Source organism: Tinamus guttatus, unplaced genomic scaffold (genome assembly GCF_059628265.1).
Source record: "Tinamus guttatus ecotype Peru unplaced genomic scaffold, ASM5962826v1 Tinamus_guttatus_pri_ptg000155l, whole genome shotgun sequence".
In the NCBI taxonomy this organism is placed as follows: Eukaryota; Metazoa; Chordata; class Aves; order Tinamiformes; family Tinamidae; genus Tinamus; species Tinamus guttatus.
The window spans coordinates 7,551,917-7,618,804 of record NW_028288689.1 but is presented as its reverse complement, the minus strand read 5'-3'; the positions used below and the strand labels follow the sequence as shown (position 1 = coordinate 7,618,804).

Sequence of the window (66,888 nt, the reverse complement as noted above, 5' to 3'; positions counted from 1 at the left end):
CGCCAAGCACCAGTGTCCAGCACGGGGCCCCCCCCATAGTCCAGAGTGCCACATCAGAGCCCCTCAGATCTCAACGTCACTTTCCTTGTCGTTATCGTGGTCACCGTCATAGAACTCGTTGGGAGCTTCAGGCCTGGAGGAGAGAGCGATCGTGAGTGGGGAGGCCCCGTGGGGACAGGAATGAAGCCCAGGTCACATGCACAAAGTCAGAAAGTGTGTTTTGCCAAAGCACCCCGGGACACTTTGTAAGGAGACCACACATTTGTGGGGAATGGCTCCCTGGGTGAAACCAGAACCTCAGAAGTGCCTTAATATTCCCCTCCCAGGGAATAAATTTTTGCACATCACTTGCTCACCCCAGGGGGAACAGAGAGAGAAGCCTGTTTCTCCAGGTCACCAGAGCATCTACCTGCTGTAGTTTTCCTCAGAGCCTCTTTCCTCTGGATCAGGCTCATCCGTGCGGTCGTAGCTGAGCAGGTCGGAGGGGACATCGTGGATCTGCACGCTGGGAGCATGGTTCAGCATCTTCAGATTCTCAAATATCGTCTGCCTGATCTGATCCAAGTACTACTTAGGGAAAAAAAAAGCAAGGGAATTAAAGAGAAAAATCACAACAATCATACCTGACAGTCTACACAGAGCCACAACTATTAGCACCGTTACCCGTCTGCATCATCTAAGTGGTTGCCATGAGAAATAACATTTGTGCAAAGGGCAGAGGAGGTGCGGGAGCTAATAGAGTTGTCGTGACTCAAACACATAGAAAACGTTGTAAGAGAGCTCAAGAAGGTTCCCACAGGCCAAGGACCCTTTCTCTCCGAAGGCCTTGCTGCCATCCCAGAGGGAAGGCTCTGCCTGTACTTCCTCAGCTTTCTGTCTCCGTAAGAATTCCTCACCAGGGCTCTGCCTGCTTTCACAGGATACAGCATCAGCCACAGGGTTTGGGGAACACACAGCACCCACCTGCCTGGAGTTCTGGTTCTCAATCCTCGTGCTGACATCGGGATGAAGGGTGAAGTCGGGAGCAAAGTACTCAAAGTACTCTGTGAGGGAAGGAGGCAGAAAGTTAAACCACAGCAGCAAGGGGACCAGCCAGGCTGCTCTGCGGGGAAGCAGAGGTTACTCTCCCACCACCCCAGCTGAGATGAGACCCGAAAAGGCACCAGGACATACAGCTCCAATCGTAAGGATCACATGAAACAAAGAAAGCAAATGTAATGCCCAGGTCACTGGATAGGAAATGATTCCTATTATTAACATAGGACACAATAAGGATTTTTTTCCTGTCCAGCAAAACCAACAAGCTAGAAGCTTGGGAGCTGGAAGGGTACTGTTGGATCCCTCTGCATGATTAAGAACAGAGAGTGCTGTCACTTGGACCCAGATCCTCCCCTCTGGTCAGTATGCAGCAGAAATGGTAATTTTTCAGCTGGTACAACAGGTACCTTAGCTAAACAGTGAAAAAGCAAACAAAACCAGAAAAATAAAAAGTGAAAAAACACCAAAAACAAACAAATCTGACCAAAAACAGGGGAACGCCACCTTACCACTGTATGGGAGCTCCTCACTAATTGCTTCCTCTACAAGCAGGGATGTTTCATAAGTCCTGAAAACACCAAAAAAGATGGGCTCAGTCCAGAGAAAGCTTCATGGTAGATGCAGGCACAAAACCCACAGTGACTGCTGTATCGCTGACCTTCAAAAAGCATGGAGAGACTCACCAGCATCGGGCCACGTTGCGGACCGTGTAGCCACCTCCTCCCAGGACCAGCAAGGGGATGTTGAAGCTCTTTACATACTCCACGCATTCCCTAGAAATTCAAACCAGAAATACCAGAGCAGTCACAAAATCTGACGTGCTGACATCACGAATCTGACATTCTCACGTCAGGTGGTGATTTCTCCCCTGAGCCACCCACCACATGCTCAACCACCACTGCTGCTGCGATACACCCGGATTGAAATTCCCACTCAGGGATCCTAACCCTCCCGCTAGTTTGGGAATCTCCATCCTGCAGCCCTGTCACAAGAGAAAAAATGCTGCTGCTGCCGCCGGAACACTGAGGTGAAAGCTCTGCAGGGCCCTCTGCAACCCTGCAGGGTAACAGGGGTCCTTCGGCTGCTCTGCTTACCCGTGCCCTCGTATGCTGAGGTTAAAGCAGCCCAAACGGTCGCAGCCCAGAGAATCAGCACCACACTAGGGAACAGAAAGAGCAGGTGAATTTTGGCTCTAGAGGCATCGCTTTTCCTACATGTCACAGCATCCTCACCCCTTGGCCACCCCAATTCAAGAGAGCTACAGAGAGCAGCTCAACCAGGATGACACTATTCCCTGGGAACAGGGAATTGGTAGCTTAACCCTCCAACCCGGAGCATCCAGAGGGGATGTGCATGTGCAGAGGCCTCATTTCTCACCTGCAGTACTATGCAGGTGGGCTGGTAGTAGTCAACCACCTGGTTGATGACTGGCTGGAAGAGATGTTTGTAACCTGCACGGACAGAAAGGCAGATCTGTCATGGCTCTGGAGCCGAAGAAACCAGCAAACACCTGGGCAGGGAGAAGGTGAGGAACATGGCTTACTTTGGTCGTCAATGCCATCTCGTAGAGGCACGTTCAGACAGTAGTAACGGCCACTCTCTGCGCCAACTTCATACATGTCACCTGGCCACGGAAAGACAGAAGTCACCACAGCTCTGAAACTTCAGCCGTGTGGACAGACCAGACCCATTGCAGGCCAAGATCCATGCTCAGCGAGCTACGATCCCCCTTTCCTACAAATAACTACAGGACTGTTCCTCCCTAGGTGCTTCTCCATGTGCTTTCTTGCATCATTTCTTTTTTCCTGCAGCTGCAATCTCAATCTTACACTGAAAGCAAAGCTTTCAGCTGCTTCTGAAAGGAGGCTAGGTGCACATTATAAAGGAAGCTACGTACCCGTTCCAGGAAAGAAATAGTTCCCGTATTTGTGAAATGACACTGTCATGACACGGTCTGTCAAGTAGAAGGCCTCCTGGACACCGTCTCCGTGGTGAATATCGATATCAATATACAGAACACGTGGGTGGTATCTGCCAGAAACAGGAGAAACTGCTTCACACTGTCTGTTCTGCACCTAAGCACATCATTACCCACATTTTACTATCCCCAGAACTCTGAAAAACCATAAATCTAATCTACACACAAACCTACCTGCCGAAAGAACCCACCTGTCCCCCTCCACACATATCAAATAGCTTTGGACATGCGTTACATTTGTACATATTTGTGCCTGTACAAATGCACCCACCACTCAATTTTTTGGAGATATTAACACAGAAGCTTTTCAGATGGAGACAGAAATATACTGGAAAACACACGATAAAGAGAACCTATTTAACCACACTGGAGTTGGAAAGTTATTTTCAAGCAACTTGCTGGTTGATAAATCTTTAAGAACTCCAGCAGATTTTAACCATCTCTGGAAATGGGCAGTAAGCCAGCCACGGGGGTAAGAGCACTTATTTCCCTCCATGTACCAGAATACTGGCAGGACGGGCAGTACCACGTCCCAGCCAGCAAGCTCCGAGGAAAACGAGTTGGATTCTGAAGAGCTGCCTTGTTCCAGCACAGATTGGATGCAAATCCTAAGGCTGCAGAAATCAGTTGTCACTGGCTCAGGTAGGGAATCTGAGGCAATGCTGGCAGGATGGCAAGGAGCTGATCCACAGAGAGAGGCATGAGGGAAGCCCTGGGCACGATGCAAGTCAGAAGGGATGTTCAGGCCGATGGGGAAGAGGTAACTTGCCCCAACCAGGCTCCCTTGGCTCAGCTGTCCCAAGGAAATGGGCACCTTGGAGGAAAACCTTGCTGGCTCCCAGAAACAGAACGGGGATGAGATGAGATCACCACCAGCAAATGCAGTAGTTCAAACAGTGAAAACTCATGTCGTCAGTGCACGTCAGCACTGTCAAGCACTGGAGACATGTCCTGCCTCTCCTGCCTGCCAGCTGTGGAACTGGCAGAACTTTAGCACCTTTTATAAGGACATACAGCATCTGAACAAGCCAAAGAGCAGGGAATCTGGCACATGTGTGTGTCAAGGAGACCTGGAAGAGACCTGAAGAGCCAGACATCATCAAAACCTAAAGCCCCTAAGGCCTTACCCCAGCTGACTAACAAGAGCAAGGAGAAAAGGGGGATGAACACGGAGTCTTTGTGCACTGCCAAAGGGAGAAAGGGACCTTCTAAGGGCAGAGGGACCACAGTACCCTCACAGACAAGGACTCAGGCAGCCATCTCCTGTGGAAATCGTTCCCCAAAAAAGAGAACAAAGGTTTAAGGACACAATATTGTCTTCCTTGGGGGGATGATGAGGCTATATTTGAAGCCTCTAGCATGAGAGGCGCTAACACAACAGCCTGAAAAATGGGTGTGCAGAGGTATAACAGTGCAGAGCTGAACTTTTGAGCACAAAGGAGGAAAAACTGGCATGGAGGAAAGAGACGCAAGAAATCCCTGTATGTTCCATAAATGTGACTTGTCAGCAAGCTTGCCATCAGTCATGCAACTATTTGCTAGGATGAGCAGTGGATTTAAAGGACAAATATCAGAGATTATTCCAAGAAATTGAAGGTGTTTCTTTAACTTTGATTTTCTTTCCCTTAAAAAGAAAACCCAACAAGAATGACTCTTGACTCTGACTCTTTTCTGCACAAAACACCTGCCCTTTGATCATCCACGTGTTGCCCAAGTCCTCCTCTTAAGCCAGTCAAGCAAATCAAGAACGTGAGAGTCATTTTTCTCCAGTGAGCCATAGTCTGCATTTCCATACAAAAGGCTCACTCTGGCAAAAAAAAAAAAAAAAAAAAAAAATGCTGGGACTCACAAGACCTGCAAAATGGGTATTTCACACACGGATATGGAGAAACAGAATTTAAGAAGTTTCCTTTATCATTAAACCACCCTATAGCAAAACTGGAAGCAGATATTCTAACTCTTAAGCCCCCAAACTTATGTCTAAAGAAGAGATCAGGTTGAAAGATCAAGTTCCCAGGGTTCTCAGAATTCGGAAGGACAAAGACATCAACTAAGCACAGAAGAGAGAGAGAACAGGCACAGGATATAAGAAGCCACGTGCTGGCCAGGACAGTTCTGCACTTGGCCCACGTACTTACTTAAGCAGCTCCAGGATGCCGATAACTATGTCATTAACATAGCAAAAGCCAGAAGCCTGCAAGAAAAGAAAACCAAACAGTATTAGAACAGAATCAACACAGAGTACGGTCCTCAAGAGGACAGAGGAGTGCTCAGATTTGTCTCGTTACCTCAAACTTTTTGGCGTGGTGCAGACCCCCAGCCCAGTTTATGGCAATATCACAGATCTAAGGAACGAAAGATAAATCCGTTTGAGATGACAGCATGGCAACCACCAGCTTCCTGCCATGCACCCAGCCAGCAGGCACTCCAGCCCCGCACCGTGGCCCCGAACACCCTTCTGCCCTTTCCTGCACCTCTGCAGGCCACCGTGAAGCTCCACGTTGCTCTACAGCCCAGCTAGCAAAGTTTGCTCCATGGTGTCCATACTGGATTAGCCACGTCCTCTATGCTCCTCAGTAGGACTGCAGAGAGCCTCTCCCACCACCCCCGGCCCCCCACCCTGCCAGCACTAGACAGAGCACCCAGCACAGAGAGCTCGCCCAGGGGCTCTGCTTTACACTTACCAGACTGACAAGTGTCATCCCTCTGAAATACTGTTGAATCTCTGCAGCTTTTACACAGCAACACAGCTGTGCTTACTCTACTGCTGCTAAAAAACTCACCCAGGAGGCTGTCCTTAAATTAATAACCTATTAACTTCTATCTGTGTTTCAAGAGACAATCCCATCAGCTCAGTTACCTTGTTATTCAGCTGTGTTGCTCCCTGCAGGGAGGCCCCAGTGTAGCGAGAGCAAAATTCAAAGAGGCCTGGAAACACTGGGCTGGAAAAGAAGCAACAGTTCAAATAGAGAACACCCCCCCCATCTCTCCGGAACGAAGCTGGGAATAAAACTGTCGCAGCAGTGAGGATGTGGAACCATCTTCCAAGTCCCAGATTAAATGCTTAAAACAAGCTATACTAATATTTTCTTGGGGTAACATTGTTCCCCAGCTAACATAACTTCTGCTGTCACATTACTTACAGTTTTCTCCACCAAAGAACACATAAGGACAATCTTATTCTCTGACAGCCCTCACTTTCCTCCCCTGGACACTTTTTCAGTCACACAAGGCACTTTTCCTCACATTTCTCCCATGTTGCCAACTCCCATGAACATTAAAGACTGAAATTAAATATTCTTAACAAGATCCCCTGTGGTTTTGTACAGCTGCATGAATAGCGCCTCAGTTCTACCCGAAAATCAGGTTCCAAAGCTGCCTAAAATTTAACACACACACATTGGCATAGCTAAAAATGACAGGCAATTATTTTAAAAGGTAGCTAGTACACCCGAGAACTGGGGGCTCTGCAAGAACAAGTAGAGGCACAATTTCTAACTCAAGCCTACAGTCTTAAATACAGGCCTAAAAACATGGACAGCAAAGAGTTAGAGAGCAGGGAAAGGGAGCAAGGAGGCTCCAGGAATCTGATATGATCAGGAAGATATGTACTTCATTCTAGTTAAGAAAAAATAAAGGAGTGGAAAAAAATAAAATTAATTTTCTAAAAAAAGAGACACAGAATGCAGCATATTCTAGGAGAGCTCCTCAGACACAGGCAGTTTGGGATCACGTTAGCCTTTACGACCCTGTGGCCATGGAAGGCCACAAGACTCACCAGTCATCGCCCACATTGAAGGCATTGAGGCTTTTGGTGAATCCCTGCATGTTGTTGGGACTCACTCGCTGCAGGAAGTCGATGTAGTCCTCGGAATGGAATCGGCACATGTCGTGCTGGGATGCCTGATACGGTTTGAAAACCTTCAGGAGAGAAAAACAAGACTCATTGCCCATCCAAACCTGCATTTGCTTTGGCTAAAAGACACTTCAAACCAATTGCCAAACAACCTGCATGGAGTATAACCAAAAATACTCCAATACATGTTTAGCTCCCTGACACTCATTTAAACCCAATAAGCTGCTCCATGAAGCCCATTTTCCTACTAATTTGTCTCTTAACCACATCCTCATCTCCCACAACACCTGCAGCTCTCACCATATCCCTCCTTTCTCCCCACTACAAAACACCCCATATCCTACACCCAAATCCTAGACTCGCTACCACAGAAATCTCAATTCTCTTCCACATAGATGTACACACATATATATGTATTCACACATATGTATATACACACACACACACTCTTGACAGGCAAACTGGCAAGTAGAAGAGAAGAGCCAAGTCCAGACTGCATTTTTTTCTTCATCAGGTCACACTATTGCCACATTAGCCACCAGCGTTCACAGAATTTGTAATTCCTTCACAAAATGAAGGTTTCTGTCCCTCTGTCAGACTTGTCTCTAAGGGGTTCCTAGGTTCAAGAGTTATTTAGATAGATGGAACAGTTGCATAAGCTTCATTTCCTTTTCAAAGTGGTCTAAAAATGGTCAGGGAGATGGATGGATTCAGATTCAGGTTCTCATGACAACACACAGTTGCCAATTTGGCACTTAAGAGTGAGTATCTTAATATGCAGTAAGTTAAAAATTAACATTGCCTATCCATCATGGGGAAAACTAAATCTCCCCTGAAATCAGGATGGGGTAATTTTTGTGTTTCCCAATTTGTCTTGGATAAAGCATGCCCTGCATGGAAAAAAAAAGGGAAATAAGAGTAAAACATGGAAAAAAACCACATGCTTATCTCCCCAAGGAAAATATGTCAAGGCAGCTTCTATCAGCATGACTGTTTTCTAGGCTAAATATGATCCTGTGAGACCTGTATTAGTATCATACAGTGCCAGGCAGACTGATGGACTCCTTGCAAACCTGCATAACTGCAAAATGTAACTAAAAGTCCATAATGTGGGAGCAGTACAAACACACTTCACTGAGAAGATGGTAGTTTTATTCTTAAGCCTCATTTTAAAAAAAAATCATTTTTTTTAAAAATAGACATTTTGAAAAGCAAAAATTGAAGTCAAATGTTTGGAAATTCACGTGCTGCCCACCAGATAAGTCAGGCAGGTTTCCTGGAGGAGGTATGTGGGGCTACTATACTCCATCTCCTTCTGCATGTGTTAGTTGTACAGGTTTTCAAAGGAGCATCCCCTCTCCTGCAGTATTTTGGATGACCATTAATCTCCAGTTAGCAAGACCTATTTCCCAGGAAGATTCTGGAGAGACACATCCCCTTGGGGTCCATGATTAAATCAAACAAGACCAAAAGCAACACTAAAAAAATCCTCGTGGAGGAGAAATAAACCTCGCAGGATATTAAGAGGCTCTCTTGGATAATTAGAGGTAGTGACAGGGGATCCAAAACAGAGAGAAAAGAGAGAAAACTTCAAGACTAAGTTGCTAGGAGAAGGGGAAACCTGCCTCCTTCCACCTTTTCCCCCGCTCCCAGCCACACAACCCTGCGCAGGCTCTGGCAGGTCACACAGGCTGCCTCATACTGCGAATTCAGCAGGTTTTTTTCCTGGTTTTGCCAAGTTGTGGAGTTGCATCAGCTTCGAACAGCTTCCAGGTATCAGCTTCCAGCTGAGCCAACAGCCTCCAGACACAGCACGGGGGAGGCAGGGGGAACACGATGCAGGAAAGTGGAGCAGAGCAGCAGATCCCTCTCAGCAACACGGAGCCTTAAGGAGGGGATCTCCACACGCCCACAAGCCACAAACAAGCTGGGAAAATATCTCAAAAGAGAAAAACAGCTTCTTTCACCTGGGCATAACAGCAGGCTTCTCTATGGAGAAGGCAGAAGGGGCACATAACGAGTGATGTAACCATAACAAAGCCAGTCAGACCTTTTATGGTCACCACTGACCAATAAACCCTCGGTTTTATTTGCTTGTAACTTTGCCAGTCACTGACTGTTCAAGATGAAGTTTCCTGTGTGGTTTTCTGCCTCATGATGACATTTTATGGAAAATGTAACTAAAATAAAATAAAAAACCAAACCCGGCTAGCTTCAAGGCTAAAAATAGGGCAAAGTGTACAGCTCTGCCTACTGCCTCCGTCAGGCATGGATTTGACATTTAGAAGTGTCATGTCAGAATATGCTTTTTGCTGTTTCTGCAAGAAAAAAAATCCCAAAGTTTGACAAGTTAGTCATAGAAGTTCACATATTTACAGTAAAAATTTGGAAACTAAATTCTCCAGACGCTGTGTGTGCCCCAAGTATATCCAGCTGGATCTGCCCTGCCCTTGGTAACTCCAAGGTGCCAGAGAGAGGAGTTAGGAACAGGGTAACTTTTTCTTTGAGGTCTTAGTGGTTTCAGCTTTGATTAAAAAGTAGACAGGCATTCAAGAGAAGATACAGAATCAGCAAACATGGAGAAAAAAGCCCTGGAGGTTGGAGTTCCTATTGGCATGAGGAGAAGGCATCAGCTTCCCAATCCTTTCTTATTTCTCCTGCCAACAGGAACACAAAAAAACAGCCCCTCCTGAGGCTGGTCCCTACAGGTGGTTGAATATTTGGCTGCTATGAATTACTCCACGGGCACAAGCCCATACTGTAACGGATGAAAAATCAAAAGGATTTGACTCTACCAAACACCAAGGTAAAAGAATTAGTTCCATAAAGGAACTTTTTTAAATGTTTAAGTAGGCCAAGGTTATATATTCCATTAAGCAACAATTTTAATGGTGCATCCTAGCAGAGCAGTGCATTTGCTTTGAAAAACTGGCCTCGTGCTCTGGTTTTAGGACACTTTTCTAAGCACTATGCTGAGCCCCCAAGTCTCTCCCCCCGTAAGGGGATGCACTAGCCAAAGAGCTTGAAGGTGAGCCCGTGACAAAAGCCAGGCACCTGGACAGCACAAGAAATAATGACAAGATTGCTCAAGTGACAGTGGGTACAAAGCAGAGGGAAAAGCCACATCTCAACTTTCCCACTTATATGGGTTTGGCTGATAACACTTTGCCCTAAAAAGGGAAGAAAAAACAAGATTTTTGCCTTTTTCCCTCCCCAGAAACTGGAGAGGATGCTGTAAATACGCAGGATTCAAGATATTCCAGAACCAGCACCACTGGGCTGATCCTGTTCTCTACTGCTCACAGCAATAAACTTTGATCCCAGAGCTGCCTAAATTTCAAGTGCCTGAAAGGTGCCCTTTAAGCAGGGGCTTTTCCCTGGTATTATGACAACTGAACACTGCTCAGGTTCCTCATCAGTAAAATTTATTATAGTTTTGCCTGACTTAATGTCAGGCATGAGGGAACACAGGAACTAGAAAGGCTCTGGAAAAGAGCCTGGTCTAGCTGGTAAGAGCCTGAGCATGGCACATTTCTGCCTAACAGCTTTCTACAATCACTGTGTTTTTGCAACAGCTCATGATTTATCCCTAAGACACGTTGCAAACATGAAAACATATCGCTGAGAAGGGCTGATGATGCTGTCGCCTCTAGAACTTCCCTCTAAAACAAGCGAGTCCCCAGTGAGCAAGTAACTGCATCTCCTGCGATCGATTTTAAGAGCACAAGCATCAAAGCAGCTTCCTAGGACATCGAGTTCAGACACGTGAATAACAGGAGAAGTATCTGCTTTGTGAAGTGCTTTACTTATTTATATAACCATGGTCAAATTATTTATGTATATATATAATCACATACACACGTATAAAGTCAAGTGTGTGTTATATGAAACACGTAATTATATACTCAAGTATATCTATACACACATATATCTACGTACATGAAAAGTGCAGTGCCTGGAGTTGGAGAATACAGATTAACATTTAGGACAACATTCTGGGTCATGGCCTTTCCCCATGCACGTCAGATAGGCTATGGGCTGTGAGAGACAATAGCTAGCAGCTAAACCTGGCCCCTGAATCAGCTATCATGACCTGGAAGCGTGCCAGGCAGCACAGGAGTTAAACTGCTCAGTGGTCTGAAACAATTTAAAAACAATCTCTCTGCATGGAAAACCAGGACAAGCTAAAGGGACAAAAACAAGGTGCCTCAAAACATTCTGCAGCTGGAGGTGGCCTATTATGCACCTCAAAACGCAGAAAAAAACATCTTGAGTAGGTAGACGCATGAGTTTTAACACTCCTCCTTGACCTTGTACCAAGGAAAAGTTAACTACATACCCTGAACTGCTGAGAGAGTGAAAACCAACCAACCAGCCAAATGAAACTCACCCCAAATATGCTATGGGAATGGACACAAAACAAACAGGGATTCTAGGGAAAGGGACCTGGTTCAAACCCGCCTGTGCCAAGTGAAATAACATTTCAAATCAGATTTGCAGCATATTCTACTACTGCAAAATTAGTTCTTGAGAGATGAAGAGACTCAAACTTGCTTTTTGATGATCATTACGTGCTCATTATATTTTACCAGGTTGGGACAAGTTAGAGCCCAGGAAAAGAAAACCCTCCCCATGGGAACAAGAGGAAAGCACTGAACAGCATTGTGTGAGATGGCTGGGAAATAATGACTTGGAAGACCAGGCGGGCTGAACATTTAACAAGAATTGAGGCAGGATCAGGGAATCCTTGCACCCATGGGATGGATTAGCTAACTGCTTGGGTTTTGAGCTTTACTCCCCTGTGACCACACGTTACCTCACGCAGTCCCTGACCCTTTCTAGAAGCAGCTATAGGTGCCAGAACCCCGTGCGTTTCCTGCTGTCACAGCTTCGGCTCCAGTACCGCGAGCACGGCTGGGAACACGATGCCCACAGCCAACGCCGACCTTCACGCCTTACAGCTTGAATCAGCTCTGGGGGGGAAAACGGGCTTAGGGAAATGTCCCAGAGCACGTGGGACTCTGTCAGTGACAACCCTGTCCCTTGTTGTGCTGCGACGGAGCTAGACAAGCGGCAGCAACACGAGGAGGCCCTGAGGGGCCTCAGTGGCCTCAAAGCAGCCCCGCTCTCCGGAGGCGGTGCTGGGAACAGAGCAGCGCCCTGCAGCCCCCGCCCGGCCCGCGCCGCTTACGATCATCTTCTTGTAGAGGCCGTAGTGCAGCACGAGGCTGTGCGTGAGCGCCAGGCGATGCGGCTTCATGGGGTGCCCCGCTCCTGCAAGAGAAGCGGCGACGGCGGTCACGGGCCCGCCCGCCCCGGGCCGCCCCGCCAGCGGGGGACACGGCCCTGGGGCGGGGGCGGACACAACAAGGAGACCCGGGGCGGCGCGGGGCGGCCTGGCCGCGCTCACCATAGTGGAAGTTGCCCACGTCCGGGTCGTAGAAATAGGCCACGGTCTTCGACATGGCGGCGGGCCGCGACCACCGCCGCCGCGCGCGCGCCCCTACGTCACCGCGCGCGTCATCGCGCCGCGACCGTCCGTGGCGCCAACACCCCCCCCCCACCCCGGCCGCCCTGGCGAGAGCCGCCGCGTGGGGCGGGGCCAAGCGTGGGGGCGGGGCCCGGGGCGCGCAGGCGCGGTGGTGCTGGCTCCGCGGAGGTGCTTCCCCCCGCCCCCCCGGGGCTCTCGTAGTCCCCCCAGGTTCCCCCCCCAGCGCTCCGGGTTTTCCACGGCCACCCCCAGCCACCTCCCCTCTGACAAACAGTCACCCCCCGCTGTCCCCAGCCCACCTCCCCCCCAAGGCTTTCCCTGGTCACCCCCTGCTTGTGCCCTTTGAGCCCGCGCTGCCCCCCAGGAGCCCCCAGTCCCCTCCGCGCTGCTCCCAGTGCCCCAATGCCCCCAACGCCCCCAGTCAGCTCCCCAGCTGCCCCCCGGTCACCCCAGGAGCCCCCCGGTCCCTTCACACTGCTTCCAGTGCCCCCAATGCGCCCAGCTCTCCCAGTCACCCCCCCCAGCTGCCCCCACTGTCACCAGCAGCCCCCAGGGCTCTCAGCCCCTCTTCCTGCCCAGGCCCCACGTGCCTTCCCGGTGCCAGGACCCCCAGGGCCGCGTCCCAAGCTCAGCCGTGTCCCCGTGTCCCGAAAGGCCCAGGTCCTGCTAATGGCGTTCACAGCCGTGAGCCCGGGCTGGCAGCACTGGGACAGGGAGGTTCCTCGGGGAGCAAATGCTGCAGGGAAAACCCAAGTGCACCAGAAAACCCGCGATCAGGAAGAGGGGAACCCTAAAGCGCAGCCCGAGCCGGGACCCTGCGTGGCGGGTGACGTGGGTGGTGAGCAGCACTGGGTGGCTGGAAAGGGGACAAGGGGACCGTGGTGTCCCCGGGAAGCAAATGGGCAAGAACGTCAGATTGACCTGCTGCGGTGCTGGGCACGTCCCCCGCTCCAAAGGGAAACCTTCCGCTGCTGCCATGGCGGGAATGTCCCCTGGGCACCGCAGAGCCAGTGCAGGAGCCGCGGAGAGGGCCGGACGGGGAGGACCAGCCTGGGGCAGAGATCAGGCAGGGGTCCTGTTTTTCCTGGGCTAACCCCAAAGGAGAGGAAAACACAGAGAAACGCAACTGGCAGGAAGAGCCTGGCAGACCTGAAGCAGAAGGAAGCCCAGCCAGGAGTTTTGCAGCAGGTTTATTTTTGCAATTAAACCCCAAGCACAACAAACAAAACACGCTCCCACGAAGCCAGCAACAGGAGCTGCTTTTCCAGGTCGTGCTCGGCCTCCCTGAGAGCAGATGTGTTGAGCTGGGCAGGGAATCGGTCCTGCAGGTTTCCTTGTGCCACCGGGAGCACCGGCCCTTGAGGGGCTGGAGATGGAGGATGAGATGAGATGGCGTTTGAGACGAGAGGGTCAGGGACACCTGCAGTGGAACAGGTCACTGTGGGGTGTCGGAGAGGGGCAGGGCAAAGGGGCAGCCCCAAACTGGGGGTCCCTGTGAGCGTGGTGGGAGGAGCAGATTTGGGATAGAGCTTGGTCTGGGTTTGCACTGGCAGCAGAAGGATGCTTAAACTGGCTGATAAATGTGCAGAAGGGAAGCGTATGAGCTTGTAGCAACAGGAGTTTTGCGAGTGCGCTGATAACCCCGAGCTTGTGGCCTGGCGACGGAGAGGAGGGCCAGCCGGGTGAACATTTATTGTGCTGAGACTTTGCAAAGAGGCAAGGATGTTTCTCTCAGCGTGCAGCTGCGTCACATTAAATCGCTCTGTGTCACGGTGTGCTGCTCACCGCACGGGCGCCGGCGGCCCTCGCTGCGCCCGCTGGGCTGCCGCTCCTCCTGGCCCGTGTCCTCCGTGGGAGCAGAGGGTCTGTGCGAGGCCACAGGGCCGAGGGCCCACGCGAGGGGCATCCCCCAGGAGAGCCAAAGCCCAACGTGCCCCAGGGGAGAAGGGGAGATCAACCAGCACCCGTGGGAGTCATGCTCCGTGCGCCATGGCCGTTCGCGCTGTGGCTTTGCCTGCGTTTCACCCCGGGACCCGCACGGTGCCCGCGTCCCCCTGCGCCAACGCGGCGGGGTTTTGCGGGCGAGATCTAAGCGATTGGGGCCAGCGATACCCGCGCTGGGCTCCCGCGCCGGCTGACGTCTCGCCGCCGCCGGCTGATCACTCAGCATGACGGGCTGTTTGCAGATCGGAAAGGTGCAGCGAGCAGATAACGTCCCCGCGGGCTGGGAGAGCTGCGCGCACGGCACGGCCGAGCCGCCTGGCTATGGGAAAGGAGCAAATAGGTAAGAAATGCTGCCCGCCCTGGGCGCGTTCTGCTTGCCTGGGGACTTTGCTAGCTGCGTTCACGTTTCCAAAAATCGGTAACTGTTTAGGGCATTTTGACAGGCATTGAGAGCGCTGCAAATAAATCATAGGAGAAGGCTATTTTTAGGTACTCTTGGTGCTCGGACAGCAAAAAGCCATTGCATTTTAAAGACCATTAGCTTGCTGGGCACATCTGAAAGTCTTAAACGGTTTCAGGATTCAGGGTAGTGTTTGAGGAGATGCCAGCAGGAGCCGGCACGGCAATAAGGACAATCTCCGTGCTGGGCTTGGTGGCGGAGCCCCCTGCAACGAGCCTGCCGTGTCCGCAGGAGTTTCAGAGCGCAGAAATCTGCCCGGTTTCCTTCAGTGCCACGTGGACGGTGAATCTGGCCCGAGCAGATGATCCACAAAATGGGCGCGTTAGTGTAGTCCGTGGCGTGACGTGCACTGCGGGCGCTGCAGGGAGGTCACGGTGAAAGAGCAGCAAAGCGGTGACTCGACTTGGCTCGCGGGACCGTTGGCTGCGCGGAGCGATGGGGCGACCTCCCCCCGCGGAGCCGCTCTCCAAGGGACGGCGTGGGGGGCTCGCGCTCTGCGGGGTCTGCTTGGTGCTCACCGCGTCCATCTGCCTCCCTCCTCCCCAGGAACTTCTAAACCTGAGGGCGTCAGATTTGAAGTGTGAAGGAGTGGGAAGGAGTGGGGAGAGGAAGGACACGACTCCAAGCTGAAGCAGCCTCCAGACGTGCCGTGGCTCGTGGCACCGAGTCTCCTTCGTGACTTGTGCTGCTCTGTATTCCCAAGGGCTTGGTGCAATGCGCTGCAGCCAGCGCGGCCCAAGACCCTCCTCATCCTCCCCTGCTGATGGATGCAGAGTGTCCCAGTGCCAAACCTGGTTTTGGGGCGACATCTGTCACCTGTAAGGACTGCACAGGACAAGGCTTCTCTTTGGCGTGGCCATGAGGATATTAATGAGGTCTGTTGGTGGCACAACCGGCTGAGGGGCTCTGAGGCCTGGTGTGATGGATGCAGGATAGAGACCCCTGCGTGTGGGCACGTGGGGTCCCCAGGGGGCTGCTGCTGTGTGCTGAGAGATAGGTGCCCATCTCAGGAGGAGGAGGACAGTGATCGCTTGGGATGCTGAAGCTGAGGAGCTCACTGCTCGCCCTGGTTGAACCTCCTTTGGGACCAGGAGTTGCCCCAGCGCAGGCTGCTGGGCCTTGCTCCTTCTCCCCATCACGTGCCTCCTTGGGTTTGGAAGTGCTTAGGCAGCAGAGATGGTGGGAAAATGGGAATCTGCGGGGAGGAGGATAAATGAACCGGGCTTGTTTAGCCTGGCAGAACTGAAGGCTGAGAGGGGATGGGATTTCAGAAATACGCTGGGTGGGTGGAAACACCAGCGAGGAGAAAGAACGGATTATTCTAAAGGACAGCGTGGGCACGAGAACAAATGGAAAAAAAACCTCACCATGGCTACGTTACCCTGGGGCTTTGAAAGCCAGGGCTGCAAGGTCCCTGGCCCACGGTCTCTTCAGAGATGTGAGGGCAAAGAGTGAACTGCTTTTGAGATCCCTGTCAGCAGGGACTCACATGATATAGTCTGGAGCAGCTTGATAGAGTGGGGCCAGGAGACTTGTCCTATCTTGGCTTGCCAGCAACACATATTAGAAACAGGCCAAAAAGGTCTCCCACTTCCCTTTCTTTCCACATCAGGATTGTCTTGTGGCTACAGCTGGTCTTCCCGGCAGGATAATGGATGGAGGAACACACGGCACATACGGTGTGCTGGGACCTGGAGAAGTCATGGGCCTGGAGCCCTGGGCTCCTGAGTGTTACCTCCATGAATCTCCCGCTGCTTTTGGATAGGAAGGAGGGCTTTCATCACCACATAGCTGACCACAAGGAGAATCCAGATCTGAAAGCCTGGAAGAGTGGATTAAAACAGATACCTGCCAGCACTTCCCTTTGCTCACCTGTATTTCCATCCACAAGGGCCAGTCCAGCTGTGAGGGTCTCTGAGATGCAGGAGGTCCAACACCCTCCTGGCTTTTGGGCACCCATTTGCACATGTATCCACACAGGGTACGGGTGTGCGGAGCAGCTTCGCTGCCTCTGAGCTCGTGCAAGGGGCAGAATAAACAGAAAATCTTAGCACATGGCAAGATGTAAGAATTAACTGGGCATCACACGGACTTGGGGGGTGAATATTTATGTAGATAGGTCAGTAAAGATGTGACAGGAGATAATGTCAAGGGTTGCATCTACCTTTTGAGGTCCGGATGGGGTTGGCCCTCAGGGGATCAGGCTGGATTTGTGGTAGTGAAGGAGATTTTGGTGAAGCCTCCCAAAGGGAGGATGCTGTGGAAGAGATAGAAAAGGAGGTATCGGGACTGCCACTGATGGAGGCTTTGAAGAGTGGTTTAGACAGACGTTTTCTCAGGAATGAGAGAGAAAGTTGGCTTACCTGCCTCTGAGCAGGGTGTTGGGCGAGTGATCTTTTGAGGCTCCTTTTCCATGACATCTCTGGCTCTTTGGTGCCGTGATCATGAACCGGTTAGTGCAGATAAGTGCTGTGCCTTGCACACACGAAACCAGGAACAAGCCTGGTCTTGCTGAGACCCGTTTCCCCCCCACCCCTTTCCCTCCTGCCTCCGCTGTTGTTCTTGCTCTAAAACTCGACACAGGCTTTGGCCAGGGACGTGCCGGGGGAGTTGGGGCTGGCTCGTGTTCTGGCAAGGAGATCTGTGCGGGGACGGCGAGTTTGCCAGCACCGTCTCCACTGAGTGACACTGTTCACCGCCGGCTGCAGCCGTTGGCATTTCCCCCGCGTCCCTCCGCACCTTCCCCTGCTGGAGCCGCCTCCGAGCGCTCCCCGTGCAGCAGGACAGGCAGGTGCTTCCGCCGGCAGCGGGGAGGCTGCCGGGCAGGCGGCAGCAGCTTCTCCTTCCTGGGCAGGAGAAGCGGCCGGGAGCTGGGGCGGCCGAAGGATGCTCCGCGCGGTCCCCTGCGGCAGGGATGCCGCGTTGCTAGGAGACAGGTGAAGGTGACGAGGAGAGCTGCGCGCAGCGCCGGGCGCTCCAGGTAGACCCGCGGCGGCGGCGGCGGCGCGCGCTGCTCTCCGGTGCCCCGGGACGGCCGGCGAGACCCTGCGCGCGCCAAGGAGCGGCCGGTCCCCCCGCCGCATCCCCGCGCTCCCAGGACATGCCCGGGGCAGGGAGCCGGGGAGGCCCTTGAGGCGCACACGGAGCCCCGGCGGGGCAGGCAGCGGCGCAGGGAGGGAGCCCAGTGCCGCGGGGCGCCCGGGGGAAGGCAGACGATGCGGGAGCGGGCGGCCGGCTCAGCCCTTGGCCGGCCCGGCCGCTGCGGCTCCCCGGCCTGCGCTGCCTTTGCCCTTGCGGGCCGAGGCCCCGCGCGGCGGCTGTGAGTAGCGAGGGCCGCGGGGGGAGCGGGCTGGCGCAGCGCTGCGGGCGTGCGGGCCAGGGCCGTGCCGGGCGCTGCGGAGCCGGCACCGCGCTCGCCGCACCGCTGCCCTTGGCGGGGAGCTCGCGGCGCGGCGGGGCTCCCGCCGGCCTGCACGGCTGCCGCTGCCCTTGGGATGCCTCTTGCGCGGCGCGCGCGGGGCGGACGTGTCCTTGGGAAGCCGCGCGGAGCCGTGTCCAGCCTGCATCTCCTTTGGGATGCTCCCGAGTGCCCGGGGACCGGCAGGGCCCCCTGCCAGGCTGGAGCGCGAGATGAGCCCTTGCCAGCTCATCGCTAGCTGGGAGCAGGCTCTTTCCAAGCAAGGGCCTGGGGCCAGGGCTGGGCTGAGGGCAGGGGAGGCCAAGGGCTCTGGAGGATGAGGGCAGGGAGGCCAGCAGTGGGGTAGAGCCCAGCGTGTCTGAGGTGCCCTTCTCCTAGATCCGCATGTCAGACCAGAACAGCACCGATGATGGGGAGTCAGACCCCCAGCACAGCCTGTCTATGGTCTTCCTCCTCGTGCTGGTCTTCTTCATCATGGGGCTGGTGGGTTTCCTGATCTGCCATGTCCTGAAGAAGAAGGGCTATCGGTGCCGGACGTTCCGCGATGAGCTCGACCCAGATAACAAGGACGTGCTGACGGAGCTCCAGGCCAGTGAGTACCACGAGACGAGGCCGCGGCAGCGAGCGGGGAGCGCCCTGCTGCCCCGGTGCTCCTCAAATGGGGGTCCTGGAAGTGACCCAAAGGAGGGAAGGGTTATCCCTCGTGGTCAGTGGGTTGGGGAAGGAATGAAATGGTGGGAGCAGCACTATGCAGCCTCCACAAGCGGGAAGGTTGCATGGAGCCGGCGGGATGGGAAGGGCAGAACTGCTGCCTGTGCAGTGTGCCCGGCCCCAGCTGGGTGCCCTTGGCCCCACATGGCGGAATGGGACTTTGCATGGTCTGGGGGGCTCCTTTATCTGATTTCCCAAAGGTCTCCGTGACCCATTCAGAGCAAATAAATGCCAGCCCCAATGATTTACCATTTCATCCCATTTTGCTTTTTGGCTGCCGTTCCCCCCACTGATGTTTTTTGCTTGTTTTTCCCTTTTGGTGGCCAAACTGCGTCATGCCCAGACGTACGAGAGCTAATGGGGTAGAAGGATGGGGCAGACTCTTGGTAGCTGAACCCCAGCCCGAAGAGGGAGGGAGCCCCTTAGACCGTGCTCAGCCTCCACCACCAGTTTTAGGCTGGTCCAACCCCTAGGATAGTATTTGGGTCAGCATCACTGTACGTTTGCCTTGTTCTCCTTCTCTAGGCCTTGATGCTTGGGCACTGTTAAAAGAGGTTCGTGGTGGGGAGACCTTTGGCCCAGAACCTCTGATGAATCTTGAGCATCTGAGTTATAGGCCTGAGTTATAACCATGAGCCCTAAAAGCAAAAATTGTCAAGACACAAGCTGTCCCTCCATCCCTTTTGTGTGATGAGATCCAGTAACAGGCTCTTGGGTGCTTCCGCTCCTGTGCTCTTCCAGTTCTGCTGTGTTTCTTGTAGGGACTTTCTGGGCTGAAGAGGGGCCTTTTCTTGGGATCTGTGCCCCCTCCTGGAACCCCTTCCAAGGGGTTCTGGGTCACCTGAGGCCACCACAAGTGGCTCTCTGGGAGTGGGGTTTGGAATTCAGGGCAGCATTGAGCGTGAGTGCAAGCCACCGCATGGTCCTAGCAAGGTTTGTCATTTGCTGATTTGCTTAGTCTCTGATGCAGTGGAGATGATGTATTTCTCGGCCTGTTTACTTAATTAAAAGTGGCCAAGTAGTGTTGCAAAGCTCCACTGTCTCTTCTGTCCCATCTTAGGGCTTAGGAGAGTTAGCTTCTCATGCTGGGACTTAACGGGGCCTGGGAGGCAAATGTGGAATGGAAGCAGTGAGGAGCTTCCAGGCAGACTTTGCTGCAGTCCTCCAGATTGAGTAACTTGGCATTACACGGAGACAATATTGAAGCCTTCCAGATTTGGATTTCTCCACTGGAGACTCCACAGCCCCGGGGAATTGTCCCTGGGGACACCAGAAGGGCAGCGGCAGGATTGTGCTCTCCAGGGAGGATCCCTGCCAGACTGGGCTCTGGCCTACCTATGTGAACATATGTCCAGCATCACAAGCTGGGCTGAAAGTCCATCTAGCCAAGTCTCCTGCCTCCAGAAGTGTCCAAAAACATGTGCCCAGGGATACAAGAACAGAGCAGACGTTTACTGATACTCCCTCAGAGTACTCCTGATTCTCTAACACTGTGTAGCTCTGTGACTTCCTCTGTCAGAAAAGTTTCCATTTATTGAAGTCCCAGTGGATTTCTTTTCCACAAACATATCCCATTTACCCTTGGACACAGCTAAGCTCTTTACACCCACAAGATCCTGCAGCAAGAAGTTCCACAGCTGAGCTGTGCCCTTCAAGAACCACCTCTTTCTACTTGTTTCAAACCTGCTACCTATTCGTTTCATTTAATGTTTCTGAGCTCTGGTAGAGGAGGAAAAAGATAGTTCTCTGCTCTGTGGGCCCTTGGCTGTCCTTTAGGCATTTCTTTTCCAGGGTCAGAGCTCCAGTGTAGCTCAGATGCTCTCTGGGAAGGATGGGGAGAGCAGGACTTCTCTGACCAATTTATCTGCAGACCCAGGGTGTTCATAGTTGTTCTGTGGGAGGGAATGGTGAGATAGTGAATCCCAGCCCTCAGTGCCGTGTTTTCTGCTTTCAGATGATGAGGAGGAGCTGAATGAGGACACCGTGGAGAAGATTGTGAGATGCATCATCCAAAATGAAGGCGAGCATGTTATAGGGCTTGCTTGGACTCTTCCTGGCAGCTGACTGCTGTGGCTGACATATTCCCTTTCTTCCCTCTCTTCAGCAAACGTGGAGGCCCTCAAGGAGATGCTGGGGGACAATGATGGGGATGTCCCAGTGCCAGTGCCCAGGTGAGGGAAGTGCCAGGCTGTGTCTCTTGCAGAGTGAGGGAGAAGCAGTCTTTGGTACCACCTTGGTCTTGAGACTTCAGCAGCCCCTTCTCAATGGTTTGTTATGAAGCATCTTCCTAACAAGGAGTCATAATTCCACTCTATTTCTGTGCTTTGCTCCAATGTTCATTGTAACATCCCTCACTCCTGTCCTAACAAGAGGTCTCCAACGGAGCTGCTGCTTCTCAGGGCTTGCTGCACTGAGGCTGCACCAAGGTAAGGCTCCTCCAGGTGACGTGACATCTGTGTCCTTTTCCTGTTGCAGCCTTTGTCCCCACCGTAACAGCCAAGATGGGGGACCACCACATCACCACACAGTGCACCTGGGCTCCACGCAGGCCCCCTGCATCCACTGTAGCAAGAGGAAGAAGCCCCCTCTGCATCGACAAGGGAGGTCCAAAGATGGCAAAGGCAGGATGCATCCTGGAGAGACCACTGTCTTCTCAGTGGGCAGGTACTTAAATGAGCCTTGCCAGACATCCCTCTGGCTGAGCAAGTGTAACAGAGGGTCTTCCCTGTCCCCTCAAGGGACTTCAAGAGCTATCTGTGGTCTTCATGTAGCTAGTAGCCTTCAATACAATTTTCTTCCACAATCTTGCCCAGTTTGCCTCTTCCCCCAGCATAAACATTTAGACACACATAAACATTTCGCAGAATGTCCTTTAGCAAGATATCAGCTTCCTACTACCATGGTGATGATAGAGTGACAAGGAACTGCTAATTCCTGGTGGCTGCCCAAACAAGGCGCAAATCTGCTGTGCCCATGTCACGGTTCAGAGGAACAGCCTTTTCACAGTAATATTGAGCCATAGTAATATTGCTTCCACTATTAGAACTAAGAGTCAGAAGATAGCTGAACTGGGAGAACTATGGGGATCTGTTAAAGGGAACGGACCTGCAGGGTCTCGCCATGCTGAACTCCAGCTGAAATTGTGTTTTCCTGGAGACTGACAGTTTCTGCCTCTTTTGCCTGCTGTTGTCAGTGCTCTTCACTTTAAGGTTTGATGTTTGGTAAGCCACATCTCTGCGCACTTGCTTATTCATGGTTAATCTAATTCTCTGGCTGATGCCCAGTTCCCTCTGCTGCTCTGTGTCCTTCATCCATGCTCTTCTCTGTCTCCTTTCAGTCACGTCTGAGTGCCTGGAGAAGACAATCTCCTCTCCTAAACCACCTCTCACATCTTAATTTTCACTCTTTTTGCATATTAAGATCCTATGGCACATCAGCCTTCTCCACAGGATAGCTGTTATGTTTCTCCAAGGTTATATTTTGAGTGCTCCTGCTTGCTGAATCTCTCTTCTTTGAAGTCTGGCTCCTATGGGACCTGTGTGTCCACCAAGTACAAAATTATCTTCAGATTCGGATTCCTGTTTCCAAGTTGACCCCATGTTTTTTCTGATCTTCAATAATTTTTCGGGGAGTGCCTTACTCTTCCTAATTTCCTACAAATACCCTGATTACATGAACTGCCTTGATTTATGACTGATCCTGTATACAAAACTCCTTTAACCATTTTCTTCTGTCTCCAGTCTTATTCCTCTTGGTTTTAGCTTTCAATTTTGTCTTGGCTATACCAGTTGAGAGTCCAGTCCCTTTCCTATTACGTACAGCTCTGTGACGAAGTCTGGTCCCCAGCTGGTAGTCACTAGCTCATAACTGAGGGAACCTCATGTAGAATGGAGGGAATTCAGTGGAGGAACACCAGAACAGCCAGGATACTGGAGTACCTGATGTGTGAGGAGCTTCAGAAGGAACAGGGTTTGTTTACTGTGCAGAAGAGAAGACCAAGGGAGTTGATAATTTCTTTCTACGGCTGCTTGAAGAGTTGGGGGAAGATCATAAGGAAGACTCTTCTCAGAGATGCAGAGTGCAAGGACAAGAGTTAATGACCACAAGAGAAATACAGATAAGACATTAATGATTTCAGCCTGAGAGAGGTGCAGACCTGGGGACGAAGCCCAGAGGAGAGGAGAGATTTATGCCTTTGGAGATGTCTAAAACCAAACTGAAGAATCAATCTGACTGAGTTTTGAAGCTGGCCCAGCTTTGCGTGCAGGCTTGGACTGGAGGCCTTCTGAGGCCCTTCCTAATCTAAGTTATTGTATAATTCTAAGACAATTAGAGTTACATCATCTATGGCCTCTAATTATTGAATAATTTACTAATTATTGAGTAATTTACTATCTTAGGGCTTTCCCTAAAACCTTCCAATGCTTTTGTCTTTGCAATCTCTACAATGCTATTGAACAGACAAGGAGTCTTCCACCACCTTGCACCATTCCTGCCTGCAGACAACCCCAGCGCTGCTCCTGCCGCTGTGCTGTCTGCTCTGTTAGTTACGTAGCTCAGCCACTAAGGCATCTGCATCTGATGGAGGTCTTGTCCTGAGCTGCATCAGCCAGTATGTCATGTCCTATTGAATCAAAAACCTTAGCGATACTGACTAGGCAGATGGCCAAAACTCTCCTGCCTTTGTCATTGTGATCTTGAGGTTGGTTACTTTGTCATGCACCCCTTCCAGCCTGAATCCTCCCTGCTCCTTTGAATCCTTTCCTGGATCTCTCAGGCTGGCATTACCAAGAAATAATGCTGTCAGTTGCACCTCTTTCCAGTCTCTCTTTGCAATTAGAACATTCTTTAATCTTCTCAAATCACAGTGCTATTCCCTAAAAGGTCTCATTTCTTGATGCTTGGCCTGAACCAAGCAGTCCTCTGGGTACTTCATCCAGAGATGGAGCAGTTTTCTCTTTGACTTTTCTAATTATGAGTAGCATTTCTGATTGCAATGCTGAGGAGTGTGTGTTGTCTACTCTGGCAATAATATTTAAAGGTTTTGGCCACCCACTGTTCTGGCCATCTGCTTAGGACCTGCACTTCCTGTTTATGATTTAGTGATTCAAACTTGGAGGGTTTAAGAATATCTGCCAGTGACCAAGTAACCTGAACCTCTTTCTGAAGTCACATTCCTTGTTGCTGTCCTCTTGCTGACCCATCCTCTTGTTCCTCTTTATTTGTTCTACTTCTGAGTTTGTTTATGTTGCCCAGTGCTGTCTGGTGGTGATTTCCTTCACTCAGCAATCTCTAGTGGCTCCTCAGGGATGTGTTCTTGCTTGGGCTTTATTCTCAGTCCCCTTCTTCATCAGTCATATTATCGTTCACTTAACATTTGGATCTTGCTCTTTCAACCCCAGCAGTGCTTGAAAATTGCTGATAAAGCAGTATTTTGCCCAGACATTGAATCATAGCTCAACTTCAGCAGAGACAGCGTGTGTAACTTCATCGTGTGTGATTCAAGTGCAGCTGAATCTGGTTGCTGAATGAGTCAAACATTGCATCAGGGTAATTTTTCTGCTGGAGGATCAGTATTTTCTGGCTGGTCGACACTACCCATGGAAGAAAGTTCCTGTCTGCTGATTCTGCAGTGGTTTGCATTGATTATGAAGAATAATTATAATTAGTCCCAACATACTCACTTGCAATTTAGACTGTGTCCATGTTGCCTAGACCTTCCAGCTCCCAAAGTTATGGTAGTTCCCTAACTTCTCTCTTCTTCCCAAATGCAATAATGTGATCACCTCAGGTTATAAATGCATCTTTTGTGGGTGTCAGGCCAATTTCTGCAGTAGCTCCCCTTCCTATTCCTGAGCTCTGAGCTCAGGTCATCGGCTGGTACATCACAGAGCCTGGGTGAACCTCTTAGATACCACTCAAGGAGTTTTTAGTCGAAAAACTCCTGGCTTTTGGACTCTCCACCCAAACACAGTGTGTCTTGTCAAAACCCTAGCCCAGCTTGGCTTTACTCAGCCTGTGGAGACGGTTGAAAACTCTGGTTCTTTTTTCCACTTAGAGTAGCCGGTCCCTAGACATAGTGTCCATGTGCTTCCGTATGACCAAGCCTTCCTTCCCTGCCAAGCTCAGCTGATTTGCTTTTCAGCTGCTGAATTTATAGCTGAGTTTCTGTATTTGTACTTCTGTATTCCTATTTGGCCAAGTTGCATCTCAGAGTGTTTTGGAAAGAGGTGACCCATTTTATTGCAGGGGGGACTTAAACTGTTGCTTCCTGCATCGCTAGTGTCTGGATTAGACTTTGCATCCTTCTCTTTGCCTCACTTCCTATTTGTTGTGCCTCTTTTTAGAGGCCATGCCAAAATGAAAGCAAATTGGGTCAATGGGAATGACCTAGATCAATGGGAATGTGATTCCAGGCTAGGAGAGCGGAGCCAAGGCAGGTGGCCAGGGCAGGGTTGGGGCTGGTTCAGTTTGAAGGGCCTCAAAGGCCAATTCCCTGCGAAGTGTAGGAGCAAAAGGGATCGGGAGTACAGGGGCAGCATTCACATATACATGAAAAATTCACATGTGCTTATAGAAAGAAAGATGTGAATTAGCAGTCACAATTAATTTGCTCAAAAGGTGGCTGATAATGTAGCAGAGGAAGTTAGTAGACCCTAGCAAGGTAGGGCCGGTGGTGTACAATGGATCACAAAGGTTGGAGATCAGCATTGGACCATGCTAAAGAGAGGGAACCAGAGGCTGGAAGGATGGGCAAGCTGGGAATATTGGTGGGAGAGAGGAGGGAAGAGATTTTCACCTGCCGGTCATCTGTTCTAGGTTTCGTGTCACACACATTGGGAAGAAGCCCGCTTTCCAAGAGCAGCAGGACGCTGCCCTGCCCGATGGCAGCAAGGAGCCCAGCACGGAGGAGCTAGAGCACAGCAGCGAGCGGCTCCAGCAGGAGAGCGCTCGCAATGGGACAGTCCCCGGGCACGGCCTGCAGAACGGGGCCGTCCAGAAGGGTGCACAGAGCGGCAAGGGCGCGGAGCAAAGTCACTCAAACGCCCCCAACACACCAGCCAACTCAGACACTCGCAGCAATAGACCTGATGGCAAGGGGCCTGGGAGGGCAGGCTCGCTGCAGGATGTTCACACTGCTCTTGGAAGCGCTAGTCACCAAAGGAAGCGTTTGGGCCACCAGGCTCTGGGGGGGTCAAGTGCCAGCACCCCAGGAGAGCCAGCGGAGGAAGGAGGGCAGAGAGCCAGCGTCTACCAGGAGGAGGCTGGACTGGGCTCAGCGGATGAAGTGTCAGATATTCACGGGAGCCTGAGCCTACAGGAAGCGTTACAAGCTGATGAGCTGGGAAGCAACTACACCAGCAGGAAGCAGCCCGGAGCAGAGGACGTGGGGCAGCAGGTAGGTTGCTACTCGTCCTTGTTCCGTGAGCGCTCTGGGTTGGAGGGGGTTGAAGGTTTATGGCACAGCTTCACCATGTCCTGGCACGATTAGTACTGCCAAGCTGAGCAACCAACCCGAGCCCGGTGGCGTGACCACAGACAAGCAGAGCTTACGTTGGAGCTCATGTCTCTGGGTCTGCGGTGTCAGACCTGTTCTGTTTTGTCCAGCCTTTCTGTTCTGCCTTCCTCTCCTTTCTACTTCCTTTTATTCTCGATTGCATTTTCTCTTCCCCTTTTCTGATGTTTCAGGCAGTGTCTAAAGAGTGATTATATCCTTCTCGCTGCCTCCTCTGCAAGGCTGCTCAGGCTGGCAGAGGCTGTGGGCTCTTCCGCAGGGCTCCGGGCAGCAGGGAGGTGACAGCTCCTTCAGTAGTGGGTACCCAGGACTGTGCAAAGCGCCCACCTTGGGTAGTCTGTCCTTTATTTTCTCCAGGAAAGCCCTTGTTTCGTGTGCACTCCCTGAGCCCCTCTCAGTAATGATCATACAGCTTCTCAGGGCACAAGATGTGTCCAAAGAGACATGGTTTCTCCTGGCAGCACCAGCCCTGTGGAGGGCGGCCACTGTCTCCAGGACGGTTCCCACCCTGACAGCATCCGTACTCCAGAAAGGAGCCTGATCACTGATGGGATTGGGAGGTGAAGCCCTGACCCAAGACAAACCCTGCTGCTCCCAGACCCTCCCTTTTCCCTTATGGACAACTCTTAAGCACGATGCTGTGTTGGGACAAAGCCACTGTGGCTTTCAGTGCTTGTGGTGAGATGAGACCTTGCCAAACGCCTGTCCTGTGCCAGCACAACCCACTCTAGGCCTTCAAAGTCAAACAGTCAAAGCTGTTTGAAAGACAGAAGACATTTTTCTGGCTTGGTCAGTGTGGAGGTGACCTTGCTTGGTGGAGGAGCCTCTTGCTTTTAGGCATGTTCATTGGGACCACTTTTCTTGCCCCTGTGGCTGGTGGTTCTCAGCCTCCACATGCAGCTTAGTGACCTCAGAGCTTTAGCTTTGCTGAAGTTCTGGGGCTTTTCATGTCCAGCAATGTGCAGGCAGAGAAAGGTGTCTCCAGGATCCTTAAAAGTCTAGGAAACTCTGAAAGCAACGTGGCTCTTTCCGAGTTGTTCTTCCACTGTCTGGAAGAGTCCAGTGCTGGCCATGCTCAGAGAGGAGAACAGTCCACTGCGGGCAGGGCTGGTGGGTTCCCAGCACACATGTACACCAGCACCCTGGTGCCACCATCCACCTGAAGCTGCTCTGGGCCTTCCCAACCGCCTGCCTTTCTGTGGGCGCTGCAGAGCACACAGCTCGCCTGGGCTTGGATGTCGCAGCCCGCAGAGGACTTTGCTCCATGCAGTGCCTTCAGGAAGCAGCATCGTTTCTGCTTGGCCTCCGGTGTTTTGGATGGAGGTGGGTGAGCCCCGGCACGCAGAGCTGCTCCCTGCCCGTGCTGGCCGTACGGAGCAGCCCCGAGAGCCGCCTCCAGCAGCAGGGCTCACGCGGCGCCTTGCTCAGAAGAAAAAGGAAGCAAATGGTCTGATTAAAAACCACAGCATGTTTCAGAGCCCCGGACTTCCCCAGGGCTGGCACTGTGTGGTCAGAGCCCCACGGGCCACGGCGTGTGCCAGCACGGCATGGAGACGATACGGAGCGGGAGAGAGTCACGGTGGGAGCACGAGCTGGGGCGTGGGAGAGGTGACGGGAAAGGTCCCCATTTACACATAGGCTGAGGAGGAACCTGCTGCATTTGTCTTGTCTCCCTTGCTGATGCCTGGGCTGAGGGTTTCGGACTCCTTTTGGCCAGAGGTTGCTGCTGTTTCTCAGGGGAGGACGTGTCCTGTGCCTGGGCGCCGGCAGCAGAGGAAGCTGATGCAGCTCTGCTCATGTCCGCGGGCTCCGCAGCCCCGCGCAGCTGTGGGGCAGAGGGTTTGGCTTGCAGGGGCTCAGCTGGAGGATGGGGATGTTGAAAAGCTCCAAATCCAAGGCTTGGTGGCACGCATAGGGCTGCGGCAGCCCATGGTGCTGAGGAAGAGGAGAGAGGCAGGGCTGGGGGTCTGCAGAGCCTGGGCGGGAGTTTGGATGCCCCAGGACAGCCTGGGGGCTCCAGCTCTTCTCCAGAGCGGCAGCACAGGCTGCTCTCCCTGCTATGGGCCACCAAGCTCGGGCTGACAGCCATGGTCCCTCTCATGTGCAGGACAAGCCTGGGGATGTGGAGGGTTTTTCCACCCTTCGTCTGTCCCCTGTGTGGTGTCAGGACAGTGCTGGGCTCTCGTATCACACCCTGTGCTCGGGTTTCCTTTGGAGCGGAGCTGGGGATGGCCAGGAGGCGCTAGGAACAACTGTGGGCTCCAGTGGGGGAGCACGGAGCCCAAGGGACGCCAAAGTGCTTGATCCTGGCTCCTGAGGGGAGCTGGGGCTGCTCCACCAGCCCTCACACAGCCTTGCCCATAGCTCTGTGGTGTCCTCGTGGTGATGGGGCCTGGTCGAGAAGGTTGCCACCGAGCCCTGGAGCTGCTCGGCATCTCCCTAGCCCCTTCTGTGCAAGCCAGGCCCATGAGCTGCTGCCCGGTGGGTCCTGCAGTGCCCAGGACAGCTCGGAAGGGCAGAGCGATGGCAGCTCTGTTGGGCCCCGGGACCTTGGCCAGGTCTCGTAGGCGAAGAGCCCCCAGCCTGGGCGGCAGCGTCCCGCTCCGTGACTCACCCTGCTCCCGCGGCAGAGCGGCGCGGTGCCTGAAGCGCTCGTCTCTCCTTCCCCAGCAGGAGCCGAGCGCCATGGTGCGGGACCCGGGACTGACCGTGTGATGTAAGTGCTTCCCCGCGTCCCCTGGGCCACGCTGTCCCTGGAGAGCGTGGGATTCAACTGCAGAAAGCTGCAGGCTTGTGGGCGGGTTGTGGTCCTCTGTGCTCCTAGCAAGGAAACGGGGTCCTCCAGGTCCTGCAAGAGGCAGGATCTCCAGCTCTTGGAGGATGGAGAGTCCCTTGCCCACATCCCAGTCCTGAGCTGGACACAGCCAAGATCAGAATCCCTTTGGAGGCCACTGTTGCCATGGGGGGCCCGGGAGCAAGCAAAGAGGGGGCAGAAGTGGCTTGGGAAAAGCCTGGCTGGTCCCTCAGAGGGTGTCAGGGCAGGTGAGAACAAGGGCCCCTTTCAGCCCCTCTTTCTCCCGCAGCTCCTCTCCGCTCGGGCGGCCCATGGGGGCGCGCGGCCCCCGGCCCTCACACTGGGCGCAGGGCTCTGCCGTGGCCGCGGGGGCTGTGGGCGGCCAGCCCCGGCCCAGGAGAGCAGCTACGAGCTTGGCATGGCCAGAGCGACGCGCGGACATTCAACCGAAAACCGCACTCGGCGACAGACCTCATCCCATTGGCAATAGTTACCCGACTCCCACCCTCACCGCACTTGCCCCAGAGAGCCCCCAACACACCAAGGCCCCACAAGGGCATCTCAGGCCCCCTGGCACAGGCGGGACAGTGTCAGCACCATCCTGGCCCAGTCCTGCTGCCCACGTGGGTCCCCGCAGCCCCAGGGCAGGAAGGAGGGCAGCCGCGGAGCCAAACTGCTGCCCAAGGGCCGGGCAGCGACGCGGGTGCGTGACCACAGCGAGGCACGGGCTGAGCCCGCGCGGGGTTGGGGCAGCACCTTCCCCCCAGCCTGGCACCTGAAACGCAGAGCACAGCCCCACGGGGCCCCCCGGCCGCAGCGGTGCCAGCCCCTGGGCAGCTGAGCTGCTGCAGCAGCCACGGAGCAGAGACACGGGGCAGCCTTCGCCAGGGCACAGAGCACCCCTGAGCGCCAGCCAGGTGGTGGCACAAGCCCTGGAGCTTCATGGCCACCCCCAGGAGATGCCACTGCAAGGAGCCGCAGAGGACGGGCCTCTGCGCAGGGGGAGCAGAGGAGATGGAGGCACCAGCGTACGCAGCAGCGGCGGCCAGGCCCCGGGCAAGCTTTGGTCTATAACCGCACTGTAAATAGATGAGCTAAAACCATTAAAGCTGCTGAACACAGGGCCAGAGTGAAGTGGTTTTATTGGGGCACGGCTGCCGGGGGGGCCTGCTCCTGCCTGCCCCCATGGTGGGGAGCTGCCCCGGGTCCCTATGTCTCACGGTGGCAGGAAAGGGGCTACACGGCAGCTGATGCCCCGCACAGACGGAGAGGGTCCTCAGCCCCAGCCCTTGCATCGCCCCAAGGCACCAGGGCAGGGGGCCGGGCTCCATCGTGGGCAGGGGGGTTATGTATGAGGACGCCGGGGAGCCGGGGCCGAGCTCTGGGCAGAGGCGCTCCATGGAGCAGGACACGGAGGCGGGAGCGCTCCGTAAGCGAAGCTGGAGCAGGACGCGGCCCCCGCGGCGAGACCAGCTCGGGGGAGCTGTGGGGCTCGGGCAGGGACGAGGAGCAGGGAGGAGGCCCCGAGCGGAGAGGCGAAGCTGGGCGGGAGGGAGCGCCAGCGTCAGCTCGGGCGCAGCGCGGGCTCCGCGGCGGCAGCTCTGCCCGGGGGTGGCGGCGGTGCGCGGAGCTGCGGAGAGAGGACGGTGGCCCTCACTGCTCCGGGCCCTGCTCGCCCGCACGCCATTCCCAGCCCTTCCAGAGCCAAGGGTGAGGGCAGGGGGCATCGTGCCCAGGGCCGTGGCAGCCCCGGAGCAGCACTTACTGGGCGGAGGCGGCTGACGGAGAGGTCGGGAGAGCTGTGGCCGCTGGCCGGGCCGTCCTGCCTGCAAGCGGGCGCTGCACGGGGACAGTATCCGCGAGCTTGAGGCGGGCTCCACGGCCCCATGCCCTGCTGGGCTCCGCACGGGAGCACTCACCTCCCAGCAGCAGTTCTGGAGCGGGGCTGGAGGGCAGGCCGGGCACGAGGCCAGGAGGGGAGAAGGGCGGAGGGGAGGGCGACGGCAGCTCCTGAGGAGATGAAGCAGAGGGTGGTTGAAGCAACGGCTGCAGAGACCCCGATTGGGGTGCAGGGCCCAGGGACACCATTATGAGGCCACCCTAGAGCCCCAGTACCCATGTGCCAGCCACGATGGGTAGAAGATGGAGCCCTGTCCTGTGCCCAGACTTCCCTTGGTGGCACAGGAAGTCCCCTCTCACCTCACGGGGCTTCACGAGCTCCGGCGCAGCGGGACCCACCTGCCCAGCAGAGCCACCGGCCCCCGTGAGCTCCTCCACCACGAGTGAGGGGAAGACGCCAACGCGGCCGTTGAAGTCTCCCGTCCAGAAGCCGTCGTCCACCTCGCCCTCGGCGCGGGGCAGCACGCGGATGATGGCGCCCTCGGGGAAGCTCAGCTCCTCGGGGCTCTGCCCCTCGTAGTCGTAGAGGGCTCGCACCAGCCAGGCTGCGGGGAGCACGGAGCGGAGCCCACGCTGGCACGCACCAGCCCCATGGCCCCGGGGACCCCCGCAGGTACCCACCTCCGGGCTCCAGGACCAGCTCCGCGGCCATGATGCTGGAGAGCTGCCGCTGCAGGGCCGTGGCCAAGGGCCCCGCAGCAGGGCCGCCGCTGCCGGCAGCAGGGCCCGCGTCGCCACCCGCACAGCCCAGGGACAGCAGGTACTTCTCAGGGACGTAGCCGACCTGGCCAGCCTTGTTGCGGGCCTGGAGAGGCAGGAGTCACATTGCGATCCCAGCAGCGAAGCCCGGCTGGGACTTCACCACTGGCTTCGCTCCAGTGCCTAGACGCGAGCGGGGACGCACAGGGACCCTGTTGAGCTCAGTGGGCCCAGGGTGCCAAGAGGAGGGTCCTGAGGGCTGCTCAGCCCCGCGCCCTGGCCACCCTCACCCACCTTCACCCACTCCTCCACATCGCCATCCTCGATGATCTCCAGCTCCTCTCCCTGGGCGATGGAGAGCTCGTCTGCCTGGCGGCCCTGGGGGACATGGAGGACAGCGTGCAGCCATAGGAAGGCTCCAGGACCAGCCTCGGGCAGGGCGCTGGTAGCCTTCGGGAAGAGGCCACAGCTTTACCTGGTAGCCGAAAATCACCCGGCATGTGTAAGGATACGTGCGGCCGGCAGGGCCGGGCTCGCCGTCCTCAAAGGCCTCGACGCTGTCGTCGTAGTCGTCAAACTCCGCCAGGTCGAACTCTTCTGACTAGTGACAAAACCCGGGTCAGCGCACGTGGCGGCCGCGCCATCCCCCCCGCTGCCCCCAGCCGCTCTCACCGCCTCCGCCGCCTCCTTCTCGGCCTGCTGGGCCGCGCTGAGGCTGCGCTCGCGCTCCAGCTCCTCCAGCGCCTGCGCCATGGCCCCTGCCAGCCACGCGTCCACATCCAGCCCCGCGGTGCGCAGCAGCGCCAGCCGCGCGTCCGCCTTCGCCTTGCTCACCTGCGGGGAGGCCGGGGCTGAGCACGCGCGGGGCGCAGCCGGCCCCGCTGGCCTGGGCTAGCGCGGCCGGGACGTAAGGCAGAACCGGGCTGCTGGCACCCAAGTGTGTGCGGGTAGAGGACAGGCTGACCAGAGACAGGGGAGGGTGGTGTTGGACGCCCAAGAAGGCAGCCCTGGCCCACCTGTGTGCCCAGGCCAGCGCCCAGCATCTGCTAGTGCTGCTGGCCGAGGTCTGAGGAGCTGCCAAGGCTCCACATCCTCCACGTCTACCCAGGACGGCGCGAGATAAAGTGTGTGTGGTTCCCAAGGCCACCCCCAAGCCCGGGATTGGGGAGCTCCAGCCTGGGGTGGGCTCAGGGAGCAGGGAACGTGGGCTCTGCCCCACCAGACCCACCTCAGCCTTCCGAATATTCTCTTTCACTTCATCCATCCGTCGCTCCGTGGCAGCTACCTCAGCCTCCGGGGCCTGCTGCCTCCTGGCCTCCAGCCTTTGCAGGACCTGCACGAACGACCACAGCTCACAGGGGCTCTCAGTCATGCAGGAGCATCAGGGAAGGGGCTGTAGCCTCTGTCCCCTCGCAGGGCTCAGGGCGCAGCAGCTCTGCAAGGAAGAATAACCCATGCCAAGCCCCAACCTGCTCACTGTGCGTCTTGATCTTGTAGTCCTTGGCCGCCCGGTTGGCCCAGCGCCGCACCTCCTTCTCCAGGCTGCTCTCACTGGTGCTGCTGCTCTCCGGCTCTAGGAGACGCATCTAGGCAAGGAGGATCCATCTGAGAAGGGCGCACGTGCTCAGCTGGGCACTAGACTAGCCTCACAGCGTACCTGGTCCATGCCGGCGAGCTGGAATCGCTGCTCTGGTGCCAGTGTGAAGGCAGTGTGGTCCTGGAGGAAGAGGAGGAGGTTCTGCTCCCGGCTTATCTGCAGTGGTGGGGAGAAGATGCATGGGACCGAGATAGGGAGCTCACTCATCCTCTCCATCAACTCAGCAGTGTCCGGGATGCAAAGGGACCAGGGGAACCAGTCCTGGCCCAGGGACAAGTAGCTTTACCTGGGTGGATGACTCCAGAACACGCTGGAACCACTCCTGTGTGGCCTGGCAGATCTCAATCTCCGTCTGGCTGGTCAAGGTCAAGTGGTCCCGGAGCCGCTCGTAAAGGTCACCATCCAGGGCCTGGGGGAACCAGGCTGGGAGGCAGGACACCCTGCGGCACCCATGGTGCCCACGCAGAGCCGAGGAGTGGGGCACCCCATGTACCTGCTCATCATCCAGCCTCTCGCATCTCCCCCCACCAGGGAACACATCCCTGACAACCCGGGCTGAGGACAATCTGTGGGTTGGGCACCAGGGATCTGCCACATGCCCAAGAAATGCTCTGAGATGGGAGGAGGGCACTCATGAACATGGGACACCATTGGCACCCAGTCCCAGCACCACAGGGGCAACGGGACCCTGTATCCAGCACCTAACCAGGTCTGGGGGATGTTTCTTCAAGGACCTGGGATGGTTGCTCAGAGAACCCTGCTTCCAGCATAAGAGGGGACAAAACTGGCGAGAGAAGCAGGTGTCAGAGCAGCTCCTACCTCCATGACCGTGGGCAACTCCACGCGGTAGTAATGGTCCAGGTGAGCATTGGCAGACACCAGCGTGAGGACATACTCGTTGTGCACCCCTGGGAGCTGCTTCGAGTACTCGGCCAGCTGCGCAGAGAACTGTGGGACAGGGAGAGTGTGGCCTGGTGACCAGGGGGATGACACTGTCTTGCACCAGCTTCCGGCCAGCCCTGCTGCTGCCCGCGTGCTCAACGCTCCATCTGTCCTTGCTTTGCTGACCTTGGCACTGAGTTTTTGCAGGCTGGCCTTGGTGTGAAATATCCCCCGGTCACTCCTCCGGAGCCTGGGGAGAAAGGTGGAGACACAAGTTCAAGGTCCATCCTCTTGGCTCCTTCTGCAGTCCCTCTGTGCCCTCCTCTTGCCCTGCTCACCGGGCCTCCACGTCTGCGGCTTTGTCCTTGGCCACCTCATTGCTCCGCTGCAGGTGCATAAACTGCTTCTTCGCCTTGCCCAGCTCCTTCACTGTCTCCAGCAGCTCTGCCTGCACCTTCTGCAACTGCTCAATGCTCTGGGGCAGGGGGAAACATCAGTCCCAACACTGGTGGCCTTCGCACCTTTGCTTGGGTGCAAGGGCCATGGACTGCACTGGCCATGAGTTCTCCATGTGCCCCACGTCCTCATTTTGTCCAAGTACCTTCTTGAGCATCCGCTCCTTGGACACGCGGGCTGTCTTGGAGGCCTCCAGGGCGATGGTGCGGTAGCTCTCCGAGGCGGCGACACGGGCCTGCCCGGTGTACATGGCACCATCAACGATGCCCTTCCAGACAGCAACAACGCTCCTGCGGGCGTAGGGAGCAAGGAAGGGGGTTAGACCATTTCTCTCCTCCAACAACTCCTGCTGCAGGGCTTTCCTGCTTCCCGGACAGGTCTTGGCTGGGGTTTTGGGGATGCTTTGAAGACATCACTAGCCCCTTGCAGTCCCTTTTGAGTTGGGTACCACCTCCTCGGAGATGGGCTTCTCCCAGGACCGCAGCCTGGAGGCACTGCTGGGCACTCCACTCCTGTGCTGAATTAGCCCCTGTCCCACCAGCTCTGCTACCAGCTGGGAGGTCACATACCCAGCCCACGTCTGACCCTTGGCCACCCCCAGCCCTCGTCACTGGGTCCCGGCCGCCTTGCCCACGGCCCACCTCGAGTCACTGCCTTCGCTGCGGCCCCGCTGCCAGTCTCTCTTCAGGAACTGGCTCGCCAGCCTCTGCAGCGCCTGCGGAGAGGCTCCCGTCACCAGCCATGCCGCCACCAGGGCCACAGGGTCCTGCTCGCGCCCAGCCTAGGACACGTAGTCCCGAGCCACGGGACAGGCCCAGGCTTCCCCGCAGCAGCTGCCCAATTCGTGGGCATCCCCCAAGCAATGGGGCAGCAGGGGACCCTGCGGTCATTTGGAGGCTGATGGGCATCCCAGGTGTCTGGGGAACCAGGTCCTGGGGCCACCCCTCACAGGAAAACCCCTTGTGGAAGAAGCGGGGCAGGGAGGGAAGGGAGAGCAAGGGCACGTGGCTGCGACCAAGCCAGCTGCAGTGCACAGGCATGAGCAGGAAGCGTCTGGCAGTGCCCGAGTGCCAGTCAGGTCCCTGCAAGGGCAGAGAAGCCCAGACTGGCTCCTCCAGGGAGCCCCCAAAAGATCCGAGCCCAAACACAGCCCCACGACCACCCCACAGATCTTCGCTGGCGTGGGCCCAGGCAGGCCCAGCACCCATGGCTGGATGCTTGCTACCTGCCACCCAGTGGGTGGGTTGAGCCCAGCACCTTTGGGTCCCACTAAGGAGCTGCCCACAAGGAGATGTCCCTCTGGTCATCCCTGCCGGGATTGCAACCATCTGAGCCTCAGGCCTGGAGGGAAAAGTCCCGTTTCCATCAGCCTCCTCCCTCAGTGCTGGAGTGTGCAGGGCCTAGGGCACCCCACAGTCTTCATTTAACTGCTGATGCATTCAGGGGCCTGAGGAAGAGGGCAGAGCTGGCCCAAAGCAGCCACGCAGAGCAGGGACACAAAGTCCCCAGGTGTGGGACCCACAGGGGTGCCCACGAGGCTGGGTCAGAGCCCCACATCCCAGGGGCATCGCACAGCTAAAGCAGCACGTGCGGGTTAGGAGTGGGGAAGAGGCCCTGGCTGACCCGGAGGAGCAGATTTGGCCACCGTGACGAAAGGCCTCGTCTTGCAGGCTCGGAGAGGGGAGGATGCCAGGAGGACAGCAAGTGGCCAAAACCAGGCCGGGGGGAGCAGGGGCTGCAAAGGCAACGACAGGGTAAAGAAGCTAGAGAGAAGCCACCACCATATGTGAGCCCAGAAGGACCTGAACCTGCAGCATGCGGGGGACCGTCCCCCTCCAAGCCCAGGCTCCTGGGGCTTGTGTGTCCAAACGCATCCAGGCCCACCAGAGATGCTACCAAGGACCTGGTGCAGGGCGCCGAGCCAGGAAAGGTGCCAAGAAAGCAGCGGGGCAGCGGGAGGCCGCTGCGGGTACTCACGCGGGGCTGAGCGGGGGAGTTAGCTGCACCCTCGGGGCCGAGGGCCCCCCGAGCCACCGGGCAGCACCCAGCGGCCGCCCGGAGAGAGCAGAGGAGGTTAGGCCGGAGCGGGGCAGCGCGGCGCCGGGGGCCATGCGCGGGAGGCAGGACGGAGCGAGGCGGAGGCAGGAGCGAGGCTGAGCGCAGCCGGCACCGCAGCGCTGTCCTACGGGCAGAGGGAAGGAAGGGCAGAGAGGGGAACTGGGCCCCTGCCGGGCACTCGCAGCCCCTTTGGGGGCACGCACAGCCCTGTGGCGGTCCCCGCTTCTAGCAGAGGGGGCTTCAAGCGACACAACCCGGGCTCTAGTACTTAAGAGAGTCCAGGAAGATCTTAATTATCCCAGTTAAGCAGATGTCAGAGTTGGATTATTTCCTTCCCACTCCCGGGTTTTCCCTCTCAGCCCCCAAAATGTAGAGATTGGGTTTGTGCTGCACTCAGCGAAGTCCCTCGGCAGGGCAATCGATCCTGCCCAGGAGGGAAAGCGCTGATCTTTCCCTTCAGAAGGGCGAGCGGATCCCAGAGAGCACCAGCTCACCCGGGAAAAAGGGATGAGCGAAGACCTGGATACAACAGCAACCCCCTGCTTGGCTCAAATAGTACCTCATATTTTCAAGCAAATCCCAACGTGTTACATGCGCGGGGCCACACACTGCTCCAAGACATCCCAGAGCAGAAGCCCACGGCTTCTCCGTGCCTCAAAGAGGACCCAGCACCCTGCTCCGGGTCACTCGGCCCAGCTTGGTGGGCAGATCCCCTGGGAATGCAGCCTTGCCCAGGCTCCCATGCAGGAGCGGGGGTGACAGCGGAGCAGGACGGGGAGCTGAGGGCTGCCTCTGGCTACGGGGCAACCAGTGGGAGTCCCGCTGCCAGTGCGGGGTGACACGGCCCCGGCACAGGGTGACACAGGCCCACGATGAGCGGGGAGGCCGGGGCTGCCTCCTTACCTGCCCGTACTCCCTCTCGATCGCTGACCTCTGCTTGCTGTAGGACCTGCAGGGAGATGAAACGCGGCGCAGGCGTCTGAGTGTGCAGCAGCGGGGGGACCCCTCACATGAGATGAGCTGGCGGGTCTCAGCCCCCCAGCTCAGCGGCACGGGAGGAATGAGAGGGGCCGCGCGGCGCTGCGACCGGCGGCACGGAGCCAGCTGCCCGCCAGGGCGGCCGCTGACCTCCAAAGAGCCGCTAGAAGCATCCACGGTAAGCGCGGCCCTGCCGCCCACTCCCACCACAGCCTCCCGGCTGCTGGCGCGTGATGCGGCCCCGTCCAGCGGGGCCCTCCAAACCCGGGCACTGTGGGGGACACGGGGGCTGTTCCCCCCCTCCCCAGCCCTTCCTCCCACGCCAGAAGGAGGGCGCAGGCCCCATGCAGTCCGGGGAGCGTGGGGCGCAGCGCGGCACCAGCAGTGCACCGAGCTGGCCGGTCTCAGCTGCGAGGGCGGTCAGGAGCGTGCGGGCGGCGCGCGGCCCCCCAGGGCGGTACCTGATGTCCTCCAGCAGCTCCGTGTCCCGCTGCTGCTTGCTCTGGAGGCTGCAGAGCTGCTCCATGAAGTGCAGCTTCACCTCCTGCGTCAGCTTCACCTGCGGGGCGGCGGGGAGAAGCCCTTGGGGCCCGGCCGCGCCGCCCGCCCGTGTCACCCGGGCGGGGGCACCCAGGGCCGCCCAGTGGCGCGACCCGACTTCCCCGGACGCCACTCGCGGGTCCGAGCTCGGGGCGCGGTGCCCAGCGGGGATCGAGCGGGGACGGGGGCGGGGGCGGGGGCGGGGACGGTCCCCCCCACCTTGCGCGGCGGCGGCTGCATCCTCGCGCCCCGCCGGCTCCACTCCGGGCCCCGTCACGCGTGTCCGTGCCCGGAACTGCCGGAGCGGCCCCGCCCCGACGGCGCGGCCCCCCCACGGCCCCGCCCCCGAGGCCCCGCCCCCACCCTGAGGCTCCGCCCTCTCCCCCGCGTGCCGTCCCGTGCCCGGTTCGAGTCGTCCCGTGCCCGGTTCGAGTCGTCCCGGCGGGAGTGACGGGGCAGGATGAGCAGGAGATGGAGAGGGTCGCGCCGCTTGCTCAGGTCGCACCAGAGGAGGTTCAGGTTGGGGATCAGGAAGAATTCCTGCAGGGAAGGAGAAGTCGAGCATCGGAACAGGCTGCCCAGGGAAGTGGTGGAGTCCCCGTCCCTGACAGTTTTCAAGAAATGTGTAGATGAGGCTCCCAGGGACATGGTTTAACAGCCATGGTGTTGAGCGGCTTACGGATGCACTCGATGACCTTGAAGGTCTTTTCCAACCATAAGGGTTCCATGGTTCTACCAGTGAGCTCCAGGAGTCCCAACCATCCACTGCCGTGCAGCTGCCAGAGAGCTCTGTGTCATGCGAGATGTTACGTCATGGCTCCATAAAAGGAGGCTGGAACCTGGGCACTTGTTGCAGGAGAAGAAAAGGCTCTCGCTGCTCCTGAAGATCTGAAGTTGAGGAACAGGTTTAGTGCCCTGCAGGGTGAGGAGGAACTAGGCAAGGTTTCAAGGAAGCAGCTGGGCTGGCAGCCTCATGGGAACAGCTGGAAGACTCATGGGGCGAGTGATTGCTGTGGGAGCCTGCCCGCTGCAGGGGACGGGGACAGCAACCTGCAAACCTGGCCCCTTGTCCAGAGACATCCTGCCAAGGGCTCAAATATGAGTTGTCATGGAGAGACTGCCAAGACTTGTCCATGCGTCTGACTCTTGCCCCTCTGCTACTCTTCCATGTGTGCATTAGCGATACCAAAGGCAAATTCTCAAAGAGAAGATCTTGGGATGGTGGTCAAGGATCTGGAAGCCCAGGTCTTTTTCTCCTCAACTCTGCCAATGAAGGGGAAGGATGGGAAAAGGAGTAAATGGGTTTTCCTGGTTAACAACTGGCTGCACTGCTGGTGTTGGCAACGGGGTTTTGGTTTCTACAACCATGGGCCACAGTTTGAAGATCGACAGCTGGTGGGGAGGAATGGGATGTACCTCACTAAGAGGGGCACGTGTGTCTGCCAGCAAGTTGACCAGCCTGGTAAGGAGGGCTTTAAACTAGGCAAGATGGGGGAAGGAGTTATAGAGTTATAGGGACACAGCAGACATCAAACTGCAGCTCAAGGCTCCCATAACGTCCACATAGGCAAGCTCAGGAAGTGCGGGCTAGATGAGTGGGTCGTGGTTGAGAATGGGCTGAATGGCAGAGCCCAGAGGGTTGTGATCCGTGCCACAGGGAGGCCTGTTGCTAGTGATGTCCCTCAGGGGTCCAATCATGTTGAGCCATCAGTGAACCTCATCATGTTCAATAAAGGCAAGTGTAGGGTCCTGCACCTGGGGAGGAATCACCCCATGCCTCAGGACAGTCTAGGGGATACCTGCTGGAGAATAGCTCTGCAGAGAAGCCCTGGGCATACAAATGGACAAGTTAACCATGAGCCAGCAAGGTGCCCTTGTGGCCAAGAAGGCCAATGTCTTCTGGAGTGCATTAGGAAGAATGTTGCGAGCTGGTTGAGGCAGCTGATCCTCCCCCTCCACTAAACCCTGGTGAGGCCACATCTGGAGTGCTGTGTCCAGTTCAGGGCTCCCAAGCACAAGAGGGACATAGAACTGCTGGAGAGAGTCCATTGTAGCACTACGAAGATGATTAGGGGACTGGAGCATTTCTCCTATGAGGAGAGACTGAGAGAGCTGGGCCTGCTTAGCCTGGAGAAGAGAAGGCGGAGGCAGAATCTTATTAGTGTGTACAAATACCTGAAGGGACGGTGTCAAGAGGATGGGGCCAAACTCTTTTCAGTGGTGACCAGTGACAGGACAAGGGGCAACAGCCACAAGGTGAAACAGAGCAAGTTCCATCTGGATCTGAGGAAAAAGGTCTTGACTGTGAGGGTAACAGCACTGGAGCAGGTTCCCCAGAGAGGCTGTGGAGAGTCCTCCTCTGGAGATACTCAAAACCTGCCTGGACATGATCCAGTGCAACGTGCTCTAGGTGACCCTGCTTGAGTAGAACGGGTTGGACTGGGTGATCTCGAGAGGTCCCTTCTAACCTCAACCACTCTGTGACTCACATGGAGGATGCCTGGCCTGGAGCTCATTGGGATCCTGCCCTGGGTACATATGTGCAGTGGAATTATGTATGTGTGGGGGGTGCCTGGCACCCATTTGGAGATGTTGCACTTTTCCAGGTTTGCCTGGAGTCACTTATTCCCTTCTACAACTACTTCAGGCAGTTGTGGGGAGCTGGGAGAGTAGACACGGGGGCCATCCACCACTAAGTTGGGTGGCAGGAAGAGGATGGCACAGCTGCAATGGAGCAGAGGGGCCTGTGGGATGACATCAGCTCATCTACCCAACCGAAGTGATCACACCCAAGGGAACAGGGAGCTTCTGGTCCTCAAAGCCTCCCTGGGATGGTTAAGTAGGAGTGAGAGTACCCTGAACCTTGGGGTGCTGTTGTGCAGGAACAGCAGGATCTCCCCAATGCCAGCACTCTTCTGCAATGGGGCCTTGCACCCAGGGCCTTGACCCTCCTGCCATGCGCATATAGGGAATGCACCACTTCACCTGCTTGCTGTAGTCTGTAAAACGTCTTTTTATGGTTGCACCACAACTGCTTCCTCTTTTGCACGTCCAGCAGCATGAGGCTGATAGGAAAGCACCCTAACGCCGCGTGTCTCGGTGACATCCTCTATCCCACGTCAGCTCTGAGCTCTCGGGGACAGCTTGCAGTCTGCAATTGTCTCCACTCCCAACTTCCTGGGCATTACTCTCGCTTCTCGGGCCACGGGGATGGAAAGCAGCCCCTGGGCGCAGAGTGGGAAGGAAAGAGGAAGGGTGCCGTAGGAGGGGGCTGGTATGTGAACATGTTGCAGTGACTCACTGTCTGGGGCCAGCCCCTGCTTATGGTACTTCTCTGGACCCTAGAAGACAGCCAGCTGCAGCTGCCGCAGAGATCGCACAGATATGTATTTTTTGCCTCCACCCGCCTCTGCTGCCGTCTATGTCTCCATCTTGCTTGGCTGCACCCGGCTCTGCTCGGGTGTTGAGGTCTCCACAGCCAAGCGCCCAGGTAGGTCTCGCTACCTTTTTCTTGGGAAGACTCTTCTTGGGGAGCTGGTTAAGGAAGGCCAGGAAGGGCTGGCTGCCACCTGGGAGGCAATGGGGCAGAGTGGAAGAGCAGGAGTTGGGGGACAGATCTACCAAGGTGGGCTGGGGGACGGATTTACTACCTTTTTTTTTGGATCATTTTTACTGTCCATATTGAAAGCCCAAGTGGTGACCTGAAGCTCTGCTGCTCTTCTCCTCCCCATAGCAGCAAAGATAAAATTACGTCTGCTGTAACCTGAAATTTCCCCTGCCTCCTCCACAAGTGGGAAGGACGGAGGTGGCAGCATCTGCAGGAAGCTCTTGGACACAACTGGTGCCCTAGTGTCCTCCCCAGGTGTCCTGAAGACCACCTCAAAATCTCTAGGGTTTCAGAGCTGGGGCTGTTCATCTCAGGCTAATTGGATGCCATCTCACGGCATGCCTTGTGCCCATGCTGGTGCGGGTGCCCATGTTGCTTCCCAGTCCCAGAGTGGGATGTGGCGCTTCGAGACTGTCGTGGCTCCTTGGACCCAGTTGTCGTGGCAGACTGGGCTCACCGTGTACAAGTAGCCAAGACAGAGCCTTGTCCCCACCAGGACTCACTGTGTGCCTGCTCAATGGGCAACTCAGCGCCCGCGGATCCAGGACACACAGTCCAACCCGCATGGGTCGCTGCAGCAACGGGTGCAGTCACTCAAGACACCTGGTTGCTCCGTGTGCTTAGGCTCAGGGGACTGCCCTGGCCGTTCCCCAGTGCGGGGCATTGGCAGTGCTGGTTGGCAGATGCCAAGAAAAGTTAACATCAGGGGTTAACATCTGGGAGCTGTGCAGCGGGGTCGGAGGGAAGGCTTTAGGAAGGGTCTGTTTAGCTTTGTTGTAGGATCAGAGAGGGGAGCTGCTCAACACCCTGGGGTGGCGTGCAGGCAGGCTGAGCCTGGTTGTGCTTTTAGAGTGAAAAAACATTAACAAGAAGATGTGTTCTTCTTTTTTTTTTTTACGTGATCCAAGACCTTCCTGTTCTGTGCTCGTGCTCTGCGTGCAGGCTGAGACCGCAGGCAGCAGGGGCTGCGCAGCAGGGGCCAAGCAAGGGGGAGGCTGCGTGGGGAAGGGGTGAGAGACCCGGAACTGCCCAGGCGGCAGAGCTGGGCACGTCCTGGCGGGGCAGCCCGTCCGTCTTCATTAGAGACCGGGTATGTGAGGGCTCTGCCGTTGATGCCAAGGCTCTCCCACAGCTGCTTTTTGCCACCTGACAGATGCAGGGACCATATGTTCCTGGGGTACACGGACAGGATCCCTGCTTCTTCCTGGGCTACTTAACCCTTCTTATACTCGCTGCATTTCTGGAGGGACTCACTGCATGCTAGATCCAACTCTAGGTTTGGGTCAGCTGTGTGAGCCCGAAGCCCTGAAAGGCTGAAGTCTTCCCCAGAGCATCTGGGCACATAAAGGGGTACTGCCAGGTCCCTTGGTGGGACCCAGTGCTAGGTGCATCCTGGCACGAATGTGCTAGGAAAAGGGATGTTGTCAGAGAGATGGGACGTGTGTGTCTGCGCGAGTGTGAGCACCCCTTGTAGGCTCTGGACTGGGTTGCTCTTCCTCTCCAAGCCGGGTTGGGCTGGCACTGGGATGACCGCAGTGCTGGGTGAGTGGCATGTCCTGAGCAGGGCTCTGTGACAGGGCAGCTTTGTGGCTCCATGGCTTTTCCTTGTTGACCACAGTGTCTTCCTTGGGGATGCTGCTTTTCCACAGCCTTTCACACTCCCGTGGGTCTGCTGTCCTATGTGTGGCGCAGGAGTGAGACCCTTGAGGTTGATAATGCTTGGACAACTTGGGAACACACTGCCAGCAAGGGTAGATTTTGCCCCAGGTGAAGTACATTGAACATCCCCAGGGACCGGGGTGTTGGAGACTAGGATGCAGGACTCCTGAGTCCCAATTCCTATGTTGTTGACCAGGGGGATGTCAGCTCTTGCTTTTGCTGGCTGCCCTGCTGGGAGAGGAGACAACTCCCTATATGGTCCCAGATTGGAAGGGGCCATGAGAGGGTGCTCTTGGACAAGACTAATTCCTTCTGTCCTCCTCAGTGCGTGGCAACGGGCGAGCCTTGATCCCTCTCACTCCCCAAGAAGAGGTTGAGTGCCCCAGCGCCTCTGTGGAAACTTTTCTCAACAGCACCGTGACCACTCATGTCCTCCCTGCTCTCTACTCCGTGGTGCTGCTTGTGGGGCTGCCAGCCAATGCTCTTGCCTTCTGGGTTCTGGTGACCAAGTTCAGAAGTTCCAGCACCTTCTTCCTTCTTAACCTGGCCAGTGCTGACCTGCTTTTTGCCCTCCTGCTGCCCTTCAAGATCTCCTACTACCTTTTGGGCAACCAGTGGCTCTTTGGGGACTACCTGTGCCGCACCATGGTAGCTCTCTTCTATGGGAATATGTATAGCTCCATCCTATTCCTCACGTGCATTGGCCTGGAGCGTTGCATCTCTGTGGTGCACCCATTCCTGTGGAAGGGATCCAGGTGGAAGTGGGGCAGAGTGGGTGTCTCTGTGGGGATTTGGCTGGCAGTGGGGCTGGGCACGAGCCCTATGCTCTTAATTCCCCAGACAAAGCACATCTCAAGGCTGAATATCACCACGTGCCATGATGTCTTAGAGAAGCACGACCAGAAGTTCTTCTTCTATTATTTCTTCTCCCTGGTAGCACTGGGCTTTGGCCTGCCCTTCGTGCTCATGACCCTCTCCTATGGCTGCATCCTGGTGCGGCTTGCGGCCAAGGGGAAGCAGTATGGGCATGCGGTACGTGTCCTGGGCCTGGTCCTCCTCGTCTTCATCCTCTGCTTCACCCCCAGCAATGTGCTGCAATTCCACCACTACGTGCTGAGTGCCACAGGATGCCTCAACGTCACCTACGTCTGGTACGCCGTGGCGCTGGCGCTCAGCGCTTTCAACACCTGCTTTGATCCCTTCATCTACTACTATGTCTCCAGGGATTTCCGGGCCTGCTTCTGGGATGGAGGCGCCTGCTGCCCCAGGCACAGCCCCCTGCCTGGATACACATCCTAACCTGGCAGCAGGTTAGGCAGAAAACCCCCCTGGACTGGAGGTTTGTTGTGACTTTCCCAAAGGCCATGGGAGCTCCTGGACCCATGGACCCCAGGCAGATGCTGGGAGCAGCCGGCTGCTCTCGCTGGTGCAATGGTCCCATCTAGGACAGGTCCACTTCTCCGAAACTCACAGCAGCTTCCCCTTTGCCATCCCAACCACAAAGGCAGCGGTTCCTCCACGGACACTCGCAGGCTCAGCCCCTTCCCAGCAGGTCACCGGGCCCGTCTCCTCCGCGGCCGCCGCGCAGCCCCTTCGTGCCACCCTGCCCCTGCCTCCCACAGCTGGGCCTGGCACCACCCGGCTCCCTGCCTGCGGGCCTGCGGCTGTCCTCACTGCTCGCCCTGCATTGACCAAGCCCTCTGGTGTACAAATAAACCTTTATTTACCTCGGGTAATGGAAGAAACTGGTATAAATACGCCAGCTGAGCAGGCACTGTCCTCCATCGCCAGGACTATGTGCTGGGCGCGCATGGGCCTGGCTCCTTACAGACCCCCATCCCACTGCTTTGCCATGGTAAGTGCAAGAAGGGATGGGGGGGGATAGCTCGGGTGCCTCTGTCCTGCCCAAGAGTGCAGTGCTGGGGACAGGATGTTGGGCAAAGCTGAGACGTGTCTCGGAGGACCCATGTGGGGAGGTTGAGCCCTTGCGTGCTCAGCACCCGTTGCCGTTGTGCTGCACAGGTAGGCACCTCACGCTTCCCGGGCTGGCACTGTGCCCGGCAGCCGAAACTTGCAGACCTCATGTTTCTGCTTTTATTTCCCCTTTTACATGCTTCCTTTAGCGCTGGGCCTGGGCCCTGCGTGCCTGGCCACCCAGCATGGATGTGCCCCCCGCGCCAGAGGCACATGGCAGAGTCCCTGGCCTGTGTCCTGCTGGGCCGGCGTGGCGGTGTTGGCTTGGCCCAGTGCCACGGCTCAGCCTCGGCTGGCACCCCGCAGCACGCCATCCCAGCGGTGGGTGTCCTGGTCCCCCAGGGCCAGCCTTACCTCGGCTCCCAGTCTGGCTCTGCGCTTAGGCCAGGAGGAGGGACAACATAGGTGCCTCGATGTGGGATCGCTTGGTACCCAGCGCCCTTGCCCAGGTACCTGCCGCGTGACGTGACTTGTCCCCTTGCCACTCCAGGTCACGTGGCCACCCATTTGGCATGGCAGGTCATGTTACCTGCTGGCCTGGCCCTGGCCCCGGTCCCGGCCCCGGTCCTGCTCCTAGTTCTGATCCTGGGGCCTGGCTTTCGTTCTTCTTGAGGATGATGCTGCTGAGCTCCTGGATCAGTTTGTTGTTGATGGGTGAGGAAGGCTGAATGTTTCTCTTCTTAGGAATTTCCAGGGATGTCTCTGTGCTGGGACCGGGATTGCTCTGTTGTATGGGCACCTGGCCCTGGTCCGCAGCTAGTGCTAGAGAAGGTTCCAGGTTCCTCTCAAGAGAGGCTGTTTTGGTGGGTCTGAGCACAGTGGACCCTCTGTGGGCTGGGCTTTTGTCACACTCGAGGTTCAAGCCCCTTTCCAGGGACAGGGCTTTGGTGACAACAGGACCTGAGACCCTCTGGGCTGGGTTGGTGGGCATTGAAGAGCGCAGTGCTGGAGTCGGGGACTGCTCAGAGACTGGGGATGGCTTCCTGGACCTGGCCACGGAGGGGATAGATGACAGGCCTGCCAGCAGTTCATGGTCCAGCTCCAGTGAGCCCAGCTCGGAGAAGTTGCCCACTTCCTCATAGACAGGTTCTGTGTCCATCTCCTTTTCCTGCTGCTCCTCCAGAGAGTCCTGGTGCATCTTCATGGGCTGGAGGAAAATAGCATGGCTGGGCTGAGGGGCTGGCCCAGGAAAATCCAGGTGCTCCCTGCTTATGGGGGCTCCCCAAAAACCTGCTGGGCCTTGTCCCCTTGCCATCAGGTTGACCTCTCCGAAGTGAAAAGGAAAGCAGGACCCATACAGCGCCCACAGCCATTCAAGACAAGGACAGGAACACCAGGCGGCCCTTGGAGAAAACCGGGTGGAGAGGAGGAGAAAAACCTGCTCCATCGCATCTCTCTTGCCCAGCCCCTCTGGGCAGTGCAAGGCCCAAAAGGGGCAGTGGAAGAAGCTGGGCTGGTCCTTGGTGGTCTTGGCTATGCACATGAGCACCATGTGGGGAGTCACATGTGGGGCACGTGGGGCAATAGCCACCCCAGTGTGCAGGATGGCCTGGGTGCCTACATGAGCACGGGCAGGATGCTGCAGACAGTCCTTGCCCTTAGGAGCTACAGAGCAAAGCCTACATAAAAGCACTTCACACATGCAGATACTTACAAAGAACATGGACAAAGTCCTTCGCGTGTGCAGGCGGCGCTAGAAACAGAGGAGACAGGCAGAGATAAGCACCTGGTAGCACATAGCAGGGTCAGGGCAGCAGGAAAACCTGCCTCTGTAGGCACAGGAGGGGCAGCAGCACGGGCTTCGCTCAGAGCACAGCCCCGGCACGCTGGCACACAGTCCTTCCCGGCACCCAGGGCACCAAAGCAGCCCTACATGCGCCCTGCATGCAGGGGCATCAGGCGTGGGCACACAAACACAGCACATGGCACGCACACAGTGCTGGGTGCGCACACACGCAACCAAAGCACACGCTTGGCCCTTGGCGGCACCACAGCCCTCCTCAAACTGGTCTTGTTGTGGGTGAAGGAACAGGGGCAGCTGCCATGGCCTTACCAAGGTCTGGTTGGCAGAGAGCATGGTGGCGTCGGTGCTGTCCCCATGCAGGGGCACCAGTGGCATCGTGCCGAACTTCTGCTTGGCAAGGTCGGACGAGGAACGCCGGCGCATGATCACGGGGCGCAGGTCATCGTGCTGTGCACAAGGACGAGGAGTGTCACACCAGACTGCCCTGCCAGCCCCCAGCCTGTCCCAGCCCAGCTAGGTGGCATGGCCAGTCTTCACCCACCTGAGCCTTGAGGATGCTGGTGGTCCAGTCCCACAGCTCAGCCTGCCCCGAGCACACCAGGTACCTGCAAAGGGCTCAGCTGAGAGGATGCCAGGGCTAGCAGAAGCCAGGTCACCTTGTCACTTTGCCTGTGAGCCTGGGACTTCCCCCTACAACCAGGTCCCTAGTGGGAAATCCCCAGGACTGGGATCAGGAGTGGCCCTCTGTCTGACCAAATCACTGCTTCAGTGAGAGACAGGAGCTTGCCCAGTCTTTAACTGGGCAGCTCAACTTGGTTGTCCAGTGTCACGGGCAGGCAAAGTGTTCAGCCAGTGGTGGCACTAAGGACCCGGTGCTGGGCTCTGCACAGCATCAGCAGGGGCAGGGAGACAGGGATGGGATCAGCAGGATACACGGAGATAGGGCAGGCAGGGAACACTCTCCCTATGGTGACAGAGTGCACAACTTGCTCCCTTAGCCAGGGCTGCCACAGCTCCAAACCCCTCTCCGGCTGCCCATCCAGCTCATGGCACTGATCGTCCCCCAAAGCCCCCATCCAGTGCCACCTCTGCAACCCCACAACTCTGCCCCTAGTGTCCAAGCTAGGCTCTAATTCCACCTGTCCCGGGGACCCTCTTGTGTCCCAGGGACATGATAAACCTGTTTGTCCTGGCCCCATTAGAACTGGGGACAGAATCCATTTTGCTGCCCTCCCAGCCCCAGGGTGGCAGGGGCAGACACTTACAGCTGCTGCTTGTCCAGGGTCAGAGTGAAACCCCACCTAAAGAAGGAAGACACAGGTTGTGGGGCAGCACCGCCAAAAGTCACATGTGGTTGTGGGCTCAAGACTAGTGGGCTGGAGGGACCAGGATGGCCTGTGGTGTCCAGGCCCAGGATGGCTTTGGGCCCTGCTTGGGATGGGGACATTCCCAGTGTCCAGGTGCTGTGGTACATAGACTGAGGGCTGTGGCTGACTGGGGTAGGAGGCTGTGCCGGCTCCAGCACCCCGGGAGGGGAGAGGGTGTAAGGATGCATTCTCCAAGGGCATGTCCAGTGAAGATCCAACTTACTGGCCTGGAGGCTTCAGCTTCTTCCGAATGCCCATGTAAACCTTGGCTGCGTCCAGGGGCCACTCTCGCTCAGGCTTGGCGCTCTGGGGAATGAGAGCCAGAGGGTTTTACAGCCCAGCTTGGGACCAGAGTCCTCCCGTCTGCTCGCCCTGCTAGGAGGAGGATCCCACACAGGTGAGGCAATGCCATCGCTTGTCCCTGCAACTGCAGGGACATCCCAGTTCTCCTCCCGTGCATGGACAGATCTGGCCCTGCTGTGTCCCCCAGGTACCCTCTTCTCCTTGAGCAGCAGCAGCTTCCGCTCCCGGATGACGAAGTAACGCTCCTGAAACTTGTTTCCCAGCAGCTTGGGGGGCTCCTCGCGGCATTTCAGCAGCCCGCACTTGGGGGTCTCGCGCTTGGCACCTGCATAGGGGAGGAGATATGGCATCAGTGTGGCCTCAGGGACATATGAGGGTGCATCAGGAGGTATCATGAGGTGTCCCTTCTGCGGGCAAGGCTGTGTCCATGAGGGTCTCAGGGATACGCTGGGCAGAGAGCTGGGACCCTCTGGTGCACCAGAATGTGTTGCCTTACCTGTGAAGAGACAGCTGCCCTCGCCGATGGGGACCTTCCTCACCAGCAGGTAGGCACTGCTGGGCTCTGGGAGCTTGCACCACTGCAAGGCCTGCTCCAGTACCTTCTCCTTGGGGTGCAGGGGCCGCTCTGTGGAGGCAGGGATGCCCTCATCACCGTGCCTCGTCCCCTGTGCCAGCCTCCATTCCCCCTGCTCTCTACCTGAGGGCAAACTGCCCCCCGTATCCCGTCTCCCTCCTTGCCAGTCCAGCCATGCTACGAGCACCCTCTTCCCACCATCCCCATGATGCTCACCCAGCTCCCCATTCTCCAGGGCTTCAAAGGTCAGCCAGATATCCAGGCTGGCTGCCACGTTGCGCATCTCCAGCACCTGGTTGGTGAGCTCCTCTGCTGTCATCGTGGGGGACACCTGGGGCCGGACACACAGGGAGCTGTGGTGGGGTGGTGGTGGGACAGGTCTCCTTGCCAGTGGGCATAGGGCCGGGCCCACCAGGGACAAGCAGAGCTGAGGAGTCTGTGCCTTCTCCTCCCTTCCTCCAACAGGACCCTTCCTTGGGACTCACCTTCAGCGTGACGCAGCAGTCAGGCAGCTTCTGCTCCAGGTAAACCTCGATGATGAGGTCTCCTGCCTGTGAGAGCTGTGGGGAAAGAGCAGGTGGCGCTGGGTATCATGCTGGTTTTAGTCTGGTATTCCTGACCAAGGGCTGAAAAGGGTATCTCAGAGAGCAGGGGGCTGCTTCTCCTTTGGGCATGAGGCTTACGGGGATGAGTGAAGGGGAGACAAAGTGGAGGGGGCCCTTCCCCTAATATTTGGGCAAGTTGCAGGGAGGTGTAGAAGAAGAGAGGGGACCCAGAGTGGAGGGTCTGGTAAGCAGAGTTGCCCCCATCCCCCAAACAGTCCTACAAGCCCATAGTGCCCAGCATGGCAGAGGCCATCAAGTGGATCTCCAGTACCTGGGTGTCCTTCCAGGTGGTGATCAGACTGTTCTCCAGATCCATCTGGGATACCTGGTCCTCATCAATCTATTGGAGGAAGGGCACAGGGTGAGCAGCATGAGAGGGGAGGCATGGATTTAAGGGGAAGGGGGATATGTACTAAGGAACGTGGGGCCAAGAAAGAGGGATGTGGGGGAGGAATGGGACTGCAGAGGAGGATGCAGAGGAAGGCACATGGGACAAGTGTGGAATGGGGCTGGCACGACCGCTACAGGGAGCTTACGTTAAAGATGCTGACATAGTTGTCGATGAGGTCTTCCATCACCTTGACCTCGTGCTCCCCTTTGCCATCAGTCTGGAAGAGGCTGGGCGCAAAGAGCAGTGACAGGTTCTTGGTGCTCATCTGGTTGAGGTCGGCGCATTTCTGCACTCTGGGGCAAGGGGACATGGGCACGAGGTGCCAGCATGAGTGACTCTTTTCCATCGCTTACAAACTCACCTAAAAAGTCACTCCGTATTCCCCCAAATTGCCAAGCATGCAAACTTCATGCCAGGTAGTTCCTGTTTGCAGGACTTCCAGTTGCTGTCGAACCAGACAACAGCCCCATATCGTGCTCTTAATTGCAGATAGAGGTCTATTTCTTTTTCCCCTTCCGGGACAAGGCTGCATTTAACATCCTGCAAGGGGGTATTGCCCAGTCCCCAACCTCCTCTCTCCCTGCTGGAAGGCAATTTTGGGAATGTTTCTACCTTTGTCCCTAGAGCAGCACTCTGCAGCACATGCCAGCATCAGGTCCAGGAGCTGGCGAGCAGACGATGGGAGCCAGGTTTCTGGCTAGTGGGGACACCCAAACCTGCTGCATGGCCTTGGGGACCCCAGGTGGACCAAGAGACCTAACGGGGAGGTGGCTGAGGGGCACACGCACCGGTAGAGATGCCCGATCAGCGCAGCCAGGGTCTTGTGGTTGAGGCGAGGCAGGCGATGAATGAGCTCCTTGTACCGCTCCAGGCGCTGGGGCTTGGAGGAGATTGCTGGTAGGAGGAAACCAAGCCAAGGAAAATCATGAATCCAGGCAAACCAAGAGCCAGCATGGCACTGGGACTAGCACTGAGACCCCATTTTGAGGACACCATCTCCCGTGTCCGCAGCAGGCAGCACAGTGTGGAGAAGGGGTTGGGGTGAAGGAGGCTACCTGCAGCCTCCTTCCACTGTGGGTGCAGCTCCAGGGTGAAGACAGGATCCTCAAGCTCTCGGAAGAACCTCTTCAGCACATCCGTGACGTCCTCAATGAAGTTGTCGCTGATGCGCAGTTTGACATTGCGCGCATCCCGCCGAAACTCCTCCATTAGTACCTTGATCCGGGACTTGGCTCCATTCTTGCGGTAAATCCCCTCGTGCCGTAGTCCTGGGGAATGGATGTGAAGTCACAGGGTCCTGCTCAGAGGTTCCCACTTGTACTGCAGCTTAGACAACAGCTCCCCGCTGCTCAGAGCCATCAACCATGCTGCACATGCCCCTGCCTGGGGCCAGCGGCCTTGCCCACGGGCAAGCCATGGCGCTCACCGTACTGCGTGATGAAGGCGATGCAGCTGTCCACGATGATGGGGATGTCCCCGCGGCTCAGCTGCTGGTCCCGCAGCGCGTTGCCCCGGCCGCCCGCCGACGCCTGGATGTCTGTGTACCATGCGGCCGAGTCTGCCTGCGACAGGCCCTGCAGGTAAAACGTCCTGACAACGACAAGGGCAGAGAACAGGGAATGAGGGATGCCGTGGTGGGATACCACTGTCTTCCCTGCACGCACAGCCCGGCACCAGGGGCACCGCACACCAGTGAGAGAGCCCCGGGTAAGCAGGGCTGGCCCCAGTCCTATGCCCCAGCAGCGTCTCCACTGCTCATCTGGGATCAGTGCCTGCCCACGCACAGGTGCCCTCACCCCGGGCAGCCTGCTGAGCTTGCCTGGCCTGCTGGGACACATTCCCCATCCCTGCTGGAGCCAGGGGTGTGATACTGCCCCTCACAAGGCTCACCTCCCCATCTCCACCAGGATCAGCAGCTCCTTCTTCTCCGGTGTTTCCGTCGGGGGGACCATACCTGTGTCGGGGCGAGGGGCAGAGAGGTCAGGCACCAGGGGCTCCTGTTGCACCATGCCCGCCCGCAGCAGCCGAGCAGCGTCCCCACTCTTGCCGCACTCACTGAGCTCCTGCAGCCGCCGCAGGTTGATGCTGTCTTCAGCCCCATCGTCCTCGGTGGGGCAGATGAAGAGGTGGGCCTTCTGCAGGATGAAGAAGGCCTGCTGCCACTGCTCGGGGTTGAGCATGCACTTGTAGCGCAGCTGGCCCACACGCTGGAACTCGTAGCCCAGGAGGCAGTGACAGCTCACTGGCGTGAACCACTGGGCAGCAATGGAAGAGAAGAGCCTGGTAAGGACAGGGCCCAGCTGCGGGGACACTTTGGGGGGAGACGGCAGTGCCGGGTGCCCGAGGATGGGGCGGGCTCACCTTGCCGATGGCGCTGGCCCAGGCCTGCAACGTGTCAGGCCCGTCGAGCCCCAGCTGCTGCACTCTGTCCCCAGTAAGGAAGAGCTCGAGGGTGTAGCGAAACCTGTGGAGACGGAGCCAGCCCGATGCGGCAGCCCTGCACACCCCGAGCCTTCGCCCAGACCCCCTACCCCATTGCACTGAGCCCCCAGGGAGGGGGCAATACCCCTCCTTGCCCTCCCCATGCCCCTAGTGGAGACCCTGGGGGAGGTGGCAGGGACAGGGGACAAGGCTGGGGGTACCTTTCTGCAGAGCCAGGGCTGGGGAGTGCGTCGGCCCTGCTCACCCCCAGGGACAGCAGGTCCCTGCTCTCGATGTGGCCCAGGGGCTCGGTGCACTTGTCGGTCTCGTAGAAGAGCAGGGCCTTCTCCAGGGAGCACCAGGCGCGCTGGAAGTCTGCGGGAGCGAGCGGTGAGCAGTGCAGGCCGAGCGCCCCGCGCGCGCTCGCCCGTGCGCCCCGCTTACCCTCCCTGCTCTTCTTGGCGCCCGGGGGCCGGTGCAGGGCCGGGGTGCGGTGCAGGTAGCCGCTGTGCGTCGCCGGCTGCGTGATCTCATTGTAGACACCCTCCGGGCCCGCCTCTGGGGCGCCTGTGGGGCACGGAGTGGAACATAAGGGAGCAGCCCCAGCCTTGCAGCATAAGCCCAAGGTGGCGATGGGGTGGGTCACAGAAAGGGGGCACCAGTGCCCGGCCACCCTACCCCATCCCAAGGTCACACTGAGTCTGCTGCCCCGCTCTTGTAGGCTTGGGACATGCTGTTGAGGCCACGAGCTGTGACAAAGCAGAAGCTCCCCCATGACACACTGCAGGGCTTGAGTGTCCCCGTTACCTGAGTGGTTCCTGGGCCTTTTGCTCTCCAGGCCCCAGAGGTCAGTGCTTGGGGACACCTCGCAGATGCCAGCGTCAGCTGCCAGCCCAGCCTCCGCAGACGAGAAGAACTGCAGGACGGTCTTGAGCAGGCCCGGCCCTGCCACCGCAGCGCACAGTGCCTGGGGAGAGACACGCACCCATAGTGACCATGTCCCAGATGGCAGGATCCTCCCCAACCCCTACCAAGGGTGCTCAAAGACAGGAGCACCATCTCCCACCCTTTCCCACTGCTCAGCAGGGTGGCCCAGGGACGAGGGTGGGCACAGGGAGCCAGGCAGGAGCTCCTGGTGTCTCAGATCCAGAGCTCTGGGGTCATTTCCACCACCCCAACATGCTACATGCACCCCAAAGTGTCCTTACCTGCAGCACATCATCCTGGGTGGTGAAGTGGGGATGGGGCAGGCGGTACCGCCCGTCCCGGTACTTGTGGGAGATGAAGTCCCGTCTCTGCTCAGCGCTCGCGTCCAGGCAGAGGGCCTCGGCGGCGGGCAGGCGTGCGGCCCAGAACCGGTTGGCTCTGTCGTTACCCAGCACGATAAAGAGCTGCAGGGAAGTGCTGTCATGGGGAGCGCCAGGCCCAGCTAGGGGCAGCAGGACGCTTGGCATCCTCTCATCCCCACATCCCCACATCCCCGGTGAGGCTGCATGGCTGCTACCCCACCAGGGAAAGCAGCCTGACCCCTGGGATGCCACTGTCCTGAGTGTCTCTACCTGTACAATCTCATTGGACCAGACGCTGGTGTCAAGCTTCAGACTTTGCACCTTGGAAATATTGGAGCCCAGGCTGCGGTGCTGCCCTGTGGGGAGCAAGCGTGTGAGCATCCAGTGACCTCGCCAGGGCAACTGGCACCAAAGTCAAACCCATACCCAGAACAGCACCTGCCCGCCCGTCAGACCCAGCCTTCATGTGCCACTTGGCTGGACACAGTCCTCCTTCTCATACCCTTCTGGCTCACTCTGTAGATGCCAGCTTGCCCCCACCGTGTACCCACTTGCCCCTGTAGACCCTGGTGCCCTGCAGGGAGCTGCACTAGCCTGCGCACTGCTTGCAGATGACCACACACAGGTTGATGGATGCCCAGTCGGGATTTGGAGCCCGGCAGTCTGCACAGTGTTTATTGGCTTTGTTGGACCAGATCTTTTCCGCCACCTCGTAGTCGTAGAGCGTCTCGGCGATGGCTTCCTGCAGGGCCTCCATCCACTCGCGCTTCTCCCGCTCTGACTCTGCCATGAAGCTGCGAGCACAAGGACAGCTGAACACTCGTGGGCCTGGAGACCCCAGTCCTGGAGCCTGTGGCCCATATGCTCCCACCGCCTCGTTTTGTCTCTCCCCGATGCCTGGGTTACCTGAATATTTTGAGGGGGGTGATGAGCTCGAAGCTGCGGTTCTTGGCCTCCCGGATAGTGGCACCTCGCATCTCGATCAGGCAGATGCCGATGCCCATTTTAAAGAACTGCAATTCAGAGCGACACTGGTGAGAGGCTGTGCGGGTGATGCCACCTCACTTGTGCTGGGCCAGGGTCAGTGGTGGCCATAGGACCCTGGCCATGCCTGCGATGCCAGGCCTGGAGCCAGGTAGCTGTGCCTAGTACTGCCCAGCTCTGCATCCCTGGGGCTGGGTAATGCCCTGCTCTGTCAAGACCAACCAGACTGGGATATGGCCACATCTCTCAGTGGTCCATGTGGGCTGACACAGAGCCTCTTGCAAATGTTAAACCCAAAAATGAAAGGCAAATTCTGCCTGGAGCCTCTGAAACCCAGCCTTTCAAATCCCTCTGTTTCAGTAGCCCACAACAGATTGAGTCAAGCTCTAATAAAACAAGCATTGGCTTGAGCAAAATCCACAGATGCTCAACGCCTGCTTATTTTGAGCCAGGCAAACTGGAAATGGGATGACCAGACAAACAGGGGTGGTGAGAACTTTCAGCAGAAGGAGGCGAAGCTTTCCAAGGAGGGTATTGCAGCAGGTATGTTTGCCGTTAAATTACTGGGGGGTTTGCTCGGAGGTGGAGATCCTGGCATCAACCATGTTTCCAAGCCCACATCTCACTGTAGATGCCCTGTTTGACTCTGCACGTGGGGAAGGGATGAAGCACCTCAAGCTTTCCAGTTATCTATTCCATCCTTCCTCTCCAGTGTCCATACAGCCTCATTGGCACTAGGCCTTGCTAAGCTCTCTCTATCCCTCTGCTCCTTTCTACTCCATCTGCTCACAGCACAACCCTTGGTGCCAGCAGCGTTTCTGGGACCTGCTTTGACTGCTCAGTGCAGTGCATTGCCACAAACCTGCTCGCTCTTGTACAGCCACATCTCAGGTAGGCTCAGGGCTGCAAACACCTTGGCCTTCTGCCCCTTCAGCTCCAGGGTGCCCGACTTCTGGCAGTGAGCAGTGTTGGCGGGCCGGGGCCGGGTGCCCACCGAGCGCTGGTCCACTACCTTCTTCTGCAGAGTGGAGCACCACTCGTTCCTCTGGGCTGTGCAGAGTGGAGAGGTGTCAGCAAGTGGCTCAACCCCTGCCCACCCGCCCGGCCATGGAGCAAAATGTCCATCGGGGTGGCAGGGCAGAAGACCCCGACCATTCATAGGGGTATGGAAGGGGTGGGAGCGGCTCCGGCGAGGCCCTCACTGTAGGAGGGAGGCAGGAAGGGCTCCTCAAGGACCAAGGTTTCCTCAAGGGCCCCTGTTTGGGTTTTTTCTTACCCTCATTTTCAGCACGGAAGACAAAGATCCGGTGGCTGGTGACGACTTGGAACTTGTTGTCTTTGGTGGGGCGAGCCATCTCGATGACAGACAGTGGGATCACCCCTTTGGGGTAGGGCTCCTGCAACAAGACCCAGGCTGGGTTACCCCTTTGCCCTTCCTGCAGGCACCTCTGCAGCCTACGTTACAGCACAGCTCTATTCCAGCTACTCCAGGACCCACTTTACAGGCACGCTGGCATCAAAACTGCGGGGCAGAGGAGGGAAGGGGCCATGGCAGGGCTTCGCGTGAGCCTCCTGCAATAGCAGCTGCTCTGGGGCCATGTGCTGAGTGCCATGGGCACAGGGCGAGCCCAGCTGGCTGCGCTGTGGGGCTGGAGCGGTAGCACTCACCATCCCTGCCAGCTCCCTACAGCAACCGGGTCAGAGCTGCACGGAAACACCAAGGAAGGCTGAGAGGATGTGAGACAGGAAAGAGCTGTTCACTCATCCCACGCACCTAATTTGCCGTGTCAGCACCCACAGTTAGAAAACTTGCCCAGTCTAGCACGTCATCTACATCTCCCGCATCCTTGGCTCAGTGCTGCCCTTACTCTGTGGCATGGGGGCTACCAATCCATCCTATAGGCAGGGCCTAAAAATTTGAGTTGAGAGAGGCCTGAGGCAAAGCCCCTTTATGGCTTTCCCCAGGGCTTCTGGCATGGAGAGACCACCCTCACCACTTCCCCCTGAGGATGGATCTGTGGGATGGGGCTATTCCCTGAGCTGCCCAGAGAATGGTCCCTCCAGCACGGCCATGGTAGACTTCTTACAGGAGAGGAACCAGGGGATGCGGAGGGGAGATGGCAAGGCACCCCAATTAAGTGGGACAGGGCAGACCCTGACCCTTCTCACCTTCTCACTGCTGAAGTACATCAGGTTCTTCCCATCAAAGCGGACATAGCGCCTCTGGAAGACGTAGTTCCTATTGGGATGGCAGAAGAACAGGGCTGTTGGAAAGCACATGGTGCCTCCTAGACCCCACACCTGCACACACACATCGGGGCAGGGACACTTGCAGAATTGAGACTGTGGTAGGTGGAGACCAATAGTACTCGTATGTCTGTGGATATCTCTGAGGGGTTATGGGACTTGCTGACCAGTCCAACCACATCACCAGCTGTGACCAAAGGGGTTTTACATTATGGGGGCCTGGCTGCCCTGTCATCACCCTGCAGGTGGGCACATACCCCTGTGGGGAGAGCTTGTCCAGCCAGCCTCTGAGCATGGTGGGCCGAGGCTCGGAGAGGGAGGTGTAGCTCGCATAGGGGGAGATGGTCAGGTCATCCAGGACCTCATCTGGGTACAAGTGGGACGGCAGGCTGAACTGGGTGCCCTCAGCCTGTGGTGCCTCCACGGTGGAGTAGCCCTCGGTGTCATTCTGGATGATGCGGTTGATGAGCCTGCTTCGTGTCTCCTCGTCCTCGCTCTTCCCATCACTGCTGCACTCGCTGCTCGTCCTGCACGAAAAGGGGCGGTGGGAGCTCTGCTGTGTCCCCTTGGCCGCTCAGCAGCCACGCAGGGACTCACAGAGCCTCTGATCACTGCCATCCTCTCAGAAGATGTCCCACACTGCCCCGTCCCCACCCTGGTTTGCTCAGGACACCCAACAACTTGAGTCTTTATGAGCAGAGCGGGATCAGTACTCATGAGCCCTGTGGCCACCAGCAGCTCCAGGCTTAGACAGCCCCATATCAAGGCAGGAGACCCAGAGGCATGATGCCCAAAAATAGTCCCCCAGCTTGGGGGGGGGGACTCGTCCTGGGTGATGCCACACGGGCCACCACACACCTTCAAACCCCAGGCCTCTGCCTTCACCTCAACACACCACGGCCAGCAAAACGAAGTCATGTACCACCAATATTACACGTTGCACACGCTGCTCTACAGCCATCCCTGCTCCCTCCCTGTCAGAGGGCTTCGTCCTGGCCTCTCTCCTCCTCCCTGCTGGCTCTCAGGACACGGCGAGCAGCCCCCGGCCTCACTCCCCCATGCCCCAGAATGGGGCTCCAGGTCTCCAAAGGGACTGGGATGGACAAAGGGACGGGCAGGTGGAGCTCCTGCATCAGTGTCATTTTCTCGGAAAACTATGCTAAAAATTCAAGCCAGACCCGGTGAGACTATCCAACCATAACAATGAAAGGAAATTATAAAAATAAACTGCTAAGCCTGCCCTTTCCCCTCACATAGACTTTTTTTTTTTTTCCCCCCCAAAAAGGAAATGTTTTGGAGAATGCCTGAAAGTCCAGGAGCTCACAGGGGAGCTGCCCAGGTGCTGTGGTGACGGGCAGGAAGACATTCATGACAGTTTCTGCAGTCAGTAGCCAAGACCACTGGGACAGCACTCGTGATGCTGATCTACTTGTGACTGATTCTGGCCTCAGTCCCAGGACAAAGGAAAAGCTCCAAGAAGAGCAAGGAGGGTGGTCAAAGCTCTGGAATAGTCTCTGTCTGAGGACAACCTGAGTAAACTTGGGCTCCCTGGCCTCAGAAAGAGGTGACTGATAGGAAAGAGGTTACTGAAGTCATGAGTGGCATGGGAGATCCTGCTGGTCACCCTCACTTCAGTTACGGGAATTAGGAGCCATGGGGCAAAGCCAGCAGGAGCAATGTAGAAAAAACACATGAAAGGAGAAGCTGATGTGTGGGACTCTGCTACGAGATGCTGTAGATGGAGGGGGCTACTAAATATGAGAAGCTATCTCTAGATTACAAGTGCATGGGCTAGAAATACTTGCAGAGCAGGAGAATTATGCTGTACATACCCCCTGCTCTTCAACTCTTCTTTAAGCACCTGTTTTTAAGCTCACATGGGAGCCAGGATACTGCATGAACCCTGGCTTTGACACTTGCTGGTGTCTTGCTGTGTCCTTTTGCAGCCATAAGGCAACAGATGTCTCTGAGCTGTGTGGTAGGGGCAAGACCTGAAGTTTGACTGGGAACATATGACTGAAACCACACAGACTAGTTTTCCATATGTCTCTGTGAGGTGAGATACTGTTGTCGTGGCCTAGGGCCAGAATCAAGAAATCACCAGATCTGTAAATCTTGGGACGACTTGAGGGACAGGGCTCAGAGACTGCGAGCATTGGGGACTGACAGCAGAGGAAGGGCAATGACAACCCCAGCCATCACTAACGGAAATGCTGAACAGAAAGTGAGGAGATCAAGACTTGGAAGAGGGACCCGACCTGTCATCCCAGGGAAGCACTTGGCATGCGAAGGTCACAGAGGTCTGGCTGATGAGTCCCCAGCCAAAGACTTGCTTCTAAAACACCTCTGGTCCTTTGCTGAAGGTGCTGAGATGCCCCCAGGTGCAGCTGCAATGCCAGGAAATCACAACCCCCAGGTATAGGGGCAGATCCAGAGAAGTGGGATAGCATATGGAGCTGAGAAGGTGGGTGGAGGAAGGAAATGACATATTTGGTTCCAGTGTCTGCAAGAAATATGAGAAATGGCCATGAAGAGCTGGGAGTTCCAAAGTACGACCGAAATTGCTCTTTAATTAGTGTAACAGAGCCTTGGCAGGGTAATTTGTCTGGCTGAAATCCCAGTCCAGAGTCCAACTTCCTCAAGATGGACTGGCCAGGGAGATGGAAGGTTGGAGTCCTGTGTATGTCAAAGAGGTAGACATCAATCTTGAGTGGCAGAGTGGAGTGGGAGACAGACCTGCTAAATGGGTCAGGGAAAGAGAAAGGGAAGAAACATCCGCAGCCATGATTTACAGCCACCGAAAAAAATAGTAGACAAGTAGCATCTGGCTGGGACAAGCAAAGCCCATGGCTTGGTAGGAACAAGATCTCTCAGCATACCAGGGACTCTGGGGAGATGGAGCTTATTGGGACAGAGGACTTCCCCCCAGCTCTGCCCTTGAAGACAAGGTCATGGAGGAAGCTGCTACACATTGAGCATCGAGGTCATGAAGGTCCTCTCCTTTTCCAGCTGGTGTTGGGCAGTGAAAATAAATAATGTTAGGGCCCAGCATTTCCCTTGGGCTAGGAGAAGGGAAGAAATTCACTGCAATAGGTACTTGCAGGAGAGCAATACCTGTGGGGATTTGCTTGGGGCAGAGGCAGTCTCAGGTTGCCAGCAATTACGCAGGAGAACTGGTAGAAGACGAAGGCTCCAGGATTGGAAGAAGGGCATAGCATGGTGAAAGGGGGACCAAGGAGTCATGGATAGGTGGAAGTCAAGGACTAAATAACTGACCTGCTTGTGGGGAGCTGGAGGATAAAAGAGAGATAAGAAATAACTGTCAACGATGCTTGAAGTCTCCTTTACTCCAGCGAGAAAAGCACTGGACAACTCTCTCACTGGAGAGCTTGTCCCCTTGAGGTTGGAGCTGCATGCCTGGACCTTGGTCCTTGCACAGGGGCCTCTCTCACACTGTGACCACTGCCCAGCACCGACCATTGACATCACTCAGAGCTCTGAGCCAGGCAGCAATGGCGTCAACATTAAATTACTGCAACAGAGTGAGAGGAGTTATCTAGGTTGAGAAAGCAGATGCCATGCCAAAGGGGTTTGAGGGCCTCTCTGAGGTTTGAGATTAGGAAATATTTCCCTTAATGATCTGTTTGAAGTGTTAAGAGATGCTAATTCTGTCTGCAACGATCTGGTGCTGGGCAGGGTGCCAGGGATGGGGGAACAGGATAAAGAGCTGCCACCACCGGAGCACTGAGGCCAGTCTGGGGGGAAAGCACTGGACCAGCTAGTGAGAAGTGGAAGGATAACAGAGGGCTGGCCAGCCAGATTCGGCAGGACAGGGCAATGGATGGATAGTCAAGGCTTTTCCATCTCTTGTTCAACCCTCTGAGCTCCCAGGCCTACTTAGAGCTCAAGGTGGGAGAAAAAAAGAACTGTAAAGTGCAGCTTCTGACACCCTTACGATGACCACATCCTGTCTCTTCTCTGTGAATCCAGACTGCAGACACTCCGGGGAAGGCTCAGGAGCTGCTGGTAGAGCCACTGGCCAATGCCTCTGCATTGGTATTTGTCCCCATCACTGAGCAAGTGAGTGCCTCCACATGGGGGCACGATTTGGGGTCCCAGCTCCACGAAGGCTGCTGGGTGGGCGCCGCAAGCACTGGGCTGATGCCCAGCCCTGCAAACTGCAGGTTCAGAGGCAGCAAGGCAGATTTCAGAATTTCTGCCTACAAAACTCCTCTTCCCAGGAATCTGCAATTCCCATTCTCATAGACCATGCTGATTTTGATGCCAGGGCTCACCATGACACTGGATCAGGCCATGCTGCTGTGACTCACACCTGGAGCAGGAGAACAGGTGGACTGACCTACGCTGAAGCCTGGAATACAGGGAGAGAAGGACACCCCAGCCTGGCAAGGACACAGGGAGGAGCGAAGGACGCAGAGTTGCAACTTGCCTTCTTCTAAGTAACACAGGAAAAGGAACCCTCCCCTTTCTAAATGGGAAGAGCAGCTTTCCTTCCTCTTTCTCAGATGCTATCAGGAGTCATGGAAAGTACATTTCAAAAGCATTTTAAAGGTGCCTGCACAACATCAGTGGAGGAGAAAAGCAGCTCCTCCTGTCTGCAGGTCCTGGCTGCTCTTTCAGCAGGGAAGGGCTGGCTGCAATGCAAGCAGCTGAAAGACTCTCCGGGCAGGGAAGCCTTAATTCAAAATTTCAACATAGGGACAAAACATCTTCACCTCTGAAGATCAGACTGATCAAATCTGGGCAGAACTCTAAGCTTTGCAGCGATTGTCAGGCCCATGAGGACCCAGTTTATAGTTGGCCAGTGCACAGAAGAAACACAAATGCTCTATTAACATAGCTGCAAAGCTGACCCGGTGCAGTCACACACAAGATGGTGGAGCAGAAAGCTCTGACCTGAGCATGTTGGAGAGGCAGGGATTGGGCATCTCCCTGGAAAGAGCTTGGAGCCTTCCCATTCCTGAGCTGGCTTTGGGGAGTGCTCTGATCCCCAGTGCTCGGCATGCCCCTGTAGGGTTTCCTTGAGTCCCACAGCCAAATCTGGGTCCCACACAGACTATGGATGTCCAGTGCCACCGGGCACTGACCCAGCTCCAGGCTGGCTCTCCTTCCTGACACTCATCGGACAGTGTGCTGCTATGAACAGAGAGTTTGGTGGCACCTGGAGTGTCTGCTGGTGAGCCCTGCCCCACCGAGAGCTGCTGTGGGCACTGCTGCCGCTCCTCTCCGAGCAGGACAGCAGCTCTTCTCCAGAGATGGCTGGTTCAGTCCTTGCCTTGTCCGAATATCTGCTGCAACAGTGTTGGCGAGGCCGCACAGCCCCCTCTCAGGACTTGGACCATCCCCAGATATGTCCCCCACTCACGATCGCAGACCCTGGTGCCCAGCCCGGTCTCAGAACCCCAGAGGAGGGAGGCCCCGAAGCAGAAGGTTGGTGCCTACCTGCACGCTTCTCTCTCCAGCTCCAGCTCTGCCCCTCCATCGTAGCTGTGCCTGGAGGGGGTGCCCACAGCCTGGAGGAGACATCAGTCAAACATCCTCAGCACCCCAGGCCTCCTCATGGCAGGAACCATGGGCAGCCCCGAAGGCCTCATCTCACCTTCTGATCCTGGGCAGGGACCCCGTGTCCCAAGATGGTCTCGCTGTAGGGGCTGACAAACGGCTCCCCGAGGTCTGTGCGCAGAGAAATGGCAGTCAGCGGTGCCCTCTGCAGAGCAGCCACTGCTTGGGACCACAGCAACTAGCTGGGACCACAGAGTCTGTGGAGGGTGACTGAGTCCTGAGCCTGCCTTCATGCTCCCAGGGCACGCCAGCCCTGGATGGGTGGTGGATGCCCCAAACACATGCGAGGCTGGAGCCTGCCTTGCCATGAGGAAGGAGCACAGGGCAGGACATGGGATGGCAGGATGGGATTATGGGATCGTTGTCCCTGCCCTCCCATGGGGACCCGCCACCCAGCGGGGACCCTCACGGCTTGGGGGGTCTCACCTGGCTTGGTGGATGGTCTCTGTGGGATGGGGGGCAGACCTGCGATGGGCCAGCCAGGACTCCTACAAGAGCAGAGATGGGTTATTGCAGCCGTGGCAGCCTGTGCGGAGCCGAGATTAGGGGAGTCTGGCAGGACCTCGGGACAGCTGATGCTTTTTTCCCACTTTGTTTTCCTGTCTGTCTCACATAGCCCAGAGGCCGCGTCCCACGAGGGCTCAGCCCAGCTTTGTCTGCAAGAACGTGCAATATTCCCACCGTGTTCCCAGCACCATCCCTGCCCCCCTTCCCCCCAGAGCGGCTCCAGGCTGTGGCCAGCCGGCTCCAGAGGCCCCCAGGCATTTCCTGCACAGCCCCCTCCGTCCCCTTCAGCCGCTCCCACGCTGGTCTCGGCATGAGCCCTCGTCTGTCTCCACACCTTCCAGGAAGCCTCAGGATGGGGCAGCAGCCTCCCAAAGCCTGGAGGCGCCAGGGCCTCTCAGTCTGTAAGGAGTCCACATTTATCTCCTCACCCCTCTGTGCCCGGTAAGCGAGTGTGGAGAGCAGAGAAAAGAGGCTTTGTCATCATCCGTGGGCCTGGCTAGCACGGGGCCCCCAGGAACCCGACATGGCTATGGACAGCACGGGTGATTCTGCGGGCTCTGCGCAACCCCAGTCTTGCTCTTTGCATCCAACCCTGCCCCTTGCTCGGCTCCCCGGGCAAGGAAAAGCATCTACTTACTCAGGCTTCTCGGCCAGGCAGGTCAGCTCCTGCAGGGATGGACCTGGAGACTCCACGAGAGTCCGGCCCTGGGGACTGTCCTCCCCTCCTGTGTCCACAGTGAATGCCAAAGATGGCTTGAGTCCTTCGTAGATGATGTTGGAAACCATCTCCAGCCTGCCCTGCCCCGAGCCCGGCTGCGGGGACACCCCAGAGGGTGGTGAAAGGTCTCTCCTGCCGGGGGTGGCTGTGGCGGATGAGGAAGGGTCGGATGCGGGACGACTCTCCGGCAAACTCGCTGGGCTGGGCTCGGCCGCGGGGGCCCTGTGGCTGAGCCGGGGTGGCACGGACGGGGCAGGTGACGAGGGCTTTTCTGAGGCTTCCAGGGCTTGTCCGTGATCTGCAGCTGCAGGGAGCCGTTTCTCCTCCCGGGAGCTCTCCCGCACTCCTGACCGGGATGCTCCTATACCCATGGTTGCTCTCGGCTGCTGTGCGGGCCTGGGCTCCGGGCTCTCCAGGTCTGTGGAGCTCTCCCCTGGCACAAAGCCCTCCAGCACCACGAAGGGCCCAGGAGTCCTGTTGCTGTCCGGGCTTTGTGTCAGCACCGTACTCCGCGCTGCCGGCGTGGGCGCCGAGCCCTGCTCTGGCTTGGAGCGATGGAAAACTGTCCGTGGCTTGGGGACCGGCCTGGCGAGGGGTGGAGCAGGATCCTTCTCCAGAGGGGATGCCTGGCCTGGCGCAGCAGCGCGTTGCTGCATCCCACAGATGTCAGCGGCCCCTCCCGGCTCTCCTTTCACGGCCTCGTCGCGTGCGTGTGGGCCGCGGGACACGTCCGGGGCCTCCATCCCCGCAGCAGCTCGAGGACGGGCATCTCCTGTCACGGGTGCCCCCAGGGGCTGCCCAAGCAGCCGTGTCTGATGCACCAAGTTCAGGATCCTTTTGCGGTGCCCAGTGGCGGTGATGCCGATCTGCTGCAAGTCCTCCCCGTCCAGCAAGGTGGCATCTCTGGCCACATGGTAGCCGTGCCGCTTAAAAACATCCCGATACCTCTCCAAGTGGATGGTGGCCAGCCAGTCTGTGATGTCGGTGTCAGGACTGCACTGGAAGCTCATGGCCCTGGGGTGCCTCTGCAGCGGCTGCTCAGCCCATCATCTGAGGATGGAGGGGAGAAAGGGGAGTGAGGAGGCAGTGGAAGGAGAGGACAGGGTCCCAGCTGCGTGCAGCAACTGCTGAGCCAAGCTGTGGGAGCGCGGGACGCTGCCGGGGCCCGCATGGGCACCAGCGCTGCCCCCACGTCCCGCACCGCTCACCTCGCAGTCCCAGGAGCCGGGCGCTACCAGCACATCCTGTTGTTCCGCAGCCCGGGGCCGCTCCGCCCCTCCCCAGAGCCGCTGGATCCCGACCCCGCTTTGCGAGGGCCGGGGGGGACGAGCGGTGCCAGGCGGCGGCCGCGCGGAGCCGAGTGCGGCCCCAGCGGCCGAGGGGCTGCCCGGGGCAGATAAGGGCCCTGCAGCTGGGCCCCTCCCCGGGGATGCGCTCCCGTGCCGGGGAGGGCTCCGCGCCGGAAGGGCCAGACCATAACGGCGCTCGCCGCGGCGAGGGCATGGGAGAGGTCAGCGTGACTCATGCGCAGGCCGAGGGGCAGAGCTGCCCCCGAGGAGACCCGCTGCCCCCCTGGGCTCCGTGCGGCTCCCCAGCACCCGCGGGCGCTGCCTGGCGCTCGGCCCCGCTCCATGCGGGACCCCGATCCACGAGCCCTCGGCCGCATGGCTCCCGCAGCCCCCGGGGGCGCAGCGCTGAGCGCCTTTTCCCATGAATCACGCCGCTCCGTGCTGAACCATCTGCACTGAGTGCTTTGCTGGGTCTTTTTTTTTTTTTTTTTTTCCAGTTCCTCCATTTCCCTCTATTGTTCAGCGGCGGCTTCCTTCCTGCCGCCTGCCTTCTCCCACGCATCCCCTTCCCCCTCCCGCGGGAGCCGCGTCCCGGCCTGCCGGCGGGGAGCCCAGCCCGGCTGGATGCTGCGGGAGCACGCGGTGCCTCCGTAGGGCCCGGGAGCGCGAGGAGGAGGATGGTGGCAGCGGGCGGCAGTGCATGCTGCCAGGCAGGCGCGTGTGAATGCTGGGGATGTGCTTGTGGGCCTGTCTGTTGCTGGTGGGGGGACAGGGACGCGCGGTGCTTGTGGCCGACCCCACGGCCGGGTGTTGGGGACGAGCGGCTGGCCACTGGCATGCGGTGAGGAAGGGCAGTCGTGGCAGGAGCTGGCTGGGAAGGCAGGGGAGCAGGAGATGGGGACATTCATCGCCTGCTGCTGTAGGACCCAGCTGTGGGAACGGTCTGGGGGTGCTGGGGGGCAGATGGCCCATGCTGGAGTCAGCCGGGTGTCTCTGCCACTGGGGCGGACCTCAGTCTGACCACCTGAAATGGGGCAATTTCCCCCTTTCTGGTGCCCGTATCGCTCTGAGTCACCTCCAGGCAGCTCTGCCCACTGCCTGCCCTGCCCAAGGCCTCCCAAGGCAGCCTCCTGTGGGGACAGATCCCCATGTCTGGACCCCGAGCTGTAGGGTGGCCCACAGGGTCAGTCTGGCTGTGCCCTGCAAGTGGTGACACTTGCCCAGGAACGTGGAAATTGTCCCTGTCCCTGTAAACCCAGGGACACAGGACGGCGTAGCCAGCTGGCAGTGGGCACAGACGTCCCACCCCCT

General features: G+C 57.1%; 5 protein-coding genes across 6 annotated transcripts in view; 2 read left to right on the top strand and 3 right to left on the bottom strand.

Annotated features, from left to right (window-relative positions):
* HDAC3 (histone deacetylase 3) overlaps positions 1-12,344 on the bottom strand; it is a 12,664-nt gene extending 320 nt beyond the window's left edge. The window contains exons 1-15 of the mRNA XM_088522655.1: positions 12,283-12,344; positions 12,064-12,146; positions 6,795-6,937; positions 5,877-5,958; positions 5,305-5,361; positions 5,155-5,210; positions 2,936-3,069; positions 2,582-2,662; positions 2,416-2,489; positions 2,133-2,197; positions 1,722-1,811; positions 1,548-1,606; positions 964-1,043; positions 410-567; positions 1-133 (exon numbers count right to left, since the gene is read on the bottom strand). The exon at positions 1-133 is cut by the window's left edge and continues 320 nt beyond it. Of these exons, the coding sequence (XP_088378781.1) occupies positions 64-133; positions 410-567; positions 964-1,043; positions 1,548-1,606; positions 1,722-1,811; positions 2,133-2,197; positions 2,416-2,489; positions 2,582-2,662; positions 2,936-3,069; positions 5,155-5,210; positions 5,305-5,361; positions 5,877-5,958; positions 6,795-6,937; positions 12,064-12,146; positions 12,283-12,337 (1,287 nt within the window). The 5' untranslated portion in view covers positions 12,338-12,344 and the 3' untranslated portion in view covers positions 1-63. The remainder of the gene's footprint in view (positions 134-409; positions 568-963; positions 1,044-1,547; positions 1,607-1,721; positions 1,812-2,132; positions 2,198-2,415; positions 2,490-2,581; positions 2,663-2,935; positions 3,070-5,154; positions 5,211-5,304; positions 5,362-5,876; positions 5,959-6,794; positions 6,938-12,063; positions 12,147-12,282) is intronic.
* A 2,228-nt stretch (positions 12,345-14,572) lies between these two features.
* RELL2 (RELT like 2) lies at positions 14,573-29,176 on the top strand. Of its 2 annotated transcripts, none has more exons than XM_088522653.1 (7): positions 14,573-14,647; positions 18,564-18,777; positions 20,851-20,916; positions 21,001-21,067; positions 21,372-21,560; positions 25,716-26,295; positions 29,086-29,176. In XM_088522653.1, the coding sequence occupies exons 2-7, from the start codon at positions 18,570-18,572 to the stop codon at positions 29,125-29,127; spliced, it is 1,152 nt and encodes a 383-aa protein (XP_088378779.1). In that variant the 5' UTR covers positions 14,573-14,647; positions 18,564-18,569; the 3' UTR covers positions 29,128-29,176. The 2 variants fall into 2 exon arrangements, with proteins under 2 accessions (XP_088378779.1, XP_088378780.1); XM_088522654.1 differs by lacking the exon at positions 14,573-14,647 and adding an exon at positions 17,729-17,747.
* Positions 29,177-30,770: 1,594 nt separating this feature from the next.
* FCHSD1 (FCH and double SH3 domains 1) lies at positions 30,771-38,619 on the bottom strand. The gene is made up of 20 exons (XM_088522717.1): positions 38,535-38,619; positions 38,237-38,334; positions 37,701-37,746; positions 35,381-35,454; positions 34,885-35,029; positions 34,622-34,758; positions 34,470-34,533; positions 34,221-34,349; positions 33,688-33,810; positions 33,462-33,557; positions 33,274-33,390; positions 33,033-33,137; positions 32,477-32,638; positions 32,280-32,405; positions 32,099-32,182; positions 31,727-31,910; positions 31,445-31,650; positions 31,126-31,216; positions 30,972-31,045; positions 30,771-30,836 (listed from the first exon to the last, which is right to left on the bottom strand). Exons 1-20 carry the CDS (start codon positions 38,553-38,555, stop codon positions 30,771-30,773), a joined length of 2,148 nt encoding a protein of 715 aa, XP_088378843.1. The 5' UTR covers positions 38,556-38,619.
* A 3,080-nt stretch (positions 38,620-41,699) lies between these two features.
* LOC104578923 (proteinase-activated receptor 2) lies at positions 41,700-44,880 on the top strand. Its single transcript, XM_010226503.2, has 2 exons — positions 41,700-41,805; positions 43,907-44,880. Exons 1-2 carry the CDS (start codon positions 41,700-41,702, stop codon positions 44,878-44,880), a joined length of 1,080 nt encoding a protein of 359 aa, XP_010224805.2.
* A 1,062-nt stretch (positions 44,881-45,942) lies between these two features.
* Positions 45,943-65,350, bottom strand: ARAP3 (ArfGAP with RhoGAP domain, ankyrin repeat and PH domain 3). The gene is made up of 33 exons (XM_088522652.1): positions 64,208-65,350; positions 63,490-63,551; positions 63,101-63,174; positions 62,944-63,014; positions 57,738-58,007; positions 57,403-57,472; positions 56,510-56,630; positions 56,096-56,283; positions 55,156-55,262; positions 54,844-55,043; positions 54,520-54,605; positions 54,169-54,351; positions 53,768-53,927; positions 53,405-53,527; positions 53,182-53,335; positions 52,901-53,003; positions 52,596-52,794; positions 52,430-52,493; positions 51,966-52,129; positions 51,595-51,807; positions 51,328-51,433; positions 50,685-50,832; positions 50,420-50,488; positions 50,029-50,103; positions 49,760-49,874; positions 49,466-49,594; positions 49,161-49,294; positions 48,890-48,972; positions 48,565-48,600; positions 47,841-47,904; positions 47,609-47,746; positions 47,210-47,248; positions 45,943-46,702 (listed from the first exon to the last, which is right to left on the bottom strand). Exons 1-33 carry the CDS (start codon positions 65,296-65,298, stop codon positions 46,076-46,078), a joined length of 5,466 nt encoding a protein of 1,821 aa, XP_088378778.1. The 5' UTR covers positions 65,299-65,350; the 3' UTR covers positions 45,943-46,075.
* Positions 65,351-66,888: the final 1,538 nt, after the last annotated feature.

Coding starts and splice junctions, on each gene's coding strand:
- RELL2 (XM_088522653.1), top strand. CDS start 18,570: ATGTCAGACCAGAACAGCACCGATGATGGGGAGTCAGACCCCCAGCAC. Junction 21,068..21,371: donor GTCCCAGTGCCAGTGCCCAG/GTGAGGGAAGTG, acceptor TTCCTGTTGCAG/CCTTTGTCCCCACCGTAACA. Junction 21,561..25,715: donor ACTGTCTTCTCAGTGGGCAG/GTACTTAAATGA, acceptor CATCTGTTCTAG/GTTTCGTGTCACACACATTG.
- FCHSD1 (XM_088522717.1), bottom strand. CDS start 38,555: ATGCAGCCGCCGCCGCGCAAG. Junction 34,534..34,621: donor GCCGCAGACGTGGAGGCCCG/GTGAGCAGGGCA, acceptor CTTTCTCCCCAG/GCTCCGGAGGAGTGACCGGG. Junction 30,837..30,971: donor CCGTCAGCCGCCTCCGCCCA/GTAAGTGCTGCT, acceptor CTCTCTCCGCAG/CTCCGCGCACCGCCGCCACC.
- LOC104578923 (XM_010226503.2), top strand. CDS start 41,700: ATGTATTTTTTGCCTCCACCCGCCTCTGCTGCCGTCTATGTCTCCATC. Junction 41,806..43,906: donor CTCCACAGCCAAGCGCCCAG/GTAGGTCTCGCT, acceptor TGTCCTCCTCAG/TGCGTGGCAACGGGCGAGCC.
- ARAP3 (XM_088522652.1), bottom strand. CDS start 65,298: ATGAGCTTCCAGTGCAGTCCTGACACCGACATCACAGACTGGCTGGCC. Junction 53,004..53,181: donor AGCCCTGGCTCTGCAGAAAG/GTACCCCCAGCC, acceptor CCGTCTCCACAG/GTTTCGCTACACCCTCGAGC. Junction 47,747..47,840: donor CCAGCATCCTCAAGGCTCAG/GTGGGTGAAGAC, acceptor CCTTGTGCACAG/CACGATGACCTGCGCCCCGT.